At 41.5% G+C, this 70,581-nt stretch overlaps 6 protein-coding genes across 7 annotated transcripts in view; 2 read left to right on the forward strand and 4 right to left on the reverse strand.

The window, feature by feature from the left end:
* Positions 1–10,223: 10,223 nt before the first annotated feature.
* On the reverse strand, positions 10,224–13,456 carry hscb (HscB mitochondrial iron-sulfur cluster cochaperone). Its single transcript, XM_076270513.1, has 6 exons — positions 13,008–13,456; positions 12,220–12,316; positions 11,114–11,203; positions 10,808–10,952; positions 10,659–10,706; positions 10,224–10,481 (listed from the first exon to the last, which is right to left on the reverse strand). The coding sequence occupies exons 1-6, from the start codon at positions 13,358–13,360 to the stop codon at positions 10,378–10,380; spliced, it is 837 nt and encodes a 278-aa protein (XP_076126628.1). The 5' UTR covers positions 13,361–13,456; the 3' UTR covers positions 10,224–10,377.
* Positions 13,457–13,803: 347 nt separating this feature from the next.
* chek2 (checkpoint kinase 2) lies at positions 13,804–19,675 on the forward strand. 2 transcript variants are annotated; one of them, XM_076270238.1, is made up of 15 exons: positions 13,804–13,979; positions 14,608–14,880; positions 15,910–16,031; positions 16,127–16,259; positions 16,988–17,078; positions 17,194–17,290; positions 17,392–17,445; positions 17,533–17,597; positions 18,046–18,145; positions 18,258–18,344; positions 18,468–18,631; positions 18,796–18,911; positions 19,019–19,104; positions 19,226–19,288; positions 19,491–19,675. In XM_076270238.1, exons 2-15 carry the CDS (start codon positions 14,625–14,627, stop codon positions 19,638–19,640), a joined length of 1,584 nt encoding a protein of 527 aa, XP_076126353.1. In that variant the 5' UTR covers positions 13,804–13,979; positions 14,608–14,624; the 3' UTR covers positions 19,641–19,675. The 2 variants fall into 2 exon arrangements, with proteins under 2 accessions (XP_076126353.1, XP_076126354.1); XM_076270239.1 differs by lacking the exon at positions 13,804–13,979 and having other exon boundaries at positions 14,205–14,880.
* On the reverse strand, positions 19,674–22,708 carry gstt2 (glutathione S-transferase theta 2). The gene is made up of 5 exons (XM_076270240.1): positions 22,526–22,708; positions 21,925–22,012; positions 21,692–21,842; positions 21,185–21,361; positions 19,674–20,919 (listed from the first exon to the last, which is right to left on the reverse strand). Exons 1-5 carry the CDS (start codon positions 22,647–22,649, stop codon positions 20,773–20,775), a joined length of 687 nt encoding a protein of 228 aa, XP_076126355.1. The 5' UTR covers positions 22,650–22,708; the 3' UTR covers positions 19,674–20,772.
* Positions 22,709–29,651: 6,943 nt separating this feature from the next.
* slc2a11b (solute carrier family 2 member 11b) lies at positions 29,652–37,629 on the reverse strand. The gene is made up of 12 exons (XM_076271365.1): positions 37,594–37,629; positions 36,852–36,950; positions 36,271–36,431; positions 34,075–34,199; positions 33,651–33,780; positions 33,196–33,344; positions 32,623–32,810; positions 32,012–32,122; positions 31,557–31,658; positions 31,000–31,075; positions 30,708–30,835; positions 29,652–29,855 (listed from the first exon to the last, which is right to left on the reverse strand). The coding sequence occupies exons 1-12, from the start codon at positions 37,627–37,629 to the stop codon at positions 29,652–29,654; spliced, it is 1,509 nt and encodes a 502-aa protein (XP_076127480.1).
* An 11,155-nt stretch (positions 37,630–48,784) lies between these two features.
* LOC143106946 (solute carrier family 2, facilitated glucose transporter member 11-like) lies at positions 48,785–55,293 on the reverse strand. The gene is made up of 12 exons (XM_076271447.1): positions 55,243–55,293; positions 54,002–54,100; positions 53,233–53,393; positions 52,618–52,742; positions 52,347–52,476; positions 51,972–52,120; positions 51,523–51,710; positions 51,008–51,118; positions 50,120–50,221; positions 49,771–49,846; positions 49,380–49,507; positions 48,785–49,010 (listed from the first exon to the last, which is right to left on the reverse strand). Exons 1-12 carry the CDS (start codon positions 55,291–55,293, stop codon positions 48,825–48,827), a joined length of 1,506 nt encoding a protein of 501 aa, XP_076127562.1. The 3' UTR covers positions 48,785–48,824.
* Positions 55,294–61,922: 6,629 nt separating this feature from the next.
* LOC143106045 (uncharacterized) overlaps positions 61,923–70,581 on the forward strand; it is a 16,565-nt gene continuing 7,906 nt past the window's right edge. Inside the window, exons 1-4 of the mRNA XM_076270218.1 lie at positions 61,923–62,046; positions 65,087–65,198; positions 66,172–66,265; positions 67,753–67,807. Coding sequence (XP_076126333.1) covers positions 61,932–62,046; positions 65,087–65,198; positions 66,172–66,265; positions 67,753–67,807 — 376 coding nt within the window. The 5' untranslated portion in view covers positions 61,923–61,931. The remainder of the gene's footprint in view (positions 62,047–65,086; positions 65,199–66,171; positions 66,266–67,752; positions 67,808–70,581) is intronic.

The raw sequence follows: 70,581 nt of genomic DNA on the forward strand, positions 1-70,581 counted from the left end.
CTGATTTATGCCAGGAGAAGTCACTGAACCCCCCCCCCCCACCCCCAACCCACACACACACACACACACACACACACACTGAGTAGGCTGATGCAGAAAGCAGCACAACTCTGCAGAATCTTAAAGACACACAGAATTCATTAATGTCAAAACAGGCATGTAATGGATTTTAAGTATGCCTCCTCAATTTTAGTCATAACCTCTGTCCTGTTGGGGACCCAGGGATATTTTTATAAGGTTCCAAATTTGACATATTTCTTGCATTATCTTGACCCAAAAGCCGGTTGCTCTGCCGCACTCCTACAGCAGTAGTCTCGAGCAGGATGGGAAAGGTTTGGGCAGCAGCAGAGAAAGAGGAGGAGGGAAAAAAGGGATTTTGACCATCATGTCCATAAGTTAATGAAGCCTCTTCGCTTCTTTAAGCCCTGGCCAGGCCAAGCATGTGCAGGATTTGCCTTCGCTACAGCACCGGCAAGCTGCCATGTGCGTCGCTCACCGCAGCTCGACCGTTACATCTGTTTGCCTCCGTCCAAGAGCGCGCTGCCGCCACCGCCCAGTGCCCCCTGGAGCAGAAAGTGGACGCACTGGACAGAATTCATTTTAATTACGCTCCCCAGAAGCCCGCAGCTAAGCGACTTCTGTGGCAGCGACTTAAGGCTTCTGTCAGGGTCCCTGACAAATAACTGAGGGTAATAGGTGTTCCAAATATGCTGACGGCAGGGGAAAAAATGTTGTTTTAAAAAAAATTGCTCACTGCTCTGACTGTGTTTGTGTCTTCTTGAGGCTACATTTTTGTGTGATACATGGGGCTCCAAAAGAAGTGAAATTTGTCTTGCTCTGGGTAACTGTTTTGAATGGTGACGTTATGATGTCTCACTGCCATGCAAATCAGTTATACCAGTGCAGGATGGGTGATTCAGATAGTATTACAAGATTATGACTAAAGGACGTCAGTGTTAAACAGAGTATTACATGCCTTTTTACAAAAAAAGCACAACCTAATACAGCTACTTTAGATATCTGATTGTGTCGATGGCGGGGTACGACTGAAAAAATGTAATGAAAGCACGGTGGAGAACTGTATCCGTCTCCTTGCCAATCAGGCTTACAGATTGAGATGTTGTTGAGCTCCCTGCAGAGCCAAGGGGGGGGGGGGGGGGGGGGCAGCTTCTTACCAAGATAGAAGGCATCATGTGTCCGATGAGACCATCTGCTGAGGAAAATTGCATTTCTACTGAGGCCCTGCTGCAAGATGCCACTTACAGCCCACATAGGATAAAGCATAATTCGTGGAACACACAGAGCAATTCAGACTTAACTGCTGAGTCGTCTGGAAAGCCACGCTCATCCATTTATTTAGTCAGGCTAGTTTTTTTTTTTTTTTCTTGGGCTACACCGAACTTATACTACTTACTACTACAACTTCAACAGAGCATGCTCTCGCCTGACAAACCAATTTCACAGAAGAGTCCCCCTCTAACTGGATTCACTGCCCGGAGGTGGACGATGTACATTACCACATACTAAGAGGTGCTGAAGAAGGAAATTACACAGTGCATATGCCAAATGATAATGTCACCGCATAGATGTGTCAGTGTGACTTCACAGCAGAGATCAGATCCCTATATTTTTCCAGCCCGTCTCTGCATTTTTTAGTTCTCTCATAGGTGAGCAATGACCAGTCGTATGGAATACTAGCAATCATCCCAGAAGACAATTGTACTGTACAGTGTAGAAGTGTAATTCATTTATACATATTCACTTTTATTCACCATTTATTTAGTATGTGTAGGTTACTAGTTTTACACTTATTCTATTTATTGATGTGTTTATGTCTGTGTCAGAGTAATCCATTGCCATAGATGCTTGGTGCACTGTAACACAAATTGCCTCTCAAGGACATTAAAGTCTAATTTAACTCCTAATTTAAAAATCAGTTCTAATCCTAATCTACTGAAAGTGAATGCAACTGAAACATTTAGTTGCAGATGCAGATATGACGCCCTTTGATTTGTTTTAATAGCCTAATGGGTGACAAATGTATGTATGTGGCAACTGAGTTGTTGGACCACAACAAATGTGTGAGTATTGTAGCCTCACAACTTTATACCCCCAGGGACTGAACAGACTATTGACATACACTAGGGGGTTGACAGTCTCCAACATAGAACATTAATGGGAAATGATATTCCCATCATTATATTTAGTAAAGAGTATGTCTCTCATAACTCTTTGATACGGTCATATAATTGCACAGTTATGGGTGTTAAGGTAAGGATGAGAGTCTCATCAATCTGTCACCAGCTGATCTTTAAGCTCCAAGAACCGGCACAGCGAGAGAAATTAATCAAAAGAACAGTCCTTGCCAAATTACAGACACAGGATCAAAGATGGATGGGCTCTAGCTGACATCAACTGAAAAGGATATGTTTCGCGCTACAGCTGTGATTGGCAAGGATCTGAGGGCGTGTATCATATATCATCAAGAGTCTCATAACTCACGGGCTAGCCATCCCAGCTATCAAAACTCCACATAACTGGAGGCAACAGCAGGAATAAAAAAAAAGCGTGGTCTTAAAACTTCAAAGAGAAGAAACACATTGCTCGAGGTGGACCGGTGGCATTTCATGAGCCACCCAGCCTTGGTGAGCACAGGTCAGTGGCAGAAAACAACTTGGTGTAAGCTTCAATTTAAGTGTTGACAGGACTGAGTTATGTGGTCACTGTCCAGTCAAATGCAATAACCGCAACGTGACAGCAGAAAAGCCTTAGGGGTTTTCTTTTCCCCTTCCTGCTGCAATACACAAATTCAATATCCTCCCTAAAGTCTTTAACAAAACAAATATTTTAATAGAAATGATCTAACATGTAATGTTGATATAAGGTCTAACGGTGACAGTCTAATTTCATTCAAATTAAATAAATTGATTGAGACATTACATTTTTTAATGGACAGGAACAGTTGAGATACAAACCACATCTTCATAAGGAACAGACACAGCTTCTTAATGTGTGTGTGTGTGTGTGTGTGTGTGTGTGTGTGTGTGTGTGTGTGTGTGTGTGTGTGTGTGTGCGCGCAACTCATACTCATAAGAGGTAGGTAGACATTTAGGTGAAATAGTACCCCTCATTAAACCACTCTAACCTCTGCACTCTAGCAGCCACCTGCGTAGCATCGTTTAGCATGTCTGCAGTTAAACATGTGAAATGTCAAACGGCTGTGTCTGTGATGAAGGCCTTAGTGCTGGCCATTGAAAGCTGCAATGTGCAACGATGGATTTGTCTGTTTCCAGCAACTGCTCTGCATTCACAAACCGCCCATATCTGTGCTGAAGCGAGGCTAGATCAATGGAGGTGTGATGAATATGAAATCTATTATCAGCCTTTTGTGTTTATTGCGCTGTAAAGTTGCAGCTAAAGTCTGCGTTGGCATGGAAACAGTGACTGCAGAAAAAGGTTACAGTACTGTTAAAACCTGCAGAGACATACACACACACACACACACACAGACGAATGCACACACAGACACCCCCTCCGACACTCACACACACATGGATAGAAGCATCATTATCCCACCATTATCAACACCAAATAACACAAAGGCCAGAGCTGAGGATTGTTTACTGGAGGGCGCTCTGGGTTTGCAAATGAACAAAATAACTTTCAAGAGCATGGCTGTTTTGCTACACCTGTGTGGATGGAGAATGTTAAATAGGAGAGGCTCTGTGTGAAAGTCAAATAGAGTTTCAAGTGATTTCATAATCTGAGTGGGCCATACCATCAGCATCAGGCTGCACCTCACAAAATCAAACACTCTCACCGTTTGCTCTCTTGACCTGACGTTTATTGGAATGTTACTGTTGATCATAAATTCCCTGTGTGCTCTTCCAGTCTGTTGTGGACTGGATGCGGTTCCACTTTTATAGACCAAATTTCATCACAGTCCACTGATTCACACCAAGAATCCACATCACTGGTCACTGTCATTATTCAGTGCAGCACTGAAGCAATAACTAGTTGCAAGTGAATAATAGGTGTTCACCAGCCTCCCAGACACTTTAAAGCCAAACCAAAGCCTGGTCTAAAGGGAAATAAAGTGCAATCCAGACATCTGTGTGTGTGTGTGTGTGTGTGTCTGTATGAGTGACTATAGTGATGAATGAATCAAAATACAGACCACCAAACCTGGAACTAAAGAAGCCATGGTGAATTATTATGACCGCCGCGCAGCGAAGCGGCGGTCATATAGGTTTAGTCAGATTTTATTTTATTTATTATTATTATTATTATTTTTTTTTTTTTTTTTTTTTCTTTTTCGCATGTCCAAATTTCCGTCAATGAGTCCCGGCACACTGAAAGACCGGGGTAGACGAAACTTGTCGGGCATGTAACCCCATATGGATAGCATGGAACCATCGTTTTTCGTTTTGATCTGTAGCCCCCCCGCTGGACTGCACCCCCCGAAAGGAAGGTAGGGCAGACACAGTTTTCTGTGAATATCTCGAGAACCGTAAGGTTTAGGGGGACCATTTTTTTTTTGTAAGTTGATCTCAAGGGGCCATGTCAACCCATTCCATAACCACTCATTTCATGTATAGCGCCACCTAGTTAAACACAAAAAAGTAAAAAGGAGGTGTTGTAATCGCAGGTATCTGTGACCTAACATAGTCAAAACTGCACGAAATTGGAAGTGTAGGATCATTATGACACCCTCTGAATGCACGCCAAGTTTCGTGGAATTCCGTTCATGGGGGGCCACACAATAAATTAATTTATGTTACTATACACCAACTGGCCTGTAGGTGGCCGGAGACAGTTTTCTGTGAATATCTCGAGAACCGTAGGGCCTAGGAGGTCCACCTTTTTTTTGTATATTGATCTCAAGGGGCCATGTCAACCCATCCCATTACCACTTATTTCATGTATAGCGCCACCTAGTTAAAAATTAAAAAGCAAAAATTTAGGTGTTTTCATCACAATATCTCTGGCTGACATGGTCAAAACTGGACGAAATTGAAAGTGTAGGATCATTATGACACCCTCCGAATGCATGCCAAGTTTTGTGTACTTTCGTTCATGGGGGGCCTTACAATAAAATAATTTATGTGTACATTTAGTGACGTACACCAACAAGGATTCCCGGGACACTGAAAGACCGGGGTACACAAAACTTGGTGGGCATGTACCCCCACATGGATAGCATGGAACCATCATTTTTCATTTTGATCTGTAGCCCCCCCGCTGGACTGGACCCCCCGAAAGGAGGGTAGGCCAGACACAGTTCTCTGTGAATATCTTGAGAACTGTAGGGCCTAGGATGACCATTTTTTTTCCGTATATTTGCCTCCAGGGGTCATGTTAACCCATTTCATGTGCACACATGTGCACAAACAGATACACACGCACACACACACATTCACAGTAATCATACGTATGACATATACTCACACAGTAGACATATGTACGCTTCCATGCACAGGCACATACGCAGGCACACACACAAGCACGCACACACACACACACACACACACACACACACACCCACACACATAACATAAACATAACACAAACAATCAAGAATTTCTCAGAATTATGAACAGGCAAGATGGAGGTGGGGTTGTATAAAATGAATTTTACATGTGAAATCTATGAACTAATCATGTTTTGGGACTTGTTGTCTAGCAGATACCAGTGAGAATTGAGTGTGGATAATGCAATTTAGTGAGACAGTTAGAATCATATAGGCCTTTCAGCGTGATTTCTTTTTGTGGAAAAATGTGCTGGACTGGGCGGCGGTCATATTTTGTATGGCTCTGCGGTACATCTAGTGTTAATAGCATTGGCTAGCACAGATGGGTGATATTCATTTCCAGCCTTCAACTATCCAGATGCCTCCCACATAACTCTCCTGTGTGTAGTGTTTTTGACGGTTGCTTATGACGTTCAAACACTTCCAATAAATAAATCAAATAAATAAAAAAACACACACAAAAAAAAAACCCTGAGGTGTTGAAAAAAATTCCTTCATACAATACCTCCTGACATTTCAAAAGCTTGGGCTGAGGCAGAGGATTCCCTGTGATGTTCCTGATCCCGCTGCTCTGCCAATCTTTAATTAAAATCTGAGCCTCCTTTCCCATGGGGAAGGTGCACAACGGCGGTGGGGATGTTTTTTGTCACGTTTCCAGCTATCTGATGCTCACGCTGCAAGCAGAGCACAACAGAGCTCTCTCAGCCATCTTGATTTTTGCAATCGATTTCCGTACACAACTAATCTGCTTCAGGATTCTATTGACCGGTTTGAATTTCATTCTAGGCGCTCTTGGAGCCTTTATAGTAGGGTGTCACTTTGTAATAATCTCATTTTTAAAAAAAGAAAATAGAAAAAGTTATGAAATATAAAAAAAGAGATGGGCTGAAGGAACTGCCACTGCCCGAGCATTCTCTTGTGTTTGCAGTGAAACATGTAGAGTCTGGAGTCAGACGTCATACTGAGACAGACGCTTTCTGTAGAACTCCTTGTGGCCTACTTGCAGTAATCCACTCTGTGATGGAAACCAGCTCAAGATTTTCAGTTAGGTAATGAATTGGCTTGCATCTTAATGGCACATGTTTGAAGAGGGATTACATGTTCTGGAGGGGGAAACTGGGAGGAATTAATAATCGTGAGGCACTCTGTAAGTCGTGACGAGGACAGGACGATCCCCCACCCCCCTTGACAAAATGGCAGACACCCAGTGATGCTGAAGCAAGCTTTTCCCTGGAAGAAAGTCTCTGGGCAGATCTGATATTTAAAGTCTGCAAGAGCTGCTTCAGGGAGATTTATACCTTTGGGAATTCCGGCACACCGTAGCTGAAAGAAAAAGGAGCCAGTTTTACTGCATTTAGACTTGTACAGTATTAATCTCACATATCTCAAAAGGTAAGGAGGATCCCCAGCTGGTATGACATACTTGAACAAAGACCATAATATTATAAATGCAGCTTTCATATTGGAATCATGAAGTAATGTCTGAAGTCCATCACTTTGGAATATGTAGTTCAGCTTGGTTTTATTTTAAAATATACAGCCCTGGTGTAATTCTCAAGGCAAGAAGGAAAGAAATCTTCTCAATTCTATTCAGTCTAAATCTTGTTCCCTCCTGAATACGTGGCATCAAAATAGGCCTACAGTAATTTCCTGTGTTTTAGCCACACTGTGTATAAACCATAGGACAGTGTTTTATGCAAGTTCAAAGAAACAAAACCATATTTATACCATATTAACTGCCCCTGTGTATTAACTTCATAGCTAAAGAAATTGAACCTTAATATGTTATTGTATAATGGGATAATTAACAGAGAATCAATATGAAACTCATCAGACCATCTGACATGAATAGTTTCTGAATTTCAAGGAGTACACTGTTACAGGGTACACTCTCTGAAGAAGACTGGAAAGTATGAAGAACACTTTAATCAACACATCAGTTTCTGACTTTTCTGTCATTTTTTTCCCTTATTGAAGTAGAAGCAAGAGACTGCTCAAGGAAAAACACTGCCTGGCAAATAACCCAAGTCCATGACCTTCTGCTTCACTCTACTGGCTGCTGTGGGATGTGTGGCCTTGTCTGGATGACAAAGCATGGTAGTCATAGTGTCTTACATAGTGTTCTCCTTGTGGACATAAATGGCATTCTCCTGGATCCCAGCGCTAAAACCGTGGCTAACTAAAGGAATGTGTAAAAGTGCAACGTGCAACAGACGCCCTGAAACCTCAAAGACTTAACTGACATCCATCAATAAGTGATTGAGTTTGCGAATGCTAATAACAGTAATGGCACAACACCTGCGACATGTGTTGCAAACACGTTTCCGTTTCCATTGGATGGCAATTGTTTACTAATGTTTTTTCAAGCTTCCAGCCTAACACTGTGTTTCACGTCACAACGTTATGAATTATTGAGGATTCCCAAGAGTAAAGTCTGCATAGATGCTGACTTACGGAAAGGGCAGAGAAAGGGTGCGTGCAAGCCCTTCTGCACCTCACAATTTCATAGTGGGAAAAAGCCCTAAGGGCCCACAAAGTTAGCAGGAACACGCATCAAAGTCAGTGAGTCTGTGGGGGAGGAAATCAAGATTCAGCTACAGTCAAATAAATGTGGATGTTACATATCCTGCAAAAGTCTATTAGTGGGCATGTTTTGGATAATTGTCCTGCTGGAAGATCCGATGATGACCCAGTTTTGCTTCCTTAGCAGATAAGGCTAGATTTTGATTTATGTCTTGGTATCTCATGGACTGGATGCCATGTCCCCTTACAGGGTTTCCAAGACGTTTTTGGAGGACATCACAACATCCAAAACCCTCCACCACAATTTGTTATGCCTTTTTTTATTGTGACAGGACAGTGCAGAGAGAGATTCGGCATTCATTTGCAACAAATGTATGCTTTGTATGCCTGGTAAGAACCAGACATCTTTATACAGAGATGAGTTACAGCTTAGATGGTTGAATTTAATTGACTAAATTCAAAATGACAGCAGGTGGGAACGTAACAGGAAGGCTATCAGGTTCTGCCAGCTCCCTATTAACAGTGCAACATCCAGAAAAAAAAAATAGACCTTATCCATATCAGTAACCTTTCACTATCAGCAACTCTCTCCATAGATCTTTATGCAGAATGTGATATAGAAAATACTTTCTCCCCTTCTTAATAATTCCCACAGTGGCCAGGTGGAGCACTGCCAACTGAAAGAGAAAATCGGGGGGATGCTATGGGCCATTGGTCTTCGACTGAAACGAGCCCACAGTACCTTGCTTAATCTGAAACCACATGTTCCCAGCTCATTTCTCTACCGCCACCATCCAAGTCAATTTCTCCAGCGAGCCCCAGCTCCTGAGCTGCTGTTACCACCCCACCCCTACCCCCACCTCTACTCCTCCTGCCCCCTTTCTCTTTCCTTCCCTTTCAAACTCAATTTCTAGGAGTCCTCCGAGACAGCAGTGGCCTCAGACTTGGTCGATCACATTTTCTCATTAATTTGGAGGCACCGTAGATGCCTTCCGATTAAGGCGATGAATAATAAATAGCACTGCGAGTTTTTCTCCCCCTCTCTCCACTGCAGTGGGTGGGCCCGTTTAATTCACTCTCCTTCCACATGTATTAAGGAAATGACTTCTCCACAGTGGAAACTTGAATGCTTGACATTGTTGTTCCTGACTTAATAAACAACCAGTCAGCTCTTGTTAAAGCAGGATTTCTTCCCAAGGTCTCTGAGGGGAGGTATAAAAACACACACTCCCCTGGTGTGATATGGATTTTTTTTCTGCTTCTTCACCTTTGCATCTGAATGACAGCCAACCTCCTCCAGCATAAGTTGCAGTCTCTTGCTTTCTCCATTTTCTTCTGTCAGCAACACCTCCCCATGATGTCTCACAATTCTCACCATCACGGGGTGTGTGTGTGTGTGTGTGTTACCCCTTGCATCATAAGAACAGTATTGAATGAATGGGGATAGTCAAAGTCTTTATAAGGGGCACAGTGCGATATGGAAGAAAAATGTCTCAAATCCGTTGAAAACACTTACAAGATACAAGCAGCAACATGAGAGTAAAATAATATTCTCTCTTCTGTTGCAGGGAGAGCCCCTGCCCCCAACCCTGCTTGCTTTAAAGATGTTGTGATTAAGAGATTGTAATCTCTGGGGAAGAAATGAAATTATATTTCACACATTTGAGCCCATCATCATGACTATCACATGTGTATGGCATGCATTTGTGACACTTAGATCTCCTTATCATCTAATGCTGCAGAGCAATATCCTTCCCACCGTTACGTTTTCAGGTTTTTAACGGAACATGCTTCCCTCTACAGTTGGGTTATGGAACACTCACCAAACTCACCAAACGTGTTTTCAGACAGACAAATCATGAAAAAAAGAAAAAAAACATTGCTGGTGATTAAATTGCCAAATAATTGGGTCCATCCTTCATTTTGACCAGTGGTACAACTGGTAATGAGATCATTTTATCCAGGCAATTCAATAACAGCCGAGATGTGACTCCAGCTAGTAGATGGCAATGATTTGATTTGCTAGAAAGTAAAGTAGTTTCCATAAACTGATATATAATTTCTAAAAGATAAATATGATACATTACAAGAGTTGATATGATGAGGGGCAAGCCCGATCATCAATACAGAAATAATATTGAAATATATAAAAAATTCAATTCAATTAAAATAAAAGTGTATGCATAATTTATTTCTTATTCAACATTTACCAAAATAAATACAAAACAAAAATAGTTGTAAAATGTGCTTTTTAAAGTTGTATTGAAATATCACAGGACATACTGTATGTGAACCCATAAAAATGGTAGGTACTCATCTGGTACCTAAGCACTCTCTGCGAGTTCAGAAAGCTTGTCTTTCACTTTTTCTTCAATGTTCGCAAAGTATTTCATTTGGGCGAGAAGTGCTTTGGCTGATTGAAGGTCTCCTGTGAAGAAGAGAAGGGGGAGGCATGAAAACATCTTGCAGTGAGAGCATGAAAAAAAGAAGAAAAAGAAAAAAGAAAAACGCTGTCGTTATGTCTTCACAGCAGGCTCGTCAGGAAACTAAACTGTCAGAGCAGAGAGCAAGAAGGGAAGGGAAATGTTGTTGCAAGACACATTACCTTCATTCAGTGCCGTGTTTATTTGCCCCATCAAGTCTTTCAGTCTCTCTGGAAAGAAACAAGCAATAAAAATGCATGGCCGCTTATATTATTCCCCAAACAGGCACGGACATGCTGTTTCAGTTGTGGACTGGCTGCTGTCTTCCTACCTCTCATTGAGCGGCCGATTGAGTCGACCTCATCCTGGCTCCGAGTCTCAGCCAGAGACTCGTTGATCTCCATGACTTCCATGAGCAGCTGGGGGTCAGCGCTGAAGTCGGTCCCCTCCTCCAGGTGCATGCCCTTGAGTTCCAGCTGAAATCAATCACTAGCGGCTTAATAACAGACCACAGACTAATAACAGCCTAAAGATAGATCTTGTTTTCAGTCTGTACAGCAAAAATGTGTGAAGTAAAGATATTAAAACTCATGTTGTGTGTGGCATAATTGAATAGATAATTAAAGATCATGCTTACCATATACAGCCCACGACTCAAAGGCTTTAGAAGAATCCTATAGGCTTTGTTTACGAATGCTGACTGTTCAGCTGAATATTCTTGCTCTTTCTGGAAAGTAAAAGGAAAAGAAACAAAAAAACACTTTCATAAGTTTTATTTTCTTATAGGTTTTATACCACTAAAAATCTACAAAATAACACATATTATATACATATATTATACAATATAGTCATAAAGAGTAGAATGGGTCAACTACAAAAGGGTAAAACAGGAGCAAATAGATAAGTGCTCGTTCACCGACTCATTTCCTTGTGTAACAGGGTCATGGGGAGTTATTTCACATTATTATGTCTCCTTGTCTTTGGCACCTTTGTTTTTGAATATGCCTACGAGGGAACTGCTGGAGGAGTGGAGGCATCCAGAGCGATGCCGATAATTGGATATTTTAACAGATCTTGCCACTTTTTATAATGGTGGTAAGCCTTGAGACTGCCAAGGGACAAGAGTGTGAGGGATATGTGGCAGGTGGAATAATGTGGGAAAAAATGGGGCGAAAAAAACGCTCGTAGGCAGTGTGTATTTTCAGCTGTCAGGCTTGTCAAATTTTAAAAAGCGAATCAATAATCTCCAGTGGATGCTATTGGAGCTCTGCTGTCAACCCTTCCTTATGGGGAGCAACGTGCTCCATGAGAACATTCCGGTAACCTTGCGCAGCTGATTTATAGCCTTAAGCTCCACTACTCCAGAAGGTGTCTAATTAACAGATAGCCAGTGGTACTAATTAATACAATCATCTGTATGCAGCGGTGGAAATGCTTTGGTGGCAATTGAGTAGCCTTCTCTATTCCATCTGGCTGCAGTGTACTGTTAAGCAGCATTGTGCAGAGAAATGGTAGAGTGGATGTCTTTAGGAAGATGTCAGTTATGCCTGTAGACAGCTACCAGCCACCAGATCATCATCAAATTAAACATTAAAATAGGAATTATGTATATATAGCAACTTTGCTATTTGCTGTATGTTAGTAACATAGTTTTATCTACAAACAAAATCCTAAAACAAAATATGACTACATAGCATACATTGATGCAGTTAGTATTACAAATTCCAAAAATAGGCCTAATACCGATGTCCTCCGGGTAAAGTTGTCAGGATGGAGAGAGCGCTGAAGATGTAAGTATGTTCGCTGGAGCCGTTGGGTATCCAGAGCAAATGTCTGTTCACTTAAGAGAGAAACAGAAGAAGATTGTCCCAAATTTCTCGATTCATATAATTGTGTAAAATAGAGGAAGTGAAAAGGGACTTTAATAGATCAAATAACAATTTAACCACCCCTTTATGCACTTCATCAATTGAAATATTCTTAGGCACTGCCATTTAAGACACAGTTATGTGTTTTTAAGACCTTTCAAAGAAATCAATAAAATGAATGTCTACCTACTAGTACCTACAGATTGAAAAATTAATCTTTAGAATTGCTAATATGAAAATATTCTGTCTGTCCCTTCATGCTTGCATCGCATCAATGGCCTACTGGTTAGGGAATCTATCCACAGTGCAAAAGATGGGAGTCAATCCTCAAAAAACTGACCAACAAATTGTGACAAAGTAGGAGCAGGTCAGACCTGAGCAAAAGCACAAACAAGTTGCATTACCACTGGGATTACACACCTCACTAAAGCGACAACACTATACTTTCAGACATTGTTGTAGGCCACAAATAATGTGCAGTAACCTACAGGTTTATGGCACAAGTGAAAATGTATCCTAGATCATTTCTGTGATGGCATACCAAAAGAATGGCCAACCACCAATATTAAAAACTTGCTGCTGTTGGTTTTCAGTATAGCCCTCATAAAAGAGTATTAGGCTACGTTTATTTTTAAAGGGAATACAAATGGAGTAGGATCTCACCAGTCCATGATGTCAAAATAAGAGGTTCTATCTGCAGGAGGCTGCACGAGTTTGCAAGACGGGCAAAAGAATGAAGGGGCTGACGAACCGCAGCTCCAACATTTTCGATTCACAGAGTTTGTATACAGTCTTTTAGTTGCCAGATGAACGTATGTCACTGTTTGACTTCCAATGTCATGATGTAATAGGTTGCCAATATATCTTCCGTGTCCGACGACGTTTGAGCTGAAGGTGACCAGAGATCCGAAGTATCGTGTAGGATTTAAAACCCTTTGTCCGTTTCCATATACCTTCCTTGCATACTGAAGCCAGTAAAGGCAACACAACTGCCGCAGTTTATGTTGTGTCAACATGATTAAGCCTACTTTTGACAGTCGGCATCAGTCGATAGAAAATTCCATAACATTTCCGCGTGTAGATTTTTATCTAACTTCCTACTTCCTACTTCCTCTGACCGAGAAAATGTACGCTTCAAAATAAATTTACTTCGGGCTTTTGCTTAGCGGTAATAACAGCAGCCTGTGTTGTTTGAATGTGAACCAATGTGGGTTTACCTTTAATTAACATTAACAATATCACACAAAATTGTCCATGCGATAAGTATGGTACTACACACACACTGCAAATGTCTGTTGTTTTATCTGTCTGAGGGACTTAGGATACCCAGGAATGTACACATCCGGTACAATCACTGTTTTCCTTAAACATTTTGCGTATCTTTTCATTTTATTAATGTATGAATTAACTGTAATTATCACATCGAGACTCGTGCCGCGCTACGTTTAAATTATACAGATACAAATACATACAGCCTGCTGTGAACTAGGAACTAGAACTACTTTTCCCAGAATGTAATTCTCCCCATTTGATTGGCTACGTTTGTAATACGTATGATGCTGCTGTGTTAAGGCATGTCCAGGATAAGCCCGGTAAATTTGGCACGTGTAGCTACATACATTTCCTTGAAATCAGGTAAGTTCCATTAAATATTCATTCATAACAAAGCAAGATACGTAACCTGTCATACACTCTTAATTGTTTTCTGCAAGTGGTGTAACAATCTAGTTGCATACATTGTCAAACCATGCCTTCGTCTGCGTCTTCTAGCAAAGTTTTGCTGCAACGTTATTAATGTTATGTGTCTTTTGCTTGGATTACTAAATATTTATTCAGTAATAACAAATGAGCAGACGATAGTGTTCCTCTTAATGAAACGCTGATACGATCACAGATTTGTTATGATGTGTAGGAAGATGTTTTGGTCTGAAGGAGGAGTGAGCATAATGTCAACAATAACCAGCTGCGGTACCTCAAATGGTATCCTCAAATGGTTTCTAAATGCTCGAAATGTTGCAATGCTTTAAAAAGCATTCCAACTGCGGAAGTTTTTGTAGTTTTTGTAACTTCAACGTTAGACTTGAAGATTAACCAGTAGCTGGACAAAAGGACACGCAGAAGTCTTATTTTCTGAGCTCATCATTTGTGGGCAAGTGCATATGTAGGCTGTCCACTTTTTAATCTAAATTGTCATTCTTAATTCCACGTCTTGGAAAGAGGACCTGTCTTAAAAGTACCCCGTCTCCCTTCTCCCTTCATTCAGTACAATAGAGCAGCAGCATGTCTCAGGAACCTGATAAGGAGACCCCCTCTCAGTCCCAGACCCAGTCTCAGACACAGTCCCAGCCCCAGTCACAGAGTGGCTCAAGCTCCTCATCTGCTCCAACCTCTGGCAGCCAGTCGTCCTCTGGCTCGGGCACGGTCAGCTCTGTGGACACCATCCCAGTGCGAGACCTCGCCTCCATCCCCGAGGAGGAGCCAGAACTTGAGCCATGGGGCCGGCTGTTGCCCATGGTGTCTGGCTTCAGAGTGCACAGTAAGAGCTCTCACACGGACTCCTCAGCACCACTGGATACATTACCGTTTCATACCCACTTCATTGGCTGATTTTATCGGTTATCAGGAATAAAAATAGAGTGGCAAAAAGATTGCCTATAGCCTCATGGGGTTGTATTTGACTCTGCTTAATTAGTCCTGGCTATTGGATTGTATAGCAGATACAGGTATACTATGCACTTTACTGACCCAGCATATTTCTGTAAGTATTCTAAAAACCAAAAGTGGCAATGAAAGATTAACATGCACAACAGCTACCAGGTGTTCCTGTGTAAATTCTTCCAAAATGGATGATATATACACTCTATATTCAAAACACATTTCTTCATTATAGCAGAGGATCAAACACAGCCATTTGAATAAGGGTTTTGTCAATGTGTCTAAACAATTTGCAGAACATTAAAAGGATACAGTGTATAGGATTTAGTGCAGTCTATTAGTTCTAGTGTATAATTACCTGTATATATGAATCTGAGTTTTTGTAAGCTTATAATGAGCCCTTTATGTCTTCAAAGGGAGTGAGTCAGCCTCCAAACCAAATCACTGACTCTAGAGAGGGCTTTTAGATTTTAATGCCATTTGAATGCGCCCAAATTTCTCCCACACACTTGCAAATGGAGTTATTTTCAATTGGTTGCAATTCAGCAGTTCAGTGTCATGTGTTATATGTTCCATGTGTTTGTTACATACTAAAGAGATCATATTTTTTTATTTCCATTTACTGTACTCCATTATTGAACTCAAATACAATTAAAGTTAATTGGTCATGCCAAAAAAGAACATTGTTATTGCCTGAGCTGGCCTACCAAGTTAGCGATCCAGCTTGCTTCCTTGGCCTATCCTCCAAATTTTGAACATAGACTGTAATTATGTAAATGATCCCTTTTCAGAAGAGCGGGGTCAGTGTATGGTGGATTCACATGGATAGTATGTGTTTCTGTTTTGCTTTGTGGAGTTGTGTTGCACCATATTGTTATTTAGTTGGTAATTACTTCATAATTGTTTACAGATTGTTTTGACGATGAATATACGTTTGGAAGAGACAAACGGTGCAGTTATACATTCACTGATGCTGCCAAGAAGAGCCTATGGGTGCAATCTTACAGTAAACGGCATTTTCGCATATTCAGGGTTGGTCTTTATGGTTCTCAAACATTGGCAGTCATTGGAAATGTATATGGTTGCCCTCTGCCTGGATAAAAAAAAAAAATATTTTCATTTCACAGGAGAACAACATTGTATTCATTGAGGACACTAGTGCCAATGGAACGTTTGTTGATGGTGTTGAAATTGGCAAGGGGAAAAAAATTCCTTTAGCCAATAATGCAGAGATATCCTTGGCTGGACAGGGTCATAAAGGTGTGTTATAAACCATCTGAGAGAATAGGAAACTTCATCTGTGTCAATTAAGTGTCACGTTTTAACCACAACACTTACATAAGTGGTTCTCTTACAAACACAACATCCTGAGAACTCTTCAAAGTGACTTTAAAGTTTTTTCCCCCTGAGTTTCTCTGTAAGTTTGCTATTGTGGTAAACAAATTGTAAATCAAACTGTCTAGATTTTTCCGCCTCAGTGGACAGTGTAAACTAATGCCTACAGGCAAAATGAAGTTACAGATGAGAACACCTCCCTCATGTTTTAGTCAACTTCTAACAGCCACAATTAATCATGGCCTTGTCCACGAAGGATGCCGTTTTCCTCAGGGATGATGGTGCTCTGATTGGTACACCAACAGTACCATGCATAAAAGTCTCTTGGGAAGAGGACTGAACTTTAATGAAGTCATATGCATTCATTTCATTGCATCAAACACCATATATTTGTTTTCGTGTAGGCATACAAGTACATTGAATCATTGCACTACTTACAACTAGCCTTGCTAATTCTAGCACTTATCACCTGACTAGAACTGACACTTGACTATTAAAAAAACACTCATTGATGCACTTTTTCTTATTGTACTCTACCTTATTGGTGGTTGGCCCAAACAAAAAATAAATATCACTTTTATTTTACCCCTTTTAAATTAACTGCTTATACTGCATGTTTTCAGTGAGTGAGTACTTTTTGTGTCTCTCTCCAGTCTTTGTCTTCATTGATTTAACTGCAGATGAACAGGAAAACCTTCCCAGCGAATTTAAGGCAAAATACCTGATGTCACGAAAGATTGGTGTGTAAGTATGCTTCATAACCATTACATGTATTACATTGTTATCAGGGTTTTCCTCCTACCCTGGGCTTGAAACTTTTAGAGCAGTATGTTCAGTGCAATTGTTTCCTTGTCTGCAGAGGCGTTTGTGGAGAAGTCAAACTGGCTTTTGAGCGGGATACATGTAAAAAAGTTGCGGTGAAAACTATCAACAAGCAGAACTTTCCATCCATCGGGGTAAGTCAATTTACTGAATAATCAGGTAATTTTCTTCATGCTAATATTACCATTTTTCCACTTTTGAAAATTCAATTTTTAATCTGTGTGCATACTTTTAGACAGCAACGCGGAATGCTGAACGAGAGATTGAAATCTTGAAAAGAATTGATCATGTAAGCATGTGTCTAAGTCTTAATTAGGCAAATGAATTTAAGTTTGGCTATCTGAATGTATTTGAAATACTTGGTTTCTATTTCCAGCCTTGTCTCATAAAAACAGAGGCCTTTTTCCAAACAGAAGAATCATATTACATTGTGTTGGAGCTGTGAGTATAACATTTCTATTATCACCATTTGAATGAGTAAACTTATACCAGCACAGTAGATCAGGTAACTGAAGGAGGCACCTGAAGCCTAGAGTAAGCACAGGACAAATATGTGATTCTGTGCTGCTCTGCGTCGTGGGCGTATCTGAAAGTACAGCCACCCCTGAAGTAAGGAGATCACAAACCTCTTATGACCTCTGTATGAATAGATGAAAGCAGATCTTTAGTGACTATGTTGCAGTGAATGCCAGAGTTTCCTTGGGCTTGAGCTGGGGGAAAAAATGAGCTTTGTCACAATTCAAAGCATGTCTGCACCTTTTTTGATCTGACTCCAACCCATGATAGCGGAGCGCGACTTTGCCCGTGTGTGTGGGCGATGGCGGCCTGGGTCACTTCTGCAGAGGTTTTCTGCTGCACTCCTGACCACTGGTATTGTCTTCTCTTTCAGGATGCGGGGTGGAGAGCTTCTGGACAGAATCAAAACCCAAGGTCAGCTTAAGGAAGATGTAGCCAAGCTGTACTTTTTTCAAATGCTGAAAGGAGTGCAGGTATGGATTGATTAATTAATTATTTATTTGTCTATGCTTTTTAGTTTTGTTTATTTCATATTTGTTTGGACCTGTCCTGCACTCTGATGATCTGGTAATATTTTCTTTTCAGTATCTCCACCAGAATGACATCATACATCGAGACCTCAAACCGGAAAATATTCTCCTTTCATCCATAGAGGACCAGTGTCTGATCAAAGTAAAACCTAGTTACTTTAATTTTTTCCTTCTTTCTTTTTTAACTTTCTTTACTTTTTACAATTTTCTATTTCAATCCCCTTTTTGAAAACTGAGACGTGGTGGTTTGTTTGTTGTGCTTTAGATCACAGATTTCAACCAGTCGAAGATCTTAGAGGAGTCATCTCTGATGAAAACACTGTGCGGAACGCCCCACTACCTGGCCCCCGAGGTCTTCCTCAGTGCCAACACTGATGGCTACACAAGTGCAGTGGACTGCTGGAGTCTAGGGGTGCTCCTGTTCGTCTGGTAGGTACTGCACTTTTCATTGCACCCACAGCTCAGGTTCAACAAGCAGAAGTAATTTTTCTGTTAAACACGCATTAGTACATTTGCATATTGCTGAATAACAGAAGTCAATATACATGCAGATGACTGTATGTATGTTGTTGTTTTTCTTTATTCCCCTACAGCTTAGGTGGGTACCAGCCCTTCCATCCCGACATTAGCGATCTTCCTGTCAGAGAGCAAATCACTCAGGGACATTACAGGTTCATCCAGTCTAAGTGGGAGAATGTCTCGTCCACAGGTAAACATTCTGGCTAGGTGGTTTCATTTTTCTCTTTTGGTATAGCAATTGGATATAAATGGCTGTGTTCACATCCTGAACATTATAAAATGTCATTGCATTTTTAGCAAGGAACCTTGTGAAGAAGCTCCTTGTTGTTGACCCCAAGCAACGGTTGACCATTGGACAAGCGCTGGAGCATCCGTGGCTGCAGGTTTGAATATTTCATACGAGTGTGCATGTTAAAGAGAAGCTCTGCCATGGTAACGGAATGCAAGTCTGATTCTCTGATGACCTTTTACAACTTGGTTCATATCTGTGTTTCGTTTCTACAGGACGATGCGATGAAAAACCTGGCCAACCAGATCATGTATCCTGAAGGTGCGAGTGATGCTGAGGTAAGAGACTAAAGACATTGAGAAAATAAATTATTTATTCCCACGTGTAAATCAAAACAACATTTAAAAACCACAAATTACATCCAAAGGCATGTTTTTTTTTTTCAGTTTGCATCCAAGTAGTGGTAGTTTCGTATTAGCATTTATACATTTATTTACTTACTGATTGTAAAGTGACCTGACTTGAGTTCTCTCCCTAAAGCCCCAGGCCCCACCTCCCCCCTCACCGCCACCTCCCCCCTCACCCCCACCTCCATCGCAGCCCTCCTCAAGCAGGAGGCGCAGACAGGCGGATGCCAATGAGGAGGAAGTGCAGCAACAACCAGCCAAACGGCAAAGAAAGGATACCTGAAAAGGATACCTGAAAAGCTAATGCCAGACACTGGATTGTGTGTGTTTGTCTATCATCATTCCAATTATGTTGACATTTGTATATATTTTCTGTTTCTGAATAACTGTAGCCTTTTATATGTAGCCTTTTCTTTCTGATTCATGTTTTATAATAAACTTTCACTTGTGATATAAGCGTGTTTTAATTTAAGCCAGGCCCACTACAATAAGTGATATGTATGACATTAGTATGTCTTGTATGTAAAAATCCATACATTCAGATGGTACAGAATGATGGTATTAATGCATTAAGAATCAATGAGAATCAAATGTTTTTCAAAGGCACATCTCAATATATGGACGTATTTATGATCTGTTAATCGTTTTATATTGTATCAAATCAGGGAAATGTCTGCATCCAAAGACAGTACAGAACAGAAGAAAAATTGAAATTGAAGACTGAAATCCAATAACAAAGAAATTTTGTCCCCTTGGAATTATAAGGTTCTATCTACGTTCTAAGTTATTGAGCATCAAAGTCTTAGAATTCCATTAAGTTAACCAAAGAGGGTTAAAGCGGAGCTAGTAATCAAGGATCTTTGGTTAAGCAGAACAAACCTCTTTAGATATAGTTCTATTGTGAAAAATGCATACAACTGCAAGAAACATCTCACCTCATCTTAAGTTGTCACAAGAATGTCAATAACTTAATTTTTTTTTTTTTTTTTAAGTATATTTTTTGGGCTTTTTTATGCCTTTAATCAGATAGGATAGTGGAGATTGACAGGAAGTGAGTGGGAGAGAGAGTCTGGGTGGGATCCGGAAAGGACCACGGGGCGGGAATCGAACCCGGGTCGCCGGCGTACGGTGCAGGTGGCCCAGCCAGTCGCGCCACTGCTAGGGCCCAATAACTTAATTTTGACAAAAATGTCACCTTATAATTCTAAGGGGACGATTTGCTGCAGTAGATGTATGTGGCACTGCATGTCTATATTATCGATCATGGAACTCGCAGACACAACTCAAAAAGCCTAGTGTTTCAGAACTCACCCACCGAGTTCAAGCATAAATCATTTAGTTTGATCTTGCATGGCACACCTGCTTCGTCAGAGCTTAAATTGACTCTAGACTTGTCAATGCATCACTGCTGGTGCTCATAATTTCGCTTTGGACTTGTCCCGCAAGCGGTACAGGACTGTGTGCGCCTCGTCGAAAGAGTCTTTCAGGGCTGACTGGACTCTGCTCCTCCAGCTCAACAGTTTGGGTCGATCCTGCAGGATGTCTCTGCCACCCCCCAGGGGCTGAAATCGATAATAGCAAGGATTCCCAAGTTAAGTCACAACAAACTCACTACATGGTGTCATTTCAGATAATTAAAAAAATGACCTATTATGTTTTTTTTATCCTAACATGTCATTTTAATCCCTACAACATGTCATGATTTCAATGTAGTAATGAGTAATTAAAATATAAATGACATTCTATAAATGACATTCTACAATTCTGAACATAGAAAAGATGTGACGCATCATTATCCATCTTGCTGGTCGTCTGTGAATTGATTACCTGCATGATTTCACAGATGGCCAGCAGGTCAGCCAGGCTTATGTCATCTCCACACAAAAAGGGTTGCCTTTTCAGGAACATGCCTTCCAGCTTATCTAGCGTGCCACTGAGCTCAACCAAAGCTTTCTGTACCTTTTCAGGCTCTATGGGTTGTCCCATCATACGAGGCAACAGCACCTATACAAACCAACAAACATGCCATTTTAATGTAGCTGTAATTAAACAGCAACATGTGATATATTGAATCAATGTTATTTGATCGCTAAAACCAGGTGCCCCGTTCTTTATGTCAGTATTTGCACTTGATGTTGACGGGAGTTGAAACATAATACATAACCTATTTCAGTATTCCAGTGCACACCAGAATGAATAGGACCAGAGAACAAATATGAGCAAAGAAATAAGAAATAAGATTGCAACCATGAAAGAGCACAGGCACTAACACAGCTCAAATATGTTGTCATGAAATTGCTAACATGTGGAGGGCATCACTGAACCAAATCTCACCTCAAGAATGAAAACTTTAGCCGCATGTGGACGGGTGTTGGTATGATGCCAAGCAGTGTACTCATTGACCTTCGCCCTCCTCTCTGCGTGACGTGGGTACCAGTGGTCAGGGACATCGTATTTGGTAGCAAGATACTTCAGAATGGCATCACTGAAAGAGCAGGTTTAGTGTAATTTCTTACGTTCATAATGCGGACACAGCTTTTTGCATTTGATGTAACTCTTAGTCTTACCTCTCTGTCAGAACAAATCCATTATCAACCATGACGGGCACCTTCTGCATTGGATTTAGTCCGGTAAACTCGGGGGTCCTGTTTTCTCCTAAATGACCACACAATTTGGTGAAGAAATTTAGTCTCTGTGTTGACCTCAGGCAATGCATTAATATTCATTAACTTGTTGACAACCAAAGGAAATGATTTACTTGATATTTACTAACGTCAACATCTGAACAACTTTATTTTGTTAACTTCCAACAATATTAGGCTACGTCAATTAGTTTGTCAGTCAAGGCTACATCGGCTACATCAGAGAATGTCTAGACGTAGACGTTCTGGCTCTGGCTACATCTGACGCTCTGGCTACATCTTAACTGTGCATCTAGGGGAAAGTTCAGAGGTCACGTCCTGGTCACTCAAGAAATGTCATGTTCCGTTGTGACTACCTGTAGGATACGTATTCCCTTCAGATTCAATGCAGCAAATAACTGCGCTGCAACAGTGAACCTCTGCGTCTTAAATGGACGTGACCTCGCATACCCTCATGAACGATGAACAAACTAGATCAAAGAGAGAACGAAGTTCTCCTACTGTGTTGGTTATCGGTTGTACTCACCTTTTCGGATTGCAACTAATTTCACCGTGTGAGGTATTTTTGTGCTCCTAAGAAATATTTGCACGGCTCTACATGGCTGCGACAATAAATCAAGATATACTTCTACTGCTTTTCTACCAGCCATGACGAGTTTTGCCTGAATCGGAGTTCTACCTGTCAATGCGCTCGGAGCAGTTCCAGCGAAAATAAGACTTCCGGCCGAGCCAAATTTGCGAAATAAAAGTCTCGTAAAAAATCCCTCCAAATGAGCTCAGTGTCAAAGGCACTGAATTCAACATAAAGTTTATTTTAGAAAAAGAGGCATAAACAAAGTCAATAAATAAAATTGGCCAGCTCAGCCCTTGGCACTAGCCTACAAGGATACCTGGGTTCCCATGGCCAGCTGAGCTTGTATGATATCATGACATTCAAATTGTTGAGCTGAGAAATCATAGTCTTGTGCCACCTCAACATGGGGTGAAATGACATCCCCACAGCCAGGGTTGGGTAATGGATTACATCTCACGTAATACAAAAATCAAGTAACTATAATAAACCCAGGTTACGAAAAAAACAAAACAAGAACATGCTGGACAAGGTGACTAAAATGGGCAGGAAATTTACTGGATGTGATGTTAAAAGCATCTCCAACCTCATAGGGCACTAAATAGATCAGACACAGGCACATTTGATTATTTATTAAATTATGTATTGATTTATCTTAGCTATTGGACTGATGATTGCATGCCACCATTGCTGTGTTGTTGTTGTTGTTTATGTTCTGTTTCTCTACATCTTCAATGTTGTTGAATGTTTGATGTTTTATTGTTATTTATTGGTGTCTGTGCTTAATGTTCAATGTGGCTCCCTTGAATACTGTGGATTATCAGTAGGCTATTGACTATTTGCAACACACATGCACTAAAACAATGTTAAAAAAGCTATGATGACATATTACGTATGCAAACAGACATGTTACAGCATGCACCAAATAAAATAAATCACATGACTTTAATAAAACAGTACAATGCATTGCTAATTATTGTGCAGGATGCAGGGAATATACAGTATTCACACAGGGTGAGATGGATGGTTGATGCTCATATTGATGATGTTTGTACACTGGCGCAGGCACAGTCCTCTAATGGCTGCCAAGAGTATTCAAATAGAGAGACAGACAGACAGAAAGAAAGAAAGTCAAATGGTATTTTGTGGAATCTATTCTCCTTATGTGTGCATGCAAAGGCCTCTGTTGGCACGTGCCAATCACATTTTGGCCTGTGATGAAGGGCTTGGTTGGCACATGCCAACCCCTGTACACCGCATAGACGTATTAAGTTACACAAATCATATATTTTCTTAAGCGATGTTACGCGGTTTCTAAGCTAAAACATTTTTTGTCACATACAGTGACAAACCATCCGATAAAGGCTACCATCCGATAGCTGCCTGTCCCCTGAATACACTGTAAAAAAACGCGGCCTCTGTGGACAGCCCAGGCTCCAGAAACGGCAACAAACAATTTCCCCTGGGGATTAATAAAGTATCTATCTATCTATCTATCTATCTATCTATCTAACAAAAACAGCCTGGTCCAGCCCGGAACATGAAACATACTGTAACAAACTGTTCCTGCCAATCACCGAGGAGATGCGCATTCAGGAGAGTTTCAGTTGCACGGAAGGGAAGGGGTAGCTCACTGTTTTGTTTGAGTATCAACAGAAGTGATGTTTCCCAACACAGAGCACCTTTAAAGCATATATTGTGAAAATGTCATTTCAACACCCTTTCATACAGTAGGTGTAGGCTACAATTTTATTTTATTTCTTTACCAACAGCATTTGAATATCATAGGTGTATGACGCGGTTGGCACATGATGATCCCTGTATGCCTTAACAATCTTTGATTGTTCCAGTAAAACACTTGAATTTCAAGGTTAATGAAAATCCATGTATCTTCAAAAATGAAACCAAAAAATGGTCACAGTTCTCACTGCTTCATTTCCACTTTACGTTAAACAAATGTATTTTTTATAAAGCATGTTGTGAGACTCATGCAAACATGCATATATTTTGTTTTCATGCAAACGTGAAGAACAAAAATATAGGATTACACATATGCCAATCTCCTCACCACCTATATTATTAAGCCTGCCAGTCTGAAGAAAAACATATTAAATTATTATCTACTAAATTGTTATTTTGTAACATTTAACCAATCCTTCTCTAATAAATTATTTATGTCACATAGGTTTATGTCAAATCAAAATCTGTTTTATTATTCCGAACTTCTCCATTCAACCCGATGTGGTTAGCAGGACTATTATTTTGAAAAGAATGCTAACTTTTGTCTGCCTTTGCTAACAATCGGATATATCCGGTATTACATTCTATTTTCGCTAAAATCACGGTGCTGCCATAGACAGTAAAAGAAAGGGTGCTGCCTGTTTATGGGTGCTGCTCGGAGCACAGATCTAGAAAGTCGAAAATAATCGAGTGCAAATTTTACAATTCCTTACTAGGCTGTCTGCAGGCCTTTCTGCGAGCTGTTTTCTGCCTGCATGTTACAGAGCTGTGAAATAATATTTCTGATGACAGTGGAGAAAATAAATATTTGATCCCTTAGCCTACTGATTTTTTGCCCACTGACAAAAAAATGAACGGTCTATATTTTTAATGGTAGGTTTAACTAGAGACAGAATATCAAAAAGAAAATCCAGAAAATCAGATTAAAAAAGATCCAAAAATGATTTTGCATTTTAATGAGTGAAAGTAGCCTATTTGATCCCCTAGCCCAGGGGTCGGCAAATAGTGGCCCGCGGGCCAATTTTGGCCCGCCATTGATTCTATCTGGCCCGCGAGATGACGTTAATTTGCTGTTGAATGAATTTTTTTTTTAACCCCATGTTTTTAAAAAGAAAAAAAGGCCTACAGCAATCCCATCAATTTCAAAACATTTATTGAGGTATAGATGATAGTCCTACTAAAGTGACAAAACAGGTGGAACATCCTTGCAGTTATCCATGACGCACAGGTCGGAACGGTATTGGCACGCGAGTGCGCGTAATCTTGTGCAAAAAAAAAACAACAGTGTCCTGTCTCCCTCTTCCAGTGGGCAAGGTCAAAAATAGCCTATGTTTCGTTAAATTAATAGGCTTGGCATTAAGAAATGCAGGCAGGCTCAACACATACCTCTGCTTCCATTCTTCTTTGTAGGTCCTGCATTCTGAATCAATTTTTCTTTTCAAGGCTTTTGACAACGACATTTTGCATCGATAACTAGCATATAGCAATGTTCAGCTAATCATTTACACGTCATCCAAAAGAATAATATTTGTAGCCTACACATTAGTTACGGCAAGTTGCTAGGCAAGTCGCCTGTTTCATGAGAGACGACAGGAGATGCAGCAGGCGGCATAAAAACAGCGCACATAAGCAAATAAACGTTTTTAATGGAATTAAATTAAATGCATTTTAAAAGTTAGATGATGTTTATTTTAATATAATATAATAATTAATAATTTAAATAGTAGGCCTATAACCCCCCCCCCCCCCCCCCCCCCCATTACAAAAGCTATGGCCCGCGATGCCATTGTCTGAAAAAAAATTGGCCCGGGTCCAAACGTAATTGCCGACCCCTGCCCTAGCCTATAAAGAATTCTGGCTCCCAGATTAACCCTCTCATTTTAAGAAAGTTTTACTCGCTTTATTCCTAATCTCAACTCATTAGCCTACCGGTAGGCTACAAAAGACACCTTTCTCAACTTGTTACCTGTATAAAAGACACCTGTCCACAGAATCAATCAATCAGACTCCAACCATAGGCAAGACCAAAGAGCTGTCTAAGATATCAAGGACAAGATTGTAGACCTGCACAAGGCCGAAATAGGTTACAAAACCATTGGCAAGAAGCTGGGTGAGGTTTGAAGCTGTCTGAATTTTGCCATTGAACACCTGCTAAGTCAGCGTTTCTCAAACTGTGGGTCGCGACCCACTACTGGGTCGCGGAGACATGCCAGGTGGGGCGCGAACTGACGTGAAAAACAGGCGTTTTTTAAATTTATTTTTTATCTGTAGCCTGGGCCCAGGTAGCACCCGATGCAATGGACGCACTGTGATATTCACAGGAAAGCGCTCGTGTCAAGGCAGCTTAGTTAGTCCCGACCTATATGAGATTTTGAACGTTGTTGTGAGAGTGGTGAATTTCATCATAACCCGGCCCTTAAAAGCGCGTCTATTCTCCACACTTTGCTAAGAGATGGTAGCTGACCAAAAGGCTGTAGCCTACTGTTTCACAGCGAGGCAAGGTGGCTTTCCCGAGGTAAAGTGCTGTCGCGCGTGTTTGAGCTCCGAGTCGCCTCTTCTTGGAGGAAGAGCGCATGTTTGAATCTGCAAGCACATTCACTAATGAACATTTCTTGACGAAGCTGGCCTATCTTAGCGATATATTTGATATATCTTAGCGATACATTTGAGTTAAATGTCCAGTTACAAGGCAAAGCACCTACCTCACCTAGCAAATAAGATTACTGCATTCACCAAAAAAACTTGAGAATGGGACAGGCGCCTCGATCGCGACAGTATTATGCCTTTGAGATTTCTGAGCGAAATCGCTGAAACGTCTGATTGGGAGGCACTCTTGTGATCCCATGTATTAAACAGTAGGCCTACATCACATCCCTGCAAAGTTTATTTCAAAAATATTTCCCAACCAGCAGTGCTCAGTATGACTGGATTATGGATCCATTTAATGCAGCATGTTGGCATTTCATTGCATATATTGTAGGCTACAATGCTGTAATGGCCTATGCTTCCTAATATGTTGCTGGAAAACAGAAATATGTGTGTTATGTATTTATTTATTATTATATCTGCAGCACCAGGTGATTTTAACTCTGTTGAAGAGGATATATTTAGAACTTGTCATTATTTCAATAAATTTGACAATTTTAAGCTTGACCTACCACTTTCTTAGAGCGATGAGGGACAGGTGGGGCTCGAGAATGCCCCCTCAAAGTGGGGAATGAAAGAAAAAGTTTGAGAACCACTGATCTAGTTTGTTAACTACCACAGTCACGAGTTGGGTCGCGATAGTCTGTCATTTTTAAAAAGTGGGTCCCCAGAAAAAAAGTTTGAGAAACACTGTGCTAAGTGGACAGGTCAACTTCACCGCATCGAGGGAAAGATGGATGGGGCCTTGTACCGTAAAATCCTGGGTGACAACCTCCTTCTCTCAGCCACAACATTAAAAGTGGGTCATGGATGGGTCTTCCAGCACGACAATGACCCAAAACATACAGCCAAGGCAACAAAGGAGTGGCTCAAGAAGAAGCACATTAAAGTCATGGCCTTAGGGTGGCCTTAGGGTGGCCTAGCCGGACTTCGAATTGCCAAGCGACAGCAGTATAGTATAGTATATAAGTATGTAAGTATATATACTCTTTTGATCCCGTGAGGGAAACTTGGTCTCTGCATTTATCCCAATCCGTGAATTAGTGAAACACACATAGCACACAGTGTACACACAGTGAGGTGAAGCACACACTAATCCCGGCGCAGTGAGCTGCCTGCAGCAGTGAGGGGTTAGGTGCCTTGCTCAAGGGCACTTCAGCCGTGCCTACTGGTTGGGGTTCGAACCAGCAACCCTCCGGTTACAGGTCCGAAGTGCTAACCAGTAGGCCATGGCTGTCCCATAAACCTCAGCCTCAAAACCTTTAAGATTTGGAAAGGATCTGCAAAGAGGAATGGTCCAAAATTCCTTCTGAGATGTGTGCAAACCTAGTAATCAACCACAAGAAACATCTGACCTCTGTGCTTGCCAACAAGGGTTTCTCCACCAAGTACTAAGTATACTGTATGTTTTGATAGGGGATCAAATACTTTTTTTGCATCTCCTATCAAAACATATACTTTTTTTGTAAAGCAAAATAAATTTATCTTTTTTTATGTGATTTTCTCTTTTTTCTGTTTGATATTCTGTCTCTCACTGTTAAAATTATAGACCGTTCATTTCTTTGTCAGTGGGCAAACTTACAAAATCAGTGAGGGATCAAATAATTATTTCCTCCACTGTAGCTAATACGCCACAAAGACAAATATCAAAAGAAATAATTAAAAATAACTGGATGAATACAGGATCTAATCTTGAATCTTACACTGCATTAAATTTAACTGTTTTGTCGTTTTTGTTTTAGTCACATCCCTCGGTTTTACTGAACTGTTTTTCATCATCCACCTGTCTTGTCAATTTTTAAAACCCAATTTTGCCCTTAAGCCAAAGAGTTTGTCTACCCCTGGTTTAAATCAAGCCGCAATTCGCCTTATTCACCCGGCGGCCAGAGCGAGGCTACAGGGTACACTTGCCATTACACCTCAGTCCAGCAGATGGTGGAGGTAATGCACTCCGTTTGCAAAGTGCCAAAAAAACTCACTGAAGAAGAAGAACCCTTATTCTTTTTTTGGTGAAAAAGGCAGTTCGGTTTGGCAGTTTGCAAACAGAGTGCATTACCACCATCTGCTGCACTGAGGTGTAATGGCAAGTGTACCCTGTAGCCTCATTCTGGCCGCCGGGTGAATAAGGCGAATTGCCTATTTCCAAATCATGAACAATTTATTTCATGAACATGAATTTAGGCAGTGTCTGAATGACCAGCGGTTAGTTAGAATGACCCCAGCAATAACCATCTGAAGGCTGTGAAACTGAAGTGATTAAATAGCCTAGGTCACATCTTTATGAAAACATTGCTTTTATTGTCATTTTCCTCCACTGCTATATGGGAATATGGTTATAATTTGTGAATGAGAATATAACTGCATCTAAAGTGAATGTGGTCTCTTTTTTAAAAATCTTTGTCATACATCATACAAATACCGTAGACATCATTACAAACAGAAGATATTATAAAAAAGACAAGAGACATCTTAGCCTCAACACTAATGTCCAAACTAAACGTCATCTTTTTCCAGAAGAAAAGCAATCCTTTGTTGTATTTTATGCCTGTTAGCTGATGATTTGAGTTAGTAAGATTATGACAAGGAAATTATTCCTCTTATCAGTATATGATCTTTTTGCATTAACACGACTTTGTGAAGTTTTCAAGTAAACACCAGAGACGCATGTTAGGCTGCATCAGAATGGTAGTTCTCCTCACAGAGAGGTCGATAACAGAGTTGTTCCTGGCCCGTCAGCCCCATCTACTTTGCTTATCCTCTTCTTACCCCTGGACTGGAACTCTGCATGAATCTGCAGAAAGGTTTTATTCTTGGTTTCTGGAACTATGAGGAATATAAAGGTCGCCACCATGACACAGACGACCAAGAAAATGAGGAAGCAGTACTGCTTGAGCCCATTCTGAAAATGAAAGTGTGAAAAGACTAGAATAGATTAATATGTAGAATCACCAAGATGCTGACAAACACGACAAACCATTTTACTTGTGTCTTCAGCATTTTGCGCTCTGGTAGTGTGAGGGGGAAATGACAAAGATGGACTTTAACCTTGTGTTGTTTTTGCTTTGATAATTGTGTTTCTGTAAGTGTAAGATCTTACACTTTTGAATGAACTCTTCTGTTAAAGCTTAACCTAGTTCATAATGTTCCTTATAATTGATACTTCTATTGCCTTTTGAATTCATTCTTCCGTTGGAGACTAACCTAGTTCTTAAAGTGCTTTTCATTTGATATTTCTGTTCCGGTTGGTGTGCAGATGACAAATCATGTGTTGTATGACGATAGAAATGTTCTTAACCCAGTTTCAATGTCCTTGGATCTGTATTGATACAGGCATGTGTGTGTGCAGGGAGGTTTAATGATACAATGATGCAATGATACTATGATATGATGCCAGGTATAAATGTGTGTGTGAGGAACACTGATTGTCTCTTTGGTGCACAGCCTTTGTTTCTTTATCCTGATTGGCTGATGCATATGAGACCTCTCTGCAGAGATTAACCCTTAAAGGTGTAGGTTTTTCAACATTCTAAGTTCCGCAACAATTGAAGGTTCTAAAATTCTATGTTGAATTCAATGAACCCAGATATTCTTTAGAATGTTAATTTCCCAACATTCCCGTCACACCAGTGTGACGGTACTCCTTTAAGGGTTAATGAAATGAGAAAGACGAAACCTTATCTCAGACTCTCAGTATTTATAGATCTTTAAGCAAAATTTCTTCCACAGTAGTTATCATCATACCACCACTTACCACAATAAATGGGAATGCCATGCCAATTAAGAAAAAGCTCAGCCAATTAACAGAGCCGCCGATCATGTAGGCAGCAGGACGCCCAGTTTGAGTGAAGAGCTCGGCGGCCAATATGTTTGTGACGCCACCTAAGACAGGAACATTAATACTTTTATCCTCTGCAACATGATATATAAAGTAAAAATGTTTCCACTTTCATTGAGGTCAGTGGCTGAACTAAGATCATAAACCTAGTACACTTTTTGTACTAAGAGAAAAAACACTTAAAGTGTATTTTAGTGCATGACTGCACCTGGTCCCAAGCCAAAGCTGAGGATGAAAGCGAAGACACAGATCATACTGAGATACGGCACCCATGGGCTGACATCCTGAGGAGACAAAAGAATTATCCAGCATTTAGGATTCCATTATGGTTTGCCACACACACAAACACTGGACTTCAGAGCAAGGCTGCTATACTACAATCCATCACCACTGATACTGACAAATTATTGCAGTCACCAATGGGAAAACAGAAGGTACTTAATCATAGCCGACTGTCTTAGGGGTGGGCCAGCAATGGGCAGAGTTCAACCCAAACGTGGGCATTGTCTGTTAAAAATCAAACAATTTCATATAATTTTAATAGTACTAATAGCATATTTTTTTACATTCGAAAGCATTTTTATTGTTTATTTTGATTTCTTTTTTTCTCCATTACCAAATAGATTAGGCCTATTCAGCTCTGGGCAAATCCCTGTTGCTCTCTGCAATTAATCATCTGGAATTTCACTGTGCTCTGGAACCTTCCAAAAACTAATCTTATTCTGGGAAGCTTTGCAATGTAGAGAACACTGTGAAATGCTTTACTTGAAAGGTGAGCGTGAGTGTGAAGCAGATACACCAGACGGCCATGAGTGAGTATCCTCCGATGATGAGAGCTCTCCTCCCCAGCGATTCAATCAACATGCCCTGGGGGGGCAGACACAATGCATCATGCATCACATGACATTCCAGCCGACTATCAGTGAAGAAATAATATGCCTCCTGATCAAGTCATTTCCTTCCTTCTCACATCAAGACTTTTGAAGAATCCTCACCCCATGTGGTCTGCAGACAGTACACTGTGCTCATTTTGTGCTCGAGTGTGGTCATGTTTTCAGAGCTAGGACAAGTTATAGTATAGCTACAGAACATGCTCGGGGCTATTCTAGATGAATCTACCACTGTCTAAAATCGCTCCACTGGATGTGAGGTTAATCATTTACATTTTAGAAGATTACGTTTGTAAGCATTTCAAATTAGTCCAATCCAAGTCAACTTACACAGGTGAGGGCAGTCATACACTCACAAGCCCCAGTACCTAATGTCACATATGGTATCCTTTGCTGTGGAATTCCTGCCTCGGTGAAGACATAATCTGCATAGAAATAGATCTGTGAATAACAATACACTATTTTAATTATTTGAAATACAATGATGATAATAAAACATTAATAATGACCATCTACCAGAAACAGTGGTACTGTATAGTGATAACTAATGGGCAGTGAACAAATGGGGGAAATGGGGCCTACCTAAGGCCATCTGAATATGATCAACAGCTTTTTATCTATTATATTTAATATTTCGTAAACCGTTTCCATTTGCTTTGAAACCTGCAAATGATTAGGATCCTGTAACATGCCAACTAAAAATGATGTTAGTATGATATTTATATTTCATCATCTGTGCAGTGGACACTAGTTGTCCAGGCCAATATTGGGGACCTTTAAATAATCATTAACTGTCAGTAACCAATACATTTTAACAACACACTGATCTTTCATCTGAGTAAATAAAACAAACAGCAATGATGTGACTAGTTGTGGTCAAAGACCATGCCACTATGTTGGACAAGCAAAATTACAACAAACATTACTGGACAGAGTCATACAGCGTTGATGCCATTGAGCTGCTGGAAAATGTTAATGAAAATAATGGTGACAAGCTGCCATCGGAGGCTCTGGTCAGAGAAGAGTTCCCAGGGCTTCTTAGGTTTGATTCCAATAGCATTAACTCTCTCTCTTTCAATGTCTGCCTTCTCTCCATGGTATTTATCTGCACCATGAAGCTGTTTCAGTGCTGTGAAAAAGCACAAGACATGGCACATTCCTCAGCTCACAAGTTCTTTTTTGGCCACATTTTTTTTGTTCTACTTCGCTGGGTTAAGACTTTACACTGGCATCATTTCAATTTAGCTGAGCCTATTTTATTCAAGACTAAAACCACTCTTTAACTGTCTTCAAGTTTTATACATGTCGATACAATTGACTGAATACCTCTGAATCTCTGAGAAACTGTTAAAGACCCACCACTCATGTCCACTCCCGAACCCTAAAAACTCATTTGATTTTATTCTCCTTTTTTACTCATGCATGAGAATGTTATAAACTTAAGAATTTTCACCAGATATCATTCTAGACGCGGAATATTTGGAACCTGCAAAAAAATTTCAACCGTCACTTACCTTTATTGCACGCACGTTCATCTCCTTTGTCAATCAGTAGGTAACGGGGACTTTCTGGATACCAGGGCAGAATGACCAGCTGAATTGCTGCTGGGACGCAGGTGGTGGACAACAAGATGGGCCAGTACCCGTCTCTCCCAAGCAACTCTCTAAAAAAAAAGTCAGCTGAAGTTACAGTGTGCCTATATGTGCCTATGTGTGTGTGTGTGTGTGTGTGTGTGTGTGTGTGTGTGTTATACTGTTTACTGATGTATAAATGAATGAAGGCCAATACTGTATAGGGATATCAGAGACATCTCATCTGCACATCTATATGGCTGGACATTATTCACACAGATCACATAATAATAAAACAATATGAATTGAATAATATCATTTTTAATATTGTTCTGACATGTTACTTCATATGATAACCAGGAAAAAAGTATTCCTTTTTCCACTATCACCCGACTTACTTCAGTCCCACCACCTGTCCGGTGAAGATGCCCGCTGTGATGAATATTGACGTGCCCATGGCCATGGCTCCACGCAGTGCCCGTGGGGCAATCTCACCCAGGTAGAGGGGCTGCACACATAAACTAATACCTGCCAATTACAGACACAGAAATTAATTCCTTTATCTTGCTCATGTGATTGTTCATTGCAACACATACAAAGCAAAGCAGGATAGCACCACAGCTATTTACAACTACGTTTGTGTTTTGGCATAATTAACAGCATTCCTGCTGTACATATTTTGCCTGAAATCCTATTTTTTTTGTTAATACTGAAAGGCTGAGAGTTATTAAAAGGATTGAAAAACTAATAATCTGAGTCTTAACATTCTGCTTTTTGAATAGTCAAATGTAATTTCCATGTTGAATCACTTAGATGGTTTACCTGCATTTACACCTGTTAGAAAACGTCCAACTATGAGCAGTTCAAACAAACCAGTAGGACTGCTTATACCCATAAGAAAAGCTGCCAGTATAGCAAAGACATTGTTGATTAACAGTGTCCCTTTCCTGTAAAGGGAGAAAAAAAAATGTGGTCTGAGATCATTATCAAATACAAGTGATCTGAGTGCTGTAGTGGAGTGGTAACCGGGAGGATTGTGAGAATTCCCAGTCGGCCAGTAACATTTTGAGGCCAGGCTGATTACTGTGAGCTTAAAAAGCACACAATATTGCTATTTGTATCAATTCTTTGCTGCACCCTCCAACAGCCTGGACTGTGCGATCGCAACTCCTCACTCACTTCCCGAAGCCCCTCCCCTCAGCCCTGGTTCATAATGTGGAAACAACTATACCTGACATGCAGGTATGAGATGGGACTACTGAGGATTTTAAATGAGCTGCCAGGATATGTTTCAAGTAGACACCCACCCATTACAGTAGGAATCAGGCCAAGTTGGGTCACACTTCTATCAACACCCCCCATTCCCAATTGGTATCACTGGCACAGAAGCTTGCCGCTAATATCCCAGTAATACTCATTCTCCCACTCAGCCCCTGTCTAAGTGAGTTGGTTATTTTACTCGTTTTCTCCCCCCCAAAAATATGTATGACATTAGGCTACTTATCATCTAGGTCTGTTTTGCCATTTGTCACTGATCTGTTTGCTTTAATCCTGACTAGTGCTTCTTTCACTTTGTCACATGATGTCTGATGTTGGTGAGGAAAAATAAAAAGTCATGACTTCACAGGTGAAAACGTTAGTTGGACCTGAAGACACACAGGGCTGACAAAAAGGCTACAGTACTTAGGGAGAAAGAGATTGAGCAGGCCATTTAATTCAGCTTGAGTAGTGGCAAGTGGAGCTAAAGACAACAGAGCGTGAGTGAGAGAAACATGAACGTGAATTGCCTCCCTTATGCTAACGGTCTTTTTTACCTGACATGCTCACTCACACAGACATGTCTGTGCCTGGCGACTTGGGTCAAACGTTGACCTACCCAGGAGTGGACAAAGGAATGGGTCTAAAAGACTTGTCTGTCATGGTCTAGGAAAGAGCTAACCTGCTGCCTGCTTCTACTGCAAGAAGCCAAGTCGGAATGTCTAGCTTTCATAAATGAGGTGAAAGCAACCAACCTGCAACCAAATATTGGTTGGATCTTGTATAACAGCTGTTTCTCTTAGACAAGGTGAGGATACTTTCACAGACTGCTGAATACATTCCCGGTGGTGTGAGGACAATGGTGGTCACACAGATTATATTCTCTTCATCACTGAAGAAGAAGTCAAGTGTCCCCACTGGGCCAACACATCTCCCTCAGTTGCAGATGAACAGACAGATGGAGTGAATAGTGAGTAAGTAGTGTACCATCTATTTTAATATCAGTGCTGTGTGTGCAATACGTCTACACCAATGCAATGAGACAGACTGGGATTGTTACATCCTGCACATTGCCCTTGATTCCATGGTTCACTATGAGGGATGCTGTTTTTATATGTGGAATTTATAGCCATTTTCTTTAAATTATTATTCTGTTTTACCCTATGTGGGCTTTTTTCTCTCTCCTCATTTTTCTCCCCTCTCAACGTCATAGGGCCATTAATTTGGGTACCTAGAGCAGAGGTTTCCCAATTTAAAACTGCTGAGGCCCAATTTAAATTCTGAAAATCTTCTGTGGCCCACATATAGATATAAATAATGACAAGGCAGCTGGAACCTGCCACAATTTCTCTGTCTCTCTTGTGCTCAAGATGCGTTCCCAATGAAGTGCTGCATGGTGGAGATCGAGAGGACCCAACAAGTATCATCCTTGCATGTAAAATGGTGTTGGTGTTGTAAACATTCAAATGTGCATGATGTGCGTAGTCGGATCGGCAGCACTGGTTTTAATAAAGTAATTTAGGCTACGTCTCGTGGCCCACCTACAATGCCTTGACGCAGCCCACACTTTGGGAAACACTGACCTAGAGGATGAATTGTCTAATTAGGACCATGAATGCCCCCCCCCCCCCCTCCATTGAGTGGAACTGGCAGATTATTATGAAAGATCTATCCATCCACAGGTGCACTCAATGACTGTTTACATGACCCTACATTGGTTATAAAATGTTTGGTTAGAAAATAACATTAAATCATAGTTACCTCCCACACTTAATTGCCAATGTCCCACCGACCAATGAACCGACAAGCCCTCCGATTGTGAAAATAGACACAGTGACTGACCACAATAGAGTAAGCATCTGCTCTGATATGGCAGTTTGGTATCGCTCCATCCATGTTTCATTCATGAACGACTGTACAGCCTGATAATGAGTGGGGGAAGGAAGAGAGAGAAAGAGAGAAAGAAAGAGAGAAAGAGAAAGAGAGAAAGAGAAAGAGAGGGGGGGGGGGTGGCATGACGATTAGCAGGTATCTTGCAATTAGGAATTAGGAAGCTTTGGCTGTTTTGGGTTACACCTCTGTACCATGACTAAACACTGGCTGACCTCAAGTATTGCATGTGACTGTCACAGGCGGCTTTCCAAGATGACATTTTAGGAACACAATGAAAACTGTAATCCTATTATGAGTAAGGAGAACTTTATCAAAGGAATCCCTGATAGCCTATTTGATATTTGAAGCGGTTTTATAACATTATCCTCAGGGGTGCACGAATTTGAAGGTAATTGACTCAAGTGAAATTGTGTCATATTGAAAGCTACAAGCAAAATATAATACATTACCTTTGTCGGAGCATTTATAACAGATACATTATATCCATACTGAAACGTCCCGCCTACGCAAGCTGCCCAAACAGCCAACAGCAACGTTTTGCTTGGAAGCTAAAATCAAAGGAATGCACAGGGCAGAGCGGAGACTGAACAGAAGTCATGAAATCTTATGAGAGCAAATTATAACCTACGGTATGTACAATTATCTTACAAAAAGACATTTAAGGCTTTACATGTGATATCGTGCATATTCTGCAGGCTATAGACCAAAGATTCTGAGTAGGCTACAACTTTATGCATCTACTTGATACCGTTATATGACTACATTTAGACTATAGACTGTTGCCCACTTACACCTACCTTAATTTGCTCATGTCTGTCTTTCAACAAAGGGAGTGACTCCATGATATCTCCATTATCCCTTGTCATTTTCAATAAGTGCGTTTGTGCTGTTTTTCTAGCTAAAATGTCTAGTGGCTCATCTTCAAAGACTTGCGCAAGGTCACGACGCACAACTTTTACGCAGAGGATAATACAACTACTTGTTTGGCTCAAGGTCCGACTTTTTAAGAGGCATAAAATAGCATTTCTTCTGCTTTCTAACCAGCGTGAAGTCTCTTCTTCTGCAATCACAGAATGAGAACGCTGCTCCACCAATAGACCGGGGCAGTATCACTGCCTGACTATAAAGTTACTATAAAGTTTAAGACTGTAAAATACTGTGCTGAAACAAACAAACAAGAAACAGAATTACCTTGGGCACATCCGGTGATTCTTCACTGGTACACATTTCAAGATTGCCTCATTAAAATGATGCTCGAAGTTTTATAATAATCAATTTAATATCAATTAAATTAGTTCAAAAGGCCTATACCGCACGAATTCTAACTTCATTTGACTATAGGCTACCTGTCAGCAAATGGAGGGCTGCTGAAAGAAGGGGCGGATAGCCTAATAGTCATTACAGTTAATTTAGGTAGCTAATCTTAGCAGACATCTCACACCCTCTCTCTCTCTCTCTCGCTCTCTCTCCTCCTGTCTACAAGTAACAATGAGCCCATGTGGATCTTGACACTCCAATAAGATTTTTCCGAGAGTGTGAATCACACATCCTATCCTATCCCATTGACCTTATGTTTTATGATTCATAATTAGCTTGCTTTGATTACAAAGACCCCATTGTTTCTCAAGTCAAGTGACCTGCAGAGCCCCTAAGCCTCTTTGGGGGCATGCAGTATAACTCATCGATGTAAGAAATACGTTTCACATTAACAGAAGTCCATAAAGCCGGCTAGAAAACTCCACATACGGAATACTTTTCAGAGGTATGCTATAGTCATCGATCATGGAGTCATAGGCTATGCTTTTATTTTGATGTGGGTAAATAGGCATAGTTGAACAACAAAGTGTTTCACACAGTGCGTGCGTCAGAAAACATGCACAGATGCTATTCCAAACTCGAGACCACACAGCGACCCCAGTATCCCCCTTAGAGACAGCATGTAATGTGATCATAGACAAGTGTAACAGTCCTGGGTCATTAGTCTCAGGAAGTATTACTGCACTTTAGTGTTTGTTTTGTATGTCCGATGGCAGACAACTCTAGTCGGAGGAACCCCTTAATGAACCTGCTGGTGCACACCACGCTTCACAACTGTTGAAGGCTCCCTCGTTCTCTAAGCTTCTCAGGCGTCAAATTCGACCCTTCGTTGAGAACAAGTGTGAAAAAAGGTGAGAAATAATTGAAACTGAAATAATTTGGGTTTGAATTAAAGCATCAAAATGGGACTAACTCTGTGCCCTTCACAGGGCAATAAGTTAGTGTTAATGAACAGACTAATCCAGTCATCCAAAGTCACATGACGTTTTATCAGACATTCAGGAGCCTCAGCCTGGCATGGCTCCAGCATGCAGAGGTTCCATAGTTTGATCATCGCATAATTCCAGACATTTGTTATTTCTTTTTTTGGCCTTTTTATGCCTTTTAAAGAGAGGACAGTGGAGAATGACAGGAAGCGAGGGTTAGGGACTGTACGATATTTACCGGGGGGGAGGGCCGGTCGTCAGGGGGGGGAGGGCCTAAGAGAATTTTTTAAGCCTTAGGGGAAGGCCCAGGAGAAATGTTTTGGCCTGGGGGGAGGGCCGAGGAAAATTATTTTTTCCTGATCCATGATATTTTTTCCCCCTGATCAATGATCCGTTTTCGATATTTTAAAAGGTTTGTAGGCCAAAACATGATTCACGTCTCTTTGACAGAGTGGGCGAGTCCCAAAAGTCGCAACCCTACCTGAATCTCCCACAACTCCCCTCGTATAAGCTTGCAGGTCACCCGCGGTTATGAGTCATAAACCAAATATTTTAATGATATTCGGGTCATTTGCGGGCGGGTCAGTTAAAATTAATTAAATATATATTTTCTACAAATAGGCCTACTTAAAATATCACGAGAAGGCTACAGTAAAGCATCAATACAGTAAGTCAACAGTAAAGAAGCTGAAGACGCGAGTTAAAATAATAAAGACACCCCTTCAGGAAAAGCGATATGGGAAATATTGGGAAAAGTTCTTAAAGAAGATGACAGTAGTACAAGTTATGGTCTATGTAGGCCTACTTCTTGCAAAGCCATTTAAAAGTATGACAGCCGAAATGGGCAGCCTGCAGGAATAAATCTTATGGCACAGACTACACAGCCATATCTACCGGTATGTATAGGTTCGCGCATGCATAAAAGTTAACTTAGTTCGTTGTGTTTGTGACTTTAAACAGTTGATGTGCTTTAGTAAAGCTTTGTGCTTCATTCAGCATTTTAAACCAGTTCTTACGCTAACGTTTTGACCAGAAATGTATCTCTCTTGCCTACCTTGCCTCCCCATTTCTATTTTCGAAAGAATATGTCCATGGCCAAATCTTATCGTGTTCTAATCCTTGGTGGTTGCGTGCGTGCTTGCGCTGTTATTCTCATTCTATCTCCTGCGCAAACATTATGTCCTGCATGCCTGCGTGTAGTTCTACTGCATAAAGTTTCGCAAATAAATAAGTTTGTTTTACAGAAATGGACTACTGCATGCAGGCTATAACCAAAAGCACACATTTTGTAAATAAGCGGGTCGGATCGCGGGTCGGGTATAATTTTGTCCTAATTAATATTCGCGGTCCGAGTTGCGGTATGATTAAAATATCGGGCGACCGCGGGCCGCTTGTGACCAAACCCGCGCAACACTGGTTTGTAGCCCCGTGTATGTGTGCTTATGACATTTGCTGGCCGTTTTAACCTTGTAAACGTTTTTCGACCAGTTTTATTTGATTCAGCCGGGGGGAGGCCCCTGAGGAAAATTGACCAGGGGGGAGGGCCAGGCAGAACACGTCTGGCGACCGGCCCTCCCCCCCCCGCTAAATATCGTACAGTCCCTTAGAGAGAGTCAGGGGGGGGATCCGTAAAGGACCACGGGGCGAGAATTGAACTCGGGTCGCCGGCGTACGATGCAGGTGCCCCAGCCAGTTGCGCCATGGCTGGGGCCAACAGTCTTATTTCTATCATACTTGAACTAGAGAAATGTGTAAAAATACAACTTGACTATTCACATCAGACACCCTGAAGAAGGCACACGCATCAGTGTTGGTTTTTGAAACACAGTCCAATAAGATAACAATTTTACCATTTCAATCCATATGTGTGCCTGGATCTGGATTTGTCTGGATCTGGATCTGAACTATTTTGAACTATAGCACCAGTGGTCTTGAGTTGCTGGCTTAAGTGATGAGAATTGACAATAATATTGGTTGAAGCCAGACAGAGAGCTGTTAGAATGCAGTTTAAAGTCATCTTCCTTTCCCACTGGAGGTGCTACCACACACTGTGGCATGCAGAGTCACGGGGCCATTCAAGTTGAACTGACCTTGAGTGCAAATGTCAGTTTCAATAGAGTCTGATGAAGATCTGTTGAATGCCAAACTGTGTTGCAAGTTTTGAGGGCTACACAGGGTTGAAGATCCCCTTTGAAAGATGTGATGTGTGGTTTGGTGTGGTGTCAAGTCTTTAGTCACTATAGTGACTAAAATCCGGATGCATTGGCTATATTCCCATGAGCCTTTGCCAGATGAACACTGAGATCATAACAGCAGCTAACGGTGTTGGCAAACGTTTTCTTAAGGAGCGTTAAGTTTAGAGACCAGAATTTGGAGCCTAGTTATATCTTATGTTATGCTTTGAGACGAACCATGCTTTGTGAATACTAACATTCAGCATCAAAGTTATCTTCCTTTAACATTGATGTTGCAATACAAAGTACATCTGAATGCTTACTCTCAGTACATGCCACCTGAAATTACATGAATATTTCATGTAAACTTAACTTAACATTTTTATCGGAATTACTTGATCAAATTGGGTAATCACATCATGAATCAATTTTGTAAACTGAAAGATAAATGCTGGACTAATTGCAGATATTTCATTCATGTGCAACAAATAGTTTTATTATATTTATTTATTTAGTCATGGTCCCTGAATTCTCTCAATTGGTTTAGAGAATGGGTGGGTTTGTACCACTTGGGAAGTTCCTACCTTATTAAGATGTTTTCTGTTAATTTTACAATTTTAGAACATATTGATCATGTCATAATTACTGGCTTCACAATTGTTCAATGTACCAATGGGTTGTTGTTCAACTATACCAGAGCCAGACTGCCCTATACGCACACTACGCACATTATGTAGGGCCCCCGCAAAATAAATCAAGGCCCCTCGCCTCCCCCTTGAATCAAGTTTAGTGAGAGTTATATTGTTGATGACCAGATGAGGCAGACCGCAGAAGACAAACACTCCATGCGAGTGAACTGTGGGAACAGCCGTTGGATAAACGTATTGTGTTCCTCTTCCGGTTTGATGTCAACAAATAATAATAGCTGATCTGCTGACTTGAATCTCTCAAGTCTGTGTCTGTAACCTAGGCAATGAAATCAATGAATGTTTTTTTATGATATATGAGTGACAGGCTATGCAAATATTGGCAAACATTTATCTGATAATAGCCTAGTTCCCTCTATCTATCCAGTTAGTTCACATCATGTTTGCTTGTCATCTGTGCAGAAATGAACATTGCATGACACTCCTCTGCTTATCCTGTCTTTGGGTAATGCGAAGGCTGATGCTGCTGCCAAGGCCGCAGCCGTTCTGACCCTCGATGTGACTAAAACATGTCCTGTATTAACCACTTCTCTCCCACAAGACTTAATTGCTTTACAAATATTTGCCACTCAGGGAGAATGGAAAACCTGGCGCCGTGATGGCTGTATCCTTTCAAATGGGGTCTAGAAGAGAGCTGATGGAAAGCCCTGCATACCACGTCACTTTTTTCCACATTTTGCTAAATTAACGCGTGGGTTGGACAATGCGTCAAAAGGCGGGATGTTTGAAATAGTAAACAAACATTGGTTCACAAAAGGTTTTACTGCATATGCCCACGCATACTGTCTACCTGGTCCCAAGCCAAAGCTGAGGATGAAAGCAAAGACACAGATCATACTGAGATACGGCACCCATCGGCTGACATCCTGAGGAGACAAAAGAATTATCCAGCATTTAGGATCCCATTACTCATGCCCCCCCCCCCCCCCCCATACACACACATAGTAGGTCTGCAAGATTATTGATGGTTTGAGATATACACCTCTGAACTGCTGCACTACACTGTGAGAACACAGTAAGGTATTCATCACTAGTGATCCTGACAAATTATATATAGTTCTCGCAAAAGAAAAAACAACAAAACACAAGTGGGGTTATTAATTATACTCAAGGTCAAGGAGCTGGTCCTCCTTTCACCAGAGAGTTGTAAAGCTATTCACATGAAGTGTGTGAGACAGTCACAGCGTCAAGCAGAAGCACCAGAGGGCCATCAGTGAGTATCCCCGATGATGAGTGTTCTCCTGCCCAGAGATTCAATCAGCAGACCCTGGAAGACACAACCATATACTTGACATTCCTGCTGATAAACTGAGCAGACATAACATTCCTCCTGCTTGTGCACATCTCCTTTCTATGCCCATCAGAACCCTTGAGTTGCTATGAGATTTTGTGCGATCAAAATTATTTAGAAAACGTTATGTTATGGTAAAAAGACTCTTGAGGGTGTCTTTAACTGAGGTTTATGAATTGATTTTGTACAACTTCTTCAACTATGAGGTTAATACACGGGGGCGGGCTATACATGGGGATTATTCTTCATTCTTCTTTAAGATTAAAGCATGATCTTTGCCTATTGAACACTACAGTTAATACGTAGCCTGGCGGGCCATCCTATTCACATAATCCACTGCCAAGTGTCACATATGGTATCTTATTTTCTGGAATTTCTGCCTCAGAGAACACGCAATCTGCATAAAAATGTATCTGGGGAAATAAAAGCACAATAAAAAGGATGACATTAGGAGCAGAGATATAAAGTATGGTCCTACAAGCTGCATCCACACACTCATTCTTCATCTGAATGCCATTTTTATGATCAGTATATATTTTACTAACATGACAGATGATGCCATTGAGCTGCTGGAAAAAGTTTACAGTAGGATAATGATTGTGAAGACTTGCAAGAGATCTTGCAAGTTCCTGGATCAGAGACTCTGATCCAGGAGTTCCGAGGGCTTCTTAGGTTTGACTCCAAGAGCATCAAGTCTCTCCCTCTCAATGTCTGCCTTCTCTCTGTGGTATTGATCTGCACCATGAAGCTGTTTCAGTGCTGTTCAGAAACACAAGATGGCAGACATTCCACGGCTCAGGAGCTCAGCAGACATTCCAAGGCTCGTGAGCATTTGAGACTCAGCTTGCTCTCTGTTAATCAGTTTCAATAGCACTAGTAGTGTAAAAGTAGTAGTACAACAGGCCTTATGTTCCCAGAATTGTTTCAAATACTCTGTCAGAAAACCATGCTGACACAATGGCCCAGATGAAACATTGTCACATTAAAAAGAATAATTTACTGGCATTCTAGACAGTGTACAGTTGCAAGGAACTGTGGGTGCAGATACTGGTCTCTTACACTTGTAACATTTTCAACATTTGAGACTCAGTTTTCTCTCTGTTAATCAATACCTCTAATATTTCTACAGGTGTACCAGCACAGAGTGCTGTTTGTGCACTAACTGGTTACACAGAAGTATCAGTATAGCTTTCCTTATCCTTGTCACACACACACTCGTCCTTTTTATCTATTAGTAGGTAACGGGGAAACCAGAGCAGAAAAGCTGCATAGCTGCTGGGATGCAGGTGGAGGAGATCAGGAGGGGCCAGTACCCCCCCCCCCCCTAATAACTCGCTGCAGTACATATTAAATAGATGTTATTTGAGTTGAAACAGTTTACCTGTTTCTTGAGTGAGATGTTTTAAAGTCAAAGGATTTAGTGGGTTTTTGTAGGTTGTTGCTTTCAATGTTAGTTGTGCATATTAGGCCTATCACTCTGTGAACTAAAGAAATATATTATTATATATCTTTATTAATAATAATAAAGATGATATTCCTACAAAGCCATTACTTAACAACACTGTCATATTATGTTCCCCCCATAGAATAATCAACAGTCAAGTCAAGAGTCATCCACCATTGACTATTTTGACACTGGGTTAAAACAGCCAACAAGTAAACAGCCAAATGCCACATTTGCTTCAAGGCATAGGCCTACATAATTCATCTATCTATATCTCCTTATAGTGATCTTGGTTTCACATATAAATATATAAATATTAACTTCAAAATACAGTAACCATGAACATCAAGAAAGTAAATTGGGATATCATTATGAGTCGTTAAGGAAAAGTTATTTGAACATGAGTTACTTTAAAACTAACCTTTATCTGGGTGACCATAAGGTTATATATATGGGGGGGGGGGGGGTACATTTCTATCTTAATTTCTCAACATCCCCTACCGGCAACCCTACTCAACACCACCATCTACAGGCTGATGGGTGTGTTAATTAACATTACTTTGTAGAAATTTGCTTTCACTTCGACATTAAAGAGGGATTTTTGTAAATGATTGTAAAAAAAGGCCAAATTAAGTGAGGGGGTGAATATTTTTTATAGGCACTGTAATCAAGAATTTCAATGAAAACCAATGGTATTTATTTATTCATGGACTGTTAACACTCAATATGTTAGAGTCGTTGTAAGTCCAGACAACGACTCTACTTCCTTCGTCAGCTAAGGAAATTCAAAGTTTCTACATCCATCATGAAGGCCTTCTACACTTCAGCGGTTGAGAGTGTTCTAACTGGTAGCATCATCACCTGGTATGGGAACTCCACAGTTAGAGATTGTAGTACTCTGCAGAGAGTAGTGCGCTCAGCTGAACGTACTATAAGAACTCAACTCCCTGCTCTACAAGATATCTATTCCAGAAGAGTACTCCTAAGAGCCCAAAAGATTCTGAAGGACTCTTCTCATCCTAACAATGGATTATTCCTACCACTGAAATCAAGAAGACGCCTATGTAGTCACAAAGCCAGAACTGAGAGACTCAGGAGAAGTTTTTATCCATCCGAACTCTGAACTCACACTATACTGACTTTGCACACATTCACTCCTCAGCACTCTCAAACATTTCCCAACTCTGAACTCACACTATACTGACTTTGCACTCATTCACTCCTCAGCACTCATGACCCCCACCCCCCCCCCCACACACACACACACCTACAAGACTTTTAGCACTTTTACATCCCTCACCCTATGCTACTAACCTTTTATTTATTTTCTTATTTCATCACACGTCAAAACACACACACACACACACATATCTGACTTTCTCCAACTTTTGCACATCTCCATAGAACTTTTTATTTATTATTTTTGATTTCACCTCCATCTACCCATGTCCTTGATTGCCTAGCCTTTCTGCCCCCCCACCCCCCCCCACCCCTATCCCCAACACACACACAAAAAACACACACACTTACATCATCACTGTCATCACCTCACATACATATAGCACACTGCTTGCTACAGTAAGCCTCCTCTACATACTTGCTGCACACTGCCCCCCCCCCCTCCCTACATACACAGCACATTGTCTTCAGGATCTTCTCCAACACACATCCTCTACATACTTACAGCACACTGCCCCCACCTACCCACACACACACTACACACTACACACACACACACACAGTCACTGCTCCACTCCCCTCCCACCCACACTCACATCTTCACTGTCATCACTCACATACATCATACATACAGTACTCTGCTTGCAATATAAGTCCCTTCACCATACTTGCAGTACACTGCCCCCCCCCCTCCCCTACATACACAGCACATTATTTAATCAGGAAGCTTCTCCAACACATCCCCAACATACTTACAGCACACTGCCCCCCCCCCCAACACACATATTGCACACTGCCCTCTCCCCACATACACAGCACACTATCCCGTCTCCCCTGTCATCCCCCCAACACACACACCAAGACCCATGGCAGTTGGGTTAGCCCCTTGAGCCGTGGATCTGCCCAAGGTTTTTTCCTTGGTAAGGGAGTTTTTCCTTGCCCCTGTTGCTCTTGGGTGCTCCTTGTTGGTGCCCCCCCCAATCCCAATCCTCCCCCACCTTTATTATGCAGCCCTTGTCACTTAATCTACTAAACCCCTCTTCTACTGCACTTTTTACCCCCCCCCCCCCCCATTAATGCACAAATAGGCTGACACCAGACATAATTTCACTGCATTTCTTACTTCCAGTAACTATATGCATGTGACAATAAACTTCCTTGTATCCTTGTATCCTTGTATTTCCATGTGGAAATTATGACAAGCATTTTATACATCCTTACCTTACTGTAGGGTGAATTTACAACTGCTATTATATCCATACTGAAACGAGCCTCCAATGCACGCAGCCCATGGTAGCTGAAATCAGAGGGAAGTTGGGAATCTAAACCCAAAAGAATGTACCAGGCTCATGCACATCAAGACAAACAGCAGTTGTGACTGGCACAGTGCAGGTGTACATCGGTAAGAATGTAACCATCCATCCACCAGCTGCTTCATTTTGTTTTACTTACTTGTGTTACTACAGCCCCCCACAGTAGGAACTCAATGCAAGAGAAGGCTTAACTTTCTAATACAAACTCTTGGATCATTATTATGCTTGATTATTACGGTGGAAAACATTTTTACGTTTGTGGGTGCAGCTTTACAATTTACAAGCACACAATTACATGTTATAAAACAAAATGACAATCTAAAACAAATGTACAACCCTGTAAACATTTTTACCACGGGCTAACAGTTTCGATACAAATTTACAAACAGCAAATTTACACGCACGCACACGCACACACACACACACACACATGAACGCCCACACTCACACATACTGTACACACAGGCACACACGCATGCACACACACACACACACACACACACACACACACACACATACAAGCATACACAAAAGTTGCAAGAGCAGGGGATGGAGCTGTTGAAGACAAATTGACAAGCGTGATTTATTTGCACGGAGAGGATATGCGGGACTGAGTGGCGATCCGCTATACGGTACATCTAGTTGTTATTAATATACTCAAAAATACCTTACTTTGTCCATGTTTTTCTTGAACAAAAAGATGTTTGCTTCCATTTTATTTCCTTTTCATTTTACTGTAATTTTCTTTAGTGTAGGATACTTTCAACACAAGTCCACTGTTAACATACGTAGTGAATGATAATAAATATTTTTTCCCAATATGAAACCGACATAAAAACACTTGAAATTCAATGACACCAAAATGTAATCTGAGAACCTGTCACTTAGCTTACATATAAACTCCATCAGCTTTGCCATACTGTAAATAATATATAAATAGGTTTATCATGTACATAAGGTTATTGAAAGTCATTGTCTAAGTAGTTTCACTGCCAATTTTGTGATTTTGTGAGTTTAAGGTGTAGACTACTGCCCCTCCCGTTCTCTGGTGGTATGGTAAGTGGTTGGGTATTAACCAGTGCACGGATAGATCCGTACACTACCCTGGAAAATCCATCCAAGGAAATATTTACCTCAAAACAGTATCAATAATAGTATAAATGGTATTCAGGTTTATATTAAAATAAATGTAAACATAATGAATAGATGTAAGTGTTATAAGAAAGACAGAGGTGTATCACCAACCAAAACTACAATAATGTATTGAAAAAAATATTGGATTTATGATTTTGTTATTGGATTCAGTCATTCAAACATTATTAGGGTAAGTGTTGCTTTTTCCAGGCTATGTTTTCGATGGTAACCCATTGTCAGTCAATAGTGAAAGTAATTAACTGTTTATGTGTAACTGTTAACTGTATAACTGTAACTGTTTTGTCTTTGACTATGACACCATGGTGAAGTTAGTTTCACTTTGCCAATTAGTTCAAATAATAGGCTAGATGAGTGTGTGCAAATGCGCTGACTATCAAAATACTGATGCGTTGTATGAAGTTGCGCTGCTTGCTTTTAACAGATGTCATTCTCATTGATTTAAATGATGTTACGCCCAAAACATACCCATGACTGATTAAGAAACATAGGAACACCTTGTTGCGCCATCCACCCAATGTTTGATAACGTTTGATAACAAAACCACTCGCAAGGTATTTGCTCAACTCGCCTCGACTCTATTCGCTTTTTTTGGTTTGCCATTAGCAAAACTGGTACCTGGTATGGCTACAGTATGTCACAGGATCTGGACCGTAATACTAGCAGTACACACCGTTATATGTAGCAAGTGATTTTGTAATGGCAGATCTCCTATTGTATATCATGGGAGCTGTAATTCCTTACAGAACCATTTAAACCATTCATTAAAAAAGGACATTCTCAGTGTTCATGTCTTTATTTCTTGATCACATGAAAAAAATAACTTTTTTACGATAACCAAACAAGTAGGCCTACGCACAAGTAAAGACATTGGTTACATCATTGTGAGTCCCCTTTGCAATGAGTGAAATTGCTAATTTTACAAAGAAGTTGACAATAGTGATGCTCCAAGCCCGTCTGCACCTTTCCTACCCTTGGACTGGAACGCAGCATGAATCTCCAGAAAAGTTTTGCTCTTGGTTTCTGGAACTACAAGGAATATGTAGATGGCCACCATAGCACAGACGGCCAAGAACACCAGGAAGCAGTACTGCTTTAGCCCACTCTGGAAGAAAAGCATAGAAGCCTATTAGCTATTTGGTTAACAAAAGAACAGATTAAACATTACGATTACCATAATGATGCATGACAATCCTTAATTCAGTTATATCAGTTAGACTTTAACAAATCACAAGCTGTTTTCTCAAATCAAATATTTTGAGCAATACTGTATGTCGTTGAGGTCTTTTTTTCTAAGGATATGAACACTTTGTCACATGTGAGGTTGTGATTTGACTTAAATATCAACATGGCTGATCAAATCAGACCTGTGATCATAGTGATATTTACTGTAAGTCGCTCTTCAGTTCAGGCCAAATACAGAAACCATGAAGGCATCACAATGACAAGAAACACCTGCCCTGTATGCACCTACCACAATGAATGGGAAAGCCATTCCAATGATAAAGAAGCTGAGCCAGTTGACAGACAGTCCGATCATATAGGCAGCAGGGCGTGCGGTTTGGGTAAACAGCTCTGTAGTTAAAATGTTGGTGACGCCACCTAAATCAGAGATACGGCAATATTCACATTTGGTGTCCTTGCATTATCTAAGCATTATGTTTTTGTTTTGGGATTGCCATTTGGGCTAAAACATGTTGTGCTTATATTCTGATGTTGAACTAACTGAAAAATGTTACACAAATAATGATTTTAGTGTATTTTAAAATACACTTAAAGTGAGGTCAGTGGCTGAACTAAATCTAGTACACTTTTTGTACTAAGAGAAAAAAACACTTAAAGTGTATTTTAGTGCATGACTGCACCTGGTCCCAAGCCAAAGCTGAGGATGAAAGCGAAGACACAGATCATACTGAGATACGGCACCCATGGGCTGACATCCTGAGGAGACAAAAGAATTATCCAGCATTTAGGATTCCATTGCTCATGGTTTGCCACACACAAACACACACACACAGAGAGAGAGAGAGATAGATAGATAGATAGAGAGAGAAGGACTCAAGATTGTAAAATAACTCCATCACTGATACTGATGATTAATTATGGGTCTCGCCAATACAGCAAATGCTGGTAGTTTATTCATGCTGAGCAAATCTCTCTGTCTCTTTCAAAATCTTTCTTTTAACACAGAGCCGTAAGAGTGAAATGACTCACCTGGAAAGTCAGAGCCAGAGTGAAGCAGAAGCACCAGAAGGCCATCAGTGAGTATCCCCCGATGATGAGTGCTCTCCTGCCCAGAGATTCAATCAGCAGACCCTGGAAGACACAACAGCTTATATCATGTCATATGACAGTCCTGCTGGCCACCCGCTCATGCCAGTCTACCTCCAGAGTCCTCTTGACTCTGAGGAAGACGCAGTGCGTCGAAACGTCAGTCGATTGTGCACCACAATAAAACAAGTTCAAAAGTTCTCTGAGTGCTCCGGTCATCCCTGGGTTTAGTCTCTTTGAAGTAGCCCAGCCAGTCTCTCTGACCCTTTGGTCCTGGACTGTGAGCACCGAAAAGTGACACCCTTCTTACCAGTCTACCTCCACTTTGATGAATCCATGGGCCGTTCTGAGACCTCGGGAAAGAAGCATCCGGTCTTTTTTGCTTGCGGATTTTCATGCAGATACTAATTAATTGTTTTACTCGATAGATAGATGGATAGATGGATAGATAGATAGATAGATACTTTATTGATCCCCAGGGGAAATTCAAGAAATTATGCTTATTACTGAAGAAAAGCAACAGTTACTTCATGGTACATTACTGTGGAACATGAATCACTCATGATTGTCACGTTTATCTTCCTTTGGCATCTGTCATCTGATCTCATGGTTGGCCAACTGAATTCCACATTTCCCAAGGGACAGGTGAAACTAATCTCCTCCTTCTTACCACTTTTCCCCTTCATGTACTCACCCTTCCATAATCATCTCTTTTTAAGTCTGAGATTTTGTCACAGTTCATGTCAGAGAAGCTGTGTCACTACACAACAAACAATCTTCTTGGCAACATACTAACTAACATTGTTAGATTACTAAAATAAGTTGACTTACACAGGTAAGAGCAGTAAAAAGCTCGCATAATCCAGCGCCAAGTGTCACATAAGGTATCTTATTTTCTGGAATTCCTGATTGGGAAAACACATAATCTGCATAGAAATAGATCTGGAACAGGAAATCACAATAAAATAATTACATTAAAGACAAGACATATTGCTGTATGAGCTGCATTCAATTCTTACATAGTTGTGAGAAATTATTATATTTATCATTGACCCCAGTGATGTCCTGTTTAGTGATTTAGACACAGTAATAATGTTCATTCATTTTGAATAATAATAACTGTACTCCAGTCTATTAAACTCAACATCTGCCGTATATTACCACAACAGATATTTATATGCAGTCATATATACAACAGATATATACGATTTCAGGACTAAGTACTGTGACATTTTTTTAACATGAAAATTAGATTTATTACAGTAGTCCTGTACACAATGACTTAAATTATGTCTCAACACCATTGTCTTGGTTATAATACTGAGTCTGATATGTCTGAACCGCACCGCATTGATGCCATTGAGCTGTTGGAACATGTTTAGGATAATGATTGTGAGGAGCTGCCAGCGGAGACTCTGATCCAGGAACAGTTCCCAGGGCTTCTTAGGTTTGACTCCAAGAGCATCAAGTCTCTCCCTCTCAATGTCTGCCTTCTCTCCGTGGTATTGATCTGCACCATGAAGCTGTTTCAGTGCTGTTCAGAAACACAAGATGGCAGACATTCCACGGCTCATGAGTTCTTATTCACTAGATTCTCTTCACTTATGTTCCAGGAATGAAAATGTGTTTACTGTTCTGAGCACTTTGACACAAAACCATGCTTACTGCAATGGCTCATTCATTTATAAAAACTCAAACTAGACCGCATTCTAGACAGCGTACACACGACCACAAGGAACTCCACGTGCAGTGACTGGTCACACAGAAGACTCAGTATAGAAATAGCTTCCCTTACCCTCGTCGCACGCACGCTCGTCCCCTTTGTCTATTAGTAGATAACGGGGACTTTCTGGAAACCAGGGCAGAAGAAGGAGCTGCATTGCTGCTGGGATGCAGGTGGTGGACAACAGGAGGGGCCAGTACTCCTCTCCCCCCAATAATTCACTGCAACAAGAGTCAGCTGATGTTAGTGAGGTAGATTAAAAACAGAACCGTTGCCTGGTCATGCATGGGTGATGTATTTCACATGGGGGAATGCACAAAGGATGTTTTTGCAGTATGTTTTTGTGGGCTGCTCTTATCAGTCTTGTGTATCAGTCCATGAGTCAATTCAGTGTGACTGGCTTTTACCAAATCCAAGAGGTCAGTTAACCCATTGGTCCTTACTTACCGCAGTCCGACCACCTGACCCACAAAAATGCCCCCTGTGATGAATACGGAGGTGCCCATGGCCATGGCTCCACGCAGCGCACGAGGGGCAATCTCTCCCAGGTAGAGGGACTGGACACATGAACCAATGCCTGTACATCAGAGGGACAGACTTCTCAAGAATAGCCAATTCCTATAAACTCCAAAACTTTTCCTTCAGCTTTTGTTATCTTCCAAAAATATTTTGCATTGATGAAGACAATTGCATTGATTGAATTTGTCTGAATAATTACCTGCATTTATGCCAATTAGAAAACGTCCAATGATAAGCAATTCAAACAAATGTGTAGTCTGGCTTATTCCCATGAAAAAAGCTGCAAGCAAAGCAAATATGTTGTTCATCATCAATGTCCCTTTCCTATAATAAAACAATAACAGAACAAAGTGAGTATGAGAAGCAGTATCACAAGGACTAGGATAATTTGCCACTCATTACCAAGTTCAGTCAAAAATTAATTTCAAATTCATTCACCAACTAATGTGTTTTCTGTGGACAAAATAATATTTTGAATCCAACACCATGGATTTAACTTGCTCATGACACTCATGCAGTATGTACCTGCCCTGCTGTCAAACTGAGCTACAATTCCAAAGAGCAACCAAACTGATTGAATAAAAGTGAATGATATGTATTAGCTAGTTGGCGTTACCTGTAGGAGAATACTGTAATAAACAGACCTTGGTGTCACATTCTTTTTATGGCAATTCAAATGTTAGATTGGATTGGAAATTGGATTACAGCAGCTACATCTTATGTGTCTGATTTGTAGCCTATTACTGTACATAATAGCCTAGATGTCCTCATCAAGGTCATTATGAAAGAGGAATAAAACATGACTGTGCAATACCTTCCATACTTGATCGACAATGCTCCACCAACATACGAGCCCACAAGTCCACCAATGGTAAAAATAGACACAATGACGGACCAGAGGAGTGTCAGCCGCTGCTCTGATATCTCCGTGTCGTATCGCTCCATCCATGTCTGGTTGATAAATGTCATCACATACTGAGGAACCACAGACAGACAAGGGGGTTATTGGATAAGAGAACACCAAAGTCCATACATCAGACCATGAATTGCTGTTAGCACAGTTGTGCGTCACGCGCCTCTTCCCTGTGACTAAGCAAAGTCTGACCTTCAACAGGTCTACTTCATGTGACAGTCTGTGACGAAGGCTGTTATTATGGTTAAGGATGTGCTTGGACTCCGTCGCTATTGGCCAAGTCAGGCACGGGGAGTCACACTATGGACATTAGGGTTGTGTGAATTGCCCTATAGGAATGGTGGAGCTCCTTCTGAGACATTCCAGGGATGGCTATTGGACATGCATTAGAGGGTAGGCCACAGGAGGCATGGGTATTGATGGAGTGGCTATCTGCAGAGCATGTGCTGAGACCAGGCTGGCTTCAAGACCTACAGTGTATATGTGATATATCATATGTGATCATTCACAATATGATATATGTTTGATGCATGATGTATGGACCATATGATATAATGATTACGATATCCAATCATTTTCAATTATAAGGAATTTTGATTTAATCAGGAAATGACAGAGAAAATATTAACCATAGCAATCTCAGTTAAAATGATATCCCAAACATATTTACCTTAGTGGGTGCATTTACAACAGAGATGTTAAATCCATATTGAAATGTCCCTCCGATGCAAGAAGCACAGGCAGCCAAAACCAGTGTTCTGCTAGGAGACTAAACAGAAGAGAATGATTCAATCCCAAGACAAAGTTCATGCAACACTGACGGCTTGTTTTTAAGTAAATGCAGTGATCATAATACAAGTTACTGCAAGTCAATACTAACATACATTTAAGCAAATGCAGTGGTCAGGGAAATACCTCTCACCACCAGAGGATTGGCCTATATGATAGGTAGGAAATATTTGATGATCAAGATACAATTGCCATACAATTTGCAATCTAGGGTGTAACATAGACCTTTATTATTTCTGAGCAATCTACAACCCCAAAACAGAAAAAAGTTGGGACGTTGTGTAAAATGTGAATAAAAACAGAATGTAATAATCTGCAAATCTCTTAAACTCATATTTAGTTGCAAAAAGGACACAGACAACATATCAAATGTTGAAAATGGCAAATTTGCCTAAAGGAATTCTGCACATATTTAAATAGTATTTCTCCATAGAGGAAGAATCCAGGTGCTAAGATGGCCTGTCTGCAGTCTACATTTGTCAAATTAGGTGCATAATGGAATGAAAAACCTGACTAAGCCGAATACCCCATACTGTTGAGCAACTAAAATCCTCTATTGGGAAGAAATTTCATTTCAAACATTTCATTCTCAAAACTCTAGCAAATGGTCTCCTCAGTGTTCCTAAACATTTACAGAATTTTGTTAAATGAAAAGGTAAAGCAGTGAAGCATGCTCCCGCCCCAACTTTTTTTGAAACATGTTGCTGGCATCAAATTCAAAATGAACATATATTTTCCATGAAATAGTCAAATTTTCATTTCCAACATTTGATATGTTGTCTATGTCCTTTCTGTTGCTAAATATGGGTTTATGAGACTTGTATATTATCACATTATGTTTTTATTTGCATTTTACACAAGGTCCCAACTTTTTCTGTTTTGGGGTTGTATGATGGCATGTAACAAATCATGGATTCAAAGACCAATGTGGAGTACAACTGCAGGTATAAAGATGAGTTGACTATTGATGGAAATATAAAATAACCATAACATTGTGATGTCAAGGAAATGTCTCCTTTACATCAGCCAATAATAATAGGTCTCATGCTATCTCATCATTATATCATATAGAAAATATGGATTATGTTGTAGAAAATTTGATGAAATTTGGCTTACCTCAACTTGCACATGCTTTTCTTTGATATCTCTGAGCAAAGGCTCCCTCTCCATCATATCTCCATTTTCTTTGAACTTTTTCATTTTTCATGAATTTTCCTTTTGTAGCCTACTAATATTTGAGTGTTGTGAGAAAAAAAGTCTAGCTGTGCCTCTTATGTACAGAACAACACAATCAATCTCTTGTTCTGAGTCTGACCCAAACTTAAACAGCATACAAATTGCAAATTATATGGAAAGAAAATTTCCCCTAGGGTCATCTGCATAGTATGTCTATGATCAGTTCAAATTTTAACAAGTTTGTCTGGGTTCACCCAGGCTAAACTGTACTTCGAGTGTTCGAGTGATTTTTTTGATCATATTCATTGAAATCGACACTATGCTCCGAAAGAACAACATAAATCAGCCGGTTTTAGAAAAAAAAACACACTTCTACCTCCACCTACCTGTTATTTGTTTTGCAAAAATCCACAGCTCCCGGTTCTTCTGGTCCAATCAGAGCAGGGCTGTGTGAGATCTGACTGTCAATCACAGTCTGGTGCAGTTTAGTGCGCACTGACGAGCACAAACTCGATGAGAGGGTGCTCGGTGGTAGTGGGGGAGGGGCATGAGAGTTGCAAACATTATAAACAAGTTCCCTCAAGACTTGCCAACTGCAGCTTTAATATACAGAAAATACAATATTTTGGAAAAAAGTATGCTACATAGGCCTACTGCACTTTGCTGCATTTTACTTCCTATAAATAATAAAAATAGTATTTTGTCCCGTAACTGCAGTTAGGGCATACATTTAAGGGAAGTGTTAAACAAAAATATAAATGAAAAAATACACCCAGCAATACACGTAAACGTGTTTGGTTTAGCTAAGGCCTATATACTATTGAGTTATACTATACTAAAGTTCCTCCTCCTACTCAGCTCGTAGGATGCATTTCACACTGTTCCTGCTTTACCTATCCTTTTAGCAATTACTCTTTTTCATTCTTTTATTTCATTTACAAGCTAGATTAGCAAAGACAATGAAACCAGTTAAATCTGAAGCTTTTTTACTTTACATGAGCTAGCTAAGTCAATGAGCAAAAACTGAACGGCAAGTCACCTTGAAGTTGGAATAAAACCAAATGCGCTCCTCCGGCCAGACCCAGGAGATCATGCCGAAAATGTACTGAGCTAGAACAGAGGATTTCCACTTTGGAATCAAAGATGCATGCCCTTCCATCAAAGACGGATGAACTGCGAGAGACATCTCATGAAGTGAGTGCAGCAATTACTGGAAATACCCTAAATGTAACCAAGCAGTCTAATATCACTGCTATTAGAGCCTATGAATGCATCAACCTCACAAAGGAAAATGTGGGTACAGAGCCTTGGCACAGGCAAGGTGCCAGACCAAAAAACTAAAAAAATAATACAAGAACTGTAATTACCTTAACACCAGTAAACTCAGATGTTAACTTCAGTCCTCAGACAGATCAGCAGACTACTACAGGGCTTGTGGTCCTAAGGGAAACCCACAGCCCCTAAAACTATGAAACAGATTTGAATTCCTCCAGAGCGTAAGAGAGGAATTTCCCAGGGAACAGACCCAAAGCAGGCAGCGATCTAACCACAACAATAGAAAGATGGGCACAGGCAAGAAGCAGCACTCGACACCTATTCATCCCACAACCCTCGTTCTAGGCGACTCTGCTGTGAGACTTTTAAACAGGGAAAGGATGATTGTATGTTGTTTCCCAAATGCTTCAGTGTCAAAAAACAAACTTGCAGAACTGGTGTCAAAATATGAAACTATCAAGCGCATCATTGTGCATGTTGGAGCAAATGACATTTACAAAGAACAGCTGTATGTCCAAGAAGATTTCAAGGAACTTTTCTCGGTCCTATATGAGCTTGGAATACAAATTTTCATTAGTGGCCCACTCCCAGCAAAGGGAAGCTTTGTATTTACCAGACTATTCAGTTTAAACACCTGGCTCGCAAAAACATGATTTTCAGCTGGGATGGCTTTTATTGACAATTTTAACTTTTTCTGGAATCGCAGGGAATATTTCAGACCAAATAGCACGGAGCTGAGTTGGACTGGGACCAAGATCTTAACCGAAAACTATCACTTCTCTCTCCTGCACCCAACATTTTTTCTGCCAACCTTGAGCCGAGCCTCTGATAAGCGCTCAGTAGCCATGCAGACGGAACAAGCTGATGACTCAGCTAAACCAAAACCCTCTGCACTGGCTGAAACAGAGATATGCCCAACCCCCCTGCTGTGGGCCCTCTGGTAACCACCCGCTAGCCTCCACTGAAATGCAGACCTTGGAGAAACAAACAACCTGCTCAACAATGCCCAGCCATGTCCACTGGAAAAGATAAGATGGGTGCTGCTGAAATAACTCAATTCAATTCAAGTCAATCACTGGCGTCAAACTCCCTAGAATCTCAGCAAACAAATGGATGTAATGAGCATGAGGAGATAGCACCTATCAAAACTACTGAGAGGCTATCAGAAAGGATGGGTCATGTTGTAACACCACTCCCACCAATACCACCTCCGTTAACTCCTTGTCACCACAAAGACACAACAACATGGAATACACTACTGGAATACCTGCTGAAAGCGGAGCGTCTGCAACAAACTTCCCAGAACCTCAGCAGGCAGATGTAGACTCTGGATCAATATTCAACCCCAACCTCCTTGATTTCCCATCACCCCCCACACCCAATCAAACTCCCCACCCAATCAAACTCCCCAGGCCACACAAACCCCCCTAATCTCCCATCACTATCCCCACCCTATCATCCCATCACCCAATCAAACTCCACAGGATCCCCTAAATACCATCACCATCCCCACCCAAGCACATGATGTTCCCTGCAAGAATGGAGAGACTACTGTACCAGTAGTAGGGATGTAATGATTACCGGTATAATGATAAACCGGGATAAAAATGTTGACGATAATAATTACCGTTTTCATTTCAAATATCATGATTATCACTGTTGATTACCGCGGTGTGGAAACCGTGTGTTTAATCCTTCCCAGCTTCATCCAAGCCTGCTTTTGACATACAGTAGGCCTGGTACAATGAAACAAAACTGGTACCCTACTGATTCTAATGTCTAATTGATGGATTTAACTGAGATTCGCATTAGGCTACACCTGCTTTTAAAAGGCGGAACATTTTCACCGCAAAACGTGCACTGTATCATGTAGTCACAAAGTTAATTTCGGCAGTCAGGATGTAGGCCTATGAATGTGAATGAAAATATGCCCTTCTCCAGTAGCAATAGGCCACCTTAAAATGCATCAGAATAAATGGATCACATCTACTCAGTAACAACTATGAGCACCCGCAGGTGAAAATGAGTTCCAGCGTCCCCAGTTAACTTTTGATAAGGTTTTGCCCATATTTTTGTAACATAGTAAACACTGTCAAACTTTTTGAAACTATTTCAGCTTGTGTAGGCCTATCAGTGCTTTCTGAACATATTGAACACACTTTTAAAAATACAGCGATAATACCGAAAACCGTGATCATTTTGGTCACTATAACCGTGAGGTTAAAATTTCATACCGTTACATCCCTAACCAGTAGCCATGCAGTGTTTTACTAGCCCAAGATCTTTAGCACCAAAGAAACGCAGATCACCTCCACCACCTCGCCCTCCCCGTTCAGAAAGATCTCTTAAGCAGCAGCAACCTCTTAGTTCATTTTCTCAGCCGGCACGGAATGTGCAGTGGAAAATACTGATGGCAGCTGCAGGGGACAATTATATGATATTCACAGGGTCCCTGCCATATAAATGGTACTGACAGTAGGGACCCAGTAAGCCCATGACATTCTCTATTCCTGTATTGACAAGAAGACAAATGCATCGAGCTTACCGGGTAAACCAGTCAAATCTCCTACCCGTACCACAACAACCTCAGATTTCCCCCGTGGATCATATTTCCCCAACACTTACAGCAAAACTAAAACTCCTAAATATCTCTTTGAAACAAATCATTCTTAATTAATGATCTGATTTGCACACACAACCTTGATTTTTTACTTTTAACCGAGACATGGTTAGATCAAGCAAACAGTGTTCCTAGTCTCATCGAATCAGCTCCCCCAAATTTCAGTTTTTTTGAGTGCTACCAGAGCAAATAAAAGAGGTGGGGGATAGCGACAATTTTCAAGACGTCTTTTCAGTGCAATCAGTCATCATTTGGTGACTTTACTTCATTTGAATATGTGTGCACGCATTAAGTCTTCTCCTCAGATTTCATTACTGACAATTTATAGGCCTCCAAAACATTCAGCTAAAGTTTTCTTGAAGAACTAGGTGAACTGCTATCAGCCATTTGCATACAGTTTGACTGTCTTATTATATCAGGGGATCTAAACTTGCATGTGGATAATCCTGAAAAATATGCCAAGGAATTAATTGCACTAATCAATATTTTCTCCCTAACACAGCTTGTACAGGGGCCGACACTCTCTCGGCCATACCCTCGACCTTATCACAAAGGGTCTCAATGTCTCTACAGCTGTTAAAGACCTGGTGTTATCCGATCATTTCTGTGTGTTTTTTGAGGTGTCTATGTCCCCACACACTCAAAACAGAGCTATGATGGTAAATAGGAGAATCATAAATGATCAGACAAGTGCTGTCTTTGAGCAAGCACTTTCACAGACATCAAGTCAACTGTCAGACTCATTATAAGACTTATTTGATCACACAATGCAAAAATGGCAAACATTATGGATGATATTGCTCCATTACAATTCAAGAAAGTTAAGGACAAACAGGAAGCACCATGGAGGCAAAATCCAGCGGTTAAACAACTAAAAAGAGAGTGTAGGTACGGTGGCGCATTGCATTCACATCACAAACAATAAAAGTAGATATGGAGAGCCAACTTCAGTCCATTTACCTATTTAAGAGTAGCCTAGAAGCTTATTCTTTGCTTTGGGGTTGTTGGCGATTTGACAGGCTTATTTTTCATGCCACTTAAAGACATGCTAATCTCTCAAAGTACGAAAGTCATTCAAAGCAGGAAATCAGTAGGAAATATGTGCTTGCTTTTATTGAAAGGCTGTTTAGATCCTCAGCACGGATCCTATCCTTCTCTCATAATTACGAGATGATTATCTCGTATGAGATAATTATCTCGTAATTATGAGATAGTTATCTCGTAATTACAAGATAATTATCTCATAATTATGAGATAACCTGATTTTTTTTAAGTATATAGTATATTTTATTAGTATATAGTATTTTTTTTGTGATGTGAATGCAATGCGCCACCGTAGGAACTAGACTGAAAGAAAATGGCGTAAATACAAACTTCAGATCCACTATGAAATCCATAAAGAGATGCTACGCACATATAACCAGAGACTTTCTAATGTGGAGACACAGCACTCAAAAAATACTCCATAGAAATGCATGGGGCTAGTTTGTCACGCCAATATGGCCGTTGTCTACATATATCCCACCCCTTCCTCGGCAAAACGTCGACATGTGAATACGTTGAGCCAATCATGTGATGTGAATACATTGAGCCAATCATATGGTGTGTTGTGAAGACATCGTGCCAATCATGTGTTGTGATCTCGCTGCTGGAGCCTTGCGCACGCGCATTTCTGCCGAAATGGATGCCCGACGAGTGCCCAAAAAGCGTTGTCAAATGGCCGCCGAGTGGAGGGACTTGCCTAAAAGGACTTTGATATAACTCTGAAATAGAAGTTCAAATAACACCAGTACATACATTGACTTATTTGTGGCGGCCCAACACAATATCAACTTTGACCACCACACAATGATTTTCCATTTTTTCTGAACAAAAAAAACCTTAAGTAGCCTAATTATATTTGGTAAAAAGGAGGAAAATACTCAGGGTTGCCACGCTCCTTGACACAAAAGGGTTGAAGGCAATTAAAGATACTGTTAAAAAATGTGGTTAATTAATGTGATCTAAATTTCAACAGCCACATGAAAGCGACTAAATCAGCTTTTTACCACCTCAAAAATATTGGCAAACTTAGAGGGCTGATGTCAAAATATGATTTAGAAAAACTCAAAATGCATTTATCTCCAGCAGGGTTGATTATCCACAGGCCTATCTATGCAAGTCAGTCAGGTTAAGCTGCTGGACAGACCTATTAGGCTAGGCTACTTACTTAGGCTTCTTAAAACCAAAAACAAACAGCCATGAATGAGACTGGAGAGGGCCATCGGAAGTGGAAATGTGAGGGCGAGACCGGCATAGATAGGCCTAGATATCGCATTGGGCTCCAGAACGTACGTAAATAGCGACGTTATCTTGGTGGGGGCAGCAATCACTGGAGTAGCCTACTGGCAGCACTGGAGGCCAATGGAGGAGCACGTGACTCTGACTGGAAATCAGACAGGTGTCTGTGATTGCCTGCAAATGTTGCCCATAGACAATAAAGGTGCTGCCCCCACCAATATGGCGGCCGCGTTTACGATGCCAGTTAGACAATTTCTCTGATGCCACCTAATAGAACTCGACAGTCAATGCGGTATCTAGCTTTCTATATGGTTGGTAGACCTACACACATCCAAATAGTGTAGTTTCAAGTGTTAGCCACATGGAGGCAAGAAATGCCTCTGTGACAAAAGTGGTGCAACACTTTTAACGTCCCCCCCTTATCTGAAGTGAAAACGAGTGATTCCGTTCACCTCTCAACATGTCGGGCGGTAGAAAGCCCCGCTCGGTCGCGAACCCATTGGAATCGGCTATAACTACACCAAGCGAACGAATTTTGAAACAATGTCACAATTTGTATATCGACAACGACAACGGTAAAGACTTATTGCTATATTTCTAACACGATTGGCCCAGGCTACACAGAACCGTGATCTGTTATGCAACAAAGTAGCGAGCTCCACAACGAAGAAGTTAGAGTAAGGTTATATACGATACCCATTTACTGTAAACGTGTGTGGAAACAAATATTGTAACCGGTTTCTCTGGCTAATGCTACTGTACCCAGAAGTAACGTTACTGTTGTGATTGGCAGGTTTATCCACAACAACACCTTGTGCATTAGTTCTGAAACAGCCATATTCATTGAATAATAGCCTAAGAGATAACGTAGGCTAGGTGGTAGCTATGTTCAAAGGTTCTAATGGAGGAAACAAGCATAGGCCTACAAGACCAACTTTCTGTCTTGTGTCACTTTCCAACGTTGCTTCTTATCATCAAGATTAAGACTTGTTTTCTGCGTGTGAATGCTGTACCTCTCCATTCAATTGCGTTTATGTAGCCTACCCGCCCAATGTCATTTGTGCGACAGCAAAGTTTCATGATGTCATCCTCTCAGTTTATCCAACAAATCCCACAGCTGTTTACCAACCGGTCTGAATGAAGCCTCAGTCAGGATTAGGCCTAGCCTTAGGCTGCAACCAAACAAGATTTATCTTACACTAAACAGATGTTGCTTTTTTTCTGCTTAGGGCACTTAAGGAATATCCTCATTTGGTGAGGCAAACCTTTTTTGTAGATCAGAGTTCATTGTCTTCTGACATGTCCCAGAAGTCCCCACTGCAGTTTCAGATGATGGTGTCGGGTCCTATGTTCCCCGCTATTTGTATGGGAGCGGGGGAACATATACCCTTTTTGTAGAAAAGGGTCCTATGTTCCCCGCCTTGTATCTGACCACGGAAATTGCATGGGATATGCTTGCGAGTGCACATTTCGTGCACAAACGGTAGTAAAGTGTATTTTTCTATCAATGTTGCTTGCCGTAGCACACCAGGTAGATCTAGCCTACACATAGCCTACGCGCACGGTGCAATATTGACACAAGCCAGAAGGGCGATTTTCCTAACTTCCACGTTGAGTATAGCGGAGTAAAAGAATAGATGAAGAACATTTTTTATAACATAGGCCTACAATGGTTTTACTTGTGTAGTGCTTCTTTACTGAATATAACGAGTTCAAAGTTAACATTCAAGGTAACTTCGCATTGTCCGCTTCAGCACTAATTTGAGGACAGCAACACACACGAGCTGCACCTCTCACAGAAGAAACGCGCTACAACTACATGCCTTTTTAAGTTGATATTTAATTGGTTTGTTTTGTTCATTTTTCCGTTCAGGGGGGACTGCGCGTTGCTCCGAAGCGCCTTTGGTCTGACTCGTCAATAATCCAAAAATGTCCCTTTGGGTCTACAGCCTAGTAGTTTGATATCTCTTTGTTCCATTAAAATTAATCCCATTCTTCCGACAGCTCAACCAAAGGCTATTTTAGATCACCTCCTTCACCTCTTGTACAGTAAGAATCAACAATGACATGCCAAGTGCAAAGACAATCTTGGGACCGAAGCCATACAGACTCGGCTAGATTTAACAGTGTTTCTCAAACTTTTTTTCTGGGGACCCACTTTTTAAAAATGACAGACTATCGCGACCCAACTCGTGACTGTGGTAGTTAACAAACTAGATCAGTGGTTCTCAAACTTTTTCTTTCATTCCCCACTTTGAGGGGGCATTCTCGAGCCCCACCTATCCCTCATCGCTCTAAGAAAGTGGTAGGTCAAGCTTAAAATTGTCAAATTTATTGAAATAATTACAAGTTCTAAATATATCCTCTTCAACAAAGTTAAAATCAGCTGGTGCTGCAGATATAATAATAAATAAATACATAACACACATATTTCTGTTTTCCAGCAACATATTAGGAACCATAGGCCATTATACAGCATTGTACAATATATTCAATGAAATGCCAACATGCTGCATTAAATGGATCCATAATCCAGTCATACTGAGCACTGCTGGTTGGGAAATATTTTTGAAATAAACTTTGCAGGGATGTGATGTAGGTAGCGGGAAACATAGGACCCGGGGAACATAGGGATGACCCCGATGGGGTGCTAAAACAGTCAGTTTTAAACTAATCCAAAGTTTTCAAACTGTACCACTCTTCAAAGACCCAATATTCACTTACACTCATATCTCGACTCGAACCCTGTGAAAGCACAGTGTTAAAGTGATGTACAGTATTCAAGTGGCTGTATAAGGCTGCCTAATTAGTTTTGTACAGCATAACAATTACCACCCTTGATGTGTTAATTGTAATGGTGGATGTTTTGTTTTGTTTTGTGTAATGCAGCAGGTTAACGAACCGTATCCTCTTAAGCACATGTTGAGTGGAGCTAGGCTACTACTTGCTTAAAGAATAGGGCATTGTGACAGATTAGCTTGTTATTTGTAGTTCATTGGATCACCTTGGTCTAAGTGGAAGGACATTTCCCTTAAGCACCACTAATGCCACCACTGTAATGGAGTCCTGACTGTCTGCTCTCTAAGTATAGTGTCTTAATCAGATAGTGCAGTGGTAGACGGAAACTCTTACCGTCTAAGTCAGCTTGCGTGGGACACTGACTGACCCGACCCACTGTTGTGTCGTACCTGGTCAAGTGAACCAGCATGGCTCTCAGATGGACAGATAGGAATCCTGAAACAACTGAAAACTGATTCTGCAAGTTGTTTCACAATTCTATTTTTTAAATAATCCAAGTTGTTTCACAGTTCTATTTCAATAATCCAAGTTGTTTCACAGTTCTGTTTCAATATGCCAAGTTGTTTCACAGTTCTGTTTCAATAATCCAAGTCACATGGTGTACCTATTGGTGGAACACATTTCAAACACCTAGAATCTAACTGTTTTGTATTGACATACATGAAACAATAGACAATTATGTTGAAAGGTATTTGAGATGCTTTTCACATAGCCTTGCAACACAGTATCAGCATTTGTTTGGTTTCTGGTGTGATATGGTCACCTTTGTTTGTGTGTGTATGGATATTTTGATGATATGTGGTGGTGTTTCTACAGGGCTGGTGAAAATTGCGACTGGTCTGGGTCTCTTGCTGCTGCCTCCACGGAAGAAAATCATAGTGATGATAATGGGGAACCATTCGGCAGGAAAGAGTTCCTTTATCAACTGGTAATAACCCTCTAGAGAATGTCTTCAGTTGCATTTAGTAGCAGGCTTTTATCCAAAGCGACTAACACAATTATGTCAATTATATCACAAGGGTTATTCTCCCCAGAGCAACTCAGGGTTAAGTGCTTTTCTGAAGGGCACAACAGTGGTAGCCAGGAAGTGAACCCGCAACTTTTCTGGCTACTGCACGCTAGCCCAGCTCCTTAGACACCATGCTACCACTGCCCCCATAGTGTACATAGCAGCAAGCCATAGGGAAGACCCATGACTAGGCTTGTCACCACGTTTCAGTAGTAGAAGAAAGCTTGGGGATCATTTGCACGTGGTAGTGGATCTGTTACTATATTGGGGAATTTCAGAACTTGGGGTGTAATGACCCCATTGGGCTACAGGCTATGTCCTAGTGGTCTTCTTTTACCGTCAACAGTTTAGCAACAGCATGATTCCTGAGGAACACCCCATGCTTGAAGAGTAAATAATATGGTAATGTAGTGATGTGCTGTATGATTTAACCTTCTATTCACTTTGTTGCTAGTAATGGAGCCGTTATTTTTTGTTGTTGTTTCATTCTGTTTAGTGACTTGCTAGTAGACAGTGTGTATATGTATGTATAACAAAGTCTAGTAGACCATCAAGAAGACATATCTAGAGTGAATGTGTTGTGAGTCAGTTGAGTATTCATGGATACTATGAGTGCTTATAAAGATGTTAGTGGAAAGCTGCAAGTCTGTGGCAGTTCCCTGCTGCATGCAGATTGCTGCGTGGCTCGGAATCTGCCATGTCTGGCTTTTTCCTGCTGGAGGAGCTTCAGAATCGATGCAGGGTGATTACTCATCAGACTGTGATTTCCCCAGTGATAAAATGTATGTCTGAATGCAAATCAGTGTGCGTGTGTGTGTGTGTGTTTTACAGACTGAACACCTAGAGCATGCACAAGGCCGTACCTTACCTTTTGAAATTATTCATGTTCTAGGTATGTGGAGGAGCACATTCAGAAAACAGGAGTGGCTATTGAAACGCAAGGGTTTACCTTTATAACAAGTGGACGAAAAAGAGAGTCTTTAACGGTAAGTGTTTGATAGAGGGTTTGTACCACCATGTATGATTTAACGACGTTTCAAGTCAGTTTTACACATGGGTCTGTGTTATACACCTTGTATGCTAATCATAGCACTATAAACGTGACTAGCTGAATGGAATGTGGTTTTACAACCACAAATCATCTCCATAAAATATTCAGGAGGACAGGCTTGCATTGTTCTAGTCATTACATGAAGTGCAGTCGACAAGTAATGCTGTTGTGGCAAGTGAAACGGCAAGCAACTAGTTAAAACGTGAATGGCCATGCCCAAAGCAGGTCTTAAGCTTACTGCAGCATCACCCCTTAAGGACACTTTTTATATATATTGGTAACTGCAGATGTTATGCAGGCATTGCTTGTAAAGAGCGCATGTAACTTTACAGGTTTTTTAAGGTTTTAGGTTTTTTATGGGGAAGTAAGAGAGACAGAATAGCAGAACAAATGATGGTGTTGCTCCAGTATGTATTATATATTAGGCATAGTAGTGGCAGAAAGACAGAAGTGTGATTGTGTGTGAGAGAGAGAGTGTGTGTGTGTGTGTGTGTGTGTGTGTGTGTGTGTGTGTGTGATTGTGTGAGAGAGAGAGAGTGTGTGTGTGTGTGTGTGTGTGTGTGTGTGTGTGTGTGTGTGTGTGTGTGTGTGTGTGTGTGTGTGTGTGATTGTGTGAGAGAGAGTGTGTGTGTGTGTGTGATTGTGTGTGAGAGAGAGAGTGTGTGTGTGTGTGTGAGCGTGTGTGCGCGCGCACGTGCGAGTGAGCACCAGTGCTAGTGCTGATTCTGAGGGTGTGAGTAGCCGTCGACTGAGAGCCTGAGTGTGGGCTTGAGCGAGGCTGGAGAGCGGAGCTCCGTCAGGAAGATGCTGCTGCTGCTGCTGCTGTTCTCTCTCTCTCTCTCTCTCTCTCTCTCTCTCTCTCTCTCTCTCAGAGAACACAGGGGCTGGTGCTCAAACAACACGAGGACTCGCATCTCCGCAGCTTCAAACTCTCCTCCTTCTTCCTCTCTCTCTCTCTCTCTCTCTCTCTCTCTTTTCTTCCTCCTTCTCTCTATTCATCCCTCTTTGTCTCAATCTCTGTCTGTCTTAGAAGGTGAATGAAGATGAAGATGAATTAGAGGGAAGGACCTGGAGTCGACGGATTATCTGCTATATACAGGAAGGGCTTAGAGTCGACGCCTGGCGGAACTGTGAGCCGCAGAAAAGCCCCTGGCAGGGAGAGAGAGCGTGTCGCTCCGACTACAGGAGAGAGGGAGAGGAGCAGAGTGAGAGAGAGAGGGAGAGGAGCAGAGTGAGAGAGAGAGGGAGAGACAGAGCACATACTCCATTTATTAGGGCCTGCTTGTCTTATCGGCTGTTAGCAATTTCTCTCTCTACGTTGCTCATAATCCTTTTTGTCCTCTCTCCCTCTCTGTTATTTTCTGTTTGCGTGAAGCTTTTGGGCTTGTCTCTCATGCGTCTCTTTCTTCTTTCTCCTTACAGGGCAATGCAACGCTACACCTCTACCCCCATTTCCGACCCCTGCTGGAGTTTAAAGGTAGGGATTCATGTGATCATTTTGGGACATGGTTTCAGGGCTAGTCCTTGGTTCCCAGGCTCTCTGTGTGTCTCTCTGGGGCACTTGTAGATTCCGAGGTGGCTTTCTCAGTGCCTTGTTCAGCTGGCTATCTTGTACTTTGCATGGAGGCAAATGATTTAACATAATGCTCATAGACAGTTTTTTGGATGTGTGCATAAACGTAAAAAACGAGATTTTCAAGTTATGTGGAAATATGCTTCAGAGAGGGACCTTCGTTCAGAGCACAATATCCATATCCCTATATCTGCTTAGATGATGCTAAATAAAGATTTGTGTGTTTGTCATAGTCCCCTGTGCTTCAGCTTGATGTTGAGGTGTTTGTCATGACGAATATCTCTGAGTCACAGCCTGTGGTATACAATTGCGCTCATATTGCTTAACAGTAGCACCGCACTGCCTTTCCCTGTCCTGGTTTATGTTGTGTCCGCGGCATTGAGAGGGTTCGGTTGCATAGGCACCCTGGGACTCCACGAGCAGATGGGTGGTGGTGACACGCCCGTCATAGCCAAGAAGGTCAGGGCCGCGGGCGCCGCACCGCATCTGGGCCGGCTGCGGCGCGCAAGGTGTGTCTGCGTCACGGCGGGTGTGAGACCGTCTGTGTGTGTGGCCAAAGCTGCAGTCGTGGCGTGGCGTGTGCGCCGGGTTGATGTGTAGGCTGACATGCCGTGCGTATGGATCGTCTCGGCGCAGTGAGGGAGTGAGTCATGCTCCCATTGACAGCAGTGCAGTTGAGTCGGGGGGGGGGGAGGGAGGGAGAGAGAGAGAGAGAGAGAGAGAGAGCGAGCGAGCTCCGTCGGCAGAAATGTCACATCCATTAGAGGGGGCCGTCTTAAAGACCTCCGCGCCACTGCTGCAGCAACATGGACGGAAAGGGCAGGACAGGAGATGTCTCGGATATTGATACACACACAGACACACACGCATACTCGTCCACGCAGGTACACTCTCTCACTCTCTGCCCCCCCCCCCCCCACACACACACACACACACACATACACACATACATACATACACACCTAGCTGCACGTCTCTCTTGTCTCTGCCTGAGGGTGACTCATCACTATCTTCGGTTTCAAATGACCCGCTATATGAAGCGCATTTGATGCCGTCGTCACTGGTTATTTTGGGTTGCCGGCAAACGGGTGCTCTCGATTCTCCTGCAACTGATGGATTGTTGGGGCGTGTTTCTGGCAGGAGGCTTGGCGATGCGACAAGCGTGCGTTGCGTGCGTGCGTTGCGTGCGTGCATGTGTGGGTGGGCGAGCACGCCCTCTTGCGCTGGTGCATGGGACACTATGGATGACGCATAGTTTCAGGGTGTGGCCGGGCCGAAGTTCAGGGTTGCGTCCAGGATCCGTCAAGCCAAGGCACCATCACTTCATGACTCCCGTCCTGATTTGGGAGATGCTGCCCGTCTCGTCGGCTGGCCCTTGGCCTTTTCTACGGGGCACTGGATACACCCCCGCCACTCATCTCCAGTCACCCAAGCCGGGGCAGTCAGTGCCAGCGAGGGACGAGGATCGCTCTTAATTACCTTTTCACCTTTCAGATGGCTTACTGGCTTGGTGGCGATCATAGAATCCCACGCACACGGTTTAGCATAGGCTGGCTTTCCGTCCTGTCTGGCTAAATCTATCTGGCAGGCTATTTTTAATACGCACTGGAATAAGCTGCAGGGGGAACAAAACTGACCCTGGTCAGATCCCCACACCCCTATCTGCAGTGGACAAGCTGTGCCGGTCAAACCCTTTGCAAGGGTTTGCAATATAAACGCGGCCTTGCGCTAAGTCAGAATGGTTGGGTTTGTTTTTGGCTGTCAGTGTTTTGCAGGCTGGTCTGTTGCATTGGTGTGCGTTCTGTGTACCTGCTAGCGACGGCTGGGATGTCAGACGGCGGGCACGGGAAGAGAGATTGATGGACTGGCATGGGAGATGTGTCGTTGGAGAGTGGCGCGGCGTGAATGCCAATGAGATCGGAGTGCATGAAAGCACAAGGAATCGGTTTGTGCCGGGTCTTTGAACACCTGCCTCCGTGTGATGAAAGAGTTGCAGTGTCACCTCATCTTCCCGCATGCCCACCCCCGGTGCTCCCGAGACCCCCACCACCACCAGCAGCACCACCTACAGAAGACCCTTGTTGCCGTTTGATGGGAGGGTTTTGGGGGGGTTAGGGTGGAAACACTTTGCTTAGTGTTTTCAGTTGACCGCTTGTCCACAGCCTGTTTTGAATGGCTGGGGATTGGTTTAGAAGTCGGGGGGTAAGTTTGCAGTGCGTTGCTTCACAGTCGTTCTTCACTGGCTAGCTTTATGTGTGTCCGTCCTAAAGCTGCCAGTTGAAGAGCTGTTGTGGGTGACCATGACAACGGACAACGGACAACGTTCGACGGGGGTTTTGCGCGAGGAGCAGTGGACGTCTGCTGAGGCATGAGGGACTCGGAAGAAGTCTTGGGGTTGCAGCTTTTAGGAAGGAGGCTCGAACCAACAGCCTTTTCACGACGACCGATTCTGTGTGTGTATGTGTCCCGTAAGGTGTTTCTTGTGAAACAATGATTGTGTTGTGCAATTAAAGATCGTTGCATTGATTACGGACTTCCTCAAGTGCAGTGATCAGCCCAATCGGGACTGGTATGCACAAGGCAGATGCTGGGGGAGAAGACTGCATCAATTCCTCTGCTTAATAAGTGATTCATCAGTCAGTACTTTGCAGCCTTATGAGGGAGCACCTTTATGTATG

The sequence above is a fragment of the Alosa pseudoharengus genome, unplaced genomic scaffold, assembly GCF_046254945.1.
Source record: "Alosa pseudoharengus isolate Yale_2024_CS ecotype anadromous, Long Island Sound unplaced genomic scaffold, YU_APseudo_1.1 YU_APseudo_1.1_scf_6, whole genome shotgun sequence".
NCBI classification, from domain to species: Eukaryota; Metazoa; Chordata; class Actinopteri; order Clupeiformes; family Clupeidae; genus Alosa; species Alosa pseudoharengus.

Excerpts from the sequence above, each read along its gene's own strand:
- LOC143106946 (XM_076271447.1), bottom strand. The coding sequence starts at position 55,293 with ATGATGGAGAGGGAGCCTTTGCTCAGAGATATCAAAGAAAAGCATGTG. Across the intron at positions 51,711-51,971 it reads CGAGCGTGCGTGCGACGAGG|CACTGAAACAGCTTCATGGT; the intron begins GTAAGGGAAGCT and ends GTTTCTGAACAG. Across the intron at positions 49,508-49,770 it reads CAGCTTTGGCTTGGGACCAG|GTGGCGTCACCAACATTTTA; the intron begins GTGCAGTCATGC and ends TCTCTGATTTAG.
- slc2a11b (XM_076271365.1), bottom strand. The coding sequence starts at position 37,629 with ATGTGTACCAGTGAAGAATCACCGGATGTGCCCAAG. Across the intron at positions 36,432-36,851 it reads TTATAAATGCTCCGACAAAG|GCTGTACAGTCGTTCATGAA; the intron begins GTAATGTATTAT and ends ACTCATTATCAG. Across the intron at positions 30,836-30,999 it reads CAGCTTTGGCTTGGGACCAG|GTGGCGTCACAAACATATTG; the intron begins GTGCAGTCATGC and ends TTCCTGTCTTAG.
- hscb (XM_076270513.1), bottom strand. The coding sequence starts at position 13,360 with ATGTTGACACAACATAAACTGCGGCAGTTGTGTTGCCTTTACTGGCTT. Across the intron at positions 11,204-12,219 it reads ACTTTACCCGGAGGACATCG|AAAGAGCAAGAATATTCAGC; the intron begins GTATTAGGCCTA and ends TTTACTTTCCAG. Across the intron at positions 10,953-11,113 it reads TGAGTCGTGGGCTGTATATG|CTGGAACTCAAGGGCATGCA; the intron begins GTAAGCATGATC and ends GATTGATTTCAG.
- gstt2 (XM_076270240.1), bottom strand. The coding sequence starts at position 22,649 with ATGGCTGGTAGAAAAGCAGTAGAAGTATATCTTGATTTATTGTCGCAG. Across the intron at positions 21,362-21,691 it reads CTAAAGTTTTCATTCTTGAG|GTGCTGTTGCCTCGTATGAT; the intron begins GTGAGATTTGGT and ends TGGTTTGTATAG. Across the intron at positions 20,920-21,184 it reads CCATCTGTGAAATCATGCAG|CCCCTGGGGGGTGGCAGAGA; the intron begins GTAATCAATTCA and ends TATCGATTTCAG.
- chek2 (XM_076270238.1), top strand. The coding sequence starts at position 14,625 with ATGTCTCAGGAACCTGATAAGGAGACCCCCTCTCAGTCCCAGACCCAG. Across the intron at positions 17,079-17,193 it reads ATGTCACGAAAGATTGGTGT|AGGCGTTTGTGGAGAAGTCA; the intron begins GTAAGTATGCTT and ends CCTTGTCTGCAG. Across the intron at positions 18,345-18,467 it reads AGGACCAGTGTCTGATCAAA|ATCACAGATTTCAACCAGTC; the intron begins GTAAAACCTAGT and ends GTTGTGCTTTAG.